The 69956-nt window shown below is 53.7% G+C and overlaps 3 protein-coding genes across 3 annotated transcripts in view; all 3 read right to left on the bottom strand.

Annotated features, from left to right (window-relative positions):
• GHRHR (growth hormone releasing hormone receptor) overlaps positions 1-9678 on the bottom strand; it is a gene marked incomplete at its 5' end in the record, with an annotated part of 13397 nt that extends 3719 nt beyond the window's left edge. The window contains 12 exons of the mRNA XM_080818783.1: positions 117-158; positions 776-905; positions 1470-1561; positions 2245-2314; positions 2747-2807; positions 3066-3219; positions 4553-4685; positions 5373-5470; positions 6502-6599; positions 7144-7251; positions 7373-7475; positions 9622-9678. Of these exons, the coding sequence (XP_080674909.1) occupies positions 117-158; positions 776-905; positions 1470-1561; positions 2245-2314; positions 2747-2807; positions 3066-3219; positions 4553-4685; positions 5373-5470; positions 6502-6599; positions 7144-7251; positions 7373-7475; positions 9622-9678 (1146 nt within the window). The remainder of the gene's footprint in view (positions 1-116; positions 159-775; positions 906-1469; positions 1562-2244; positions 2315-2746; positions 2808-3065; positions 3220-4552; positions 4686-5372; positions 5471-6501; positions 6600-7143; positions 7252-7372; positions 7476-9621) is intronic.
• Positions 9679-30685: 21007 nt separating this feature from the next.
• AQP1 (aquaporin 1 (Colton blood group)) lies at positions 30686-43831 on the bottom strand. Its single transcript, XM_080819079.1, has 4 exons — positions 43391-43831; positions 33884-34048; positions 33529-33609; positions 30686-32787 (listed from the first exon to the last, which is right to left on the bottom strand). Exons 1-4 carry the CDS (start codon positions 43778-43780, stop codon positions 32608-32610), a joined length of 816 nt encoding a protein of 271 aa, XP_080675205.1. The 5' UTR covers positions 43781-43831; the 3' UTR covers positions 30686-32607.
• An 18990-nt stretch (positions 43832-62821) lies between these two features.
• MINDY4 (MINDY lysine 48 deubiquitinase 4) overlaps positions 62822-69956 on the bottom strand; it is a 102729-nt gene continuing 95594 nt past the window's right edge. The window contains exon 17 of the mRNA XM_080818148.1: positions 62822-63284. Coding sequence (XP_080674274.1) covers positions 63233-63284 — 52 coding nt within the window. The 3' untranslated portion in view covers positions 62822-63232. The remainder of the gene's footprint in view (positions 63285-69956) is intronic.

Below are 69956 nucleotides of genomic sequence, written 5' to 3'. Positions count from 1 at the left end.
AAGAGTCAAGGTTTGGTTTGAGCTGGGATTTGCAGGGTCTGGGAAGAAGATGAGTGGCCTTAGTTCTGGCAGGAGGGGAGAGTCAAGGACTAAGAATAGCCAGCAGAGTTACATACCTCTTGGTTGAGAAAGCAATACAGGATGGCAACGATGAAGCCCTGCAGGGCCAAAGAGAAAGGACCACATCAGAATATGATGGCCTGGCCACAAGATGTCCACATCCTTCTACTATATTTTCCTCCACCCACCCCGAGGATGTGGCCTGGGCCAGGTCTTTGGGGAAAGGGAAGGAGGTGCGTTCATCTTATTACATGCCAGGTACGTTGTCTTGTGTAGTCGTTGTAGAAAGCCTGCTAAGCCTGTAGAAATCCTGCTAAGGCTATTTCTCTGATTTTCCTATTAAGCACAGATCCTGGCACATAATAGGTGCTCAGGAAATGTTGGATAGACAGATAAGTGGATGAGAGATGCATGGGTGGATGATGAATGATAGATGAATGAATAAGTGAGTGATAGATGCATGGGTAAAGAGGTAAGTGGCTGGCTGGATGGATGGATAGATGGATAGATGGATGGAAGATGGGTAGACGGTTGGCTAAATGGATGAGTAGATGGCTCAGGGGAAGTTGAATGAATAGAGGGATAGATGGATGAGAGAAAGAATAACCAAGCCTGGTAACCCTTAACCTACCATGAACTCAGCCGTATCAGTGGGCAGCACTGCCTCCTTCCTGCCCAAGGACTTGGTGGAAAGAGTCCCTATAGGGGTCCTCACCTGGAAGGAGCCCAGTCCCAACTCCAGGGGGAAGCGGACGCTGAGGCCCACACTGTCGGGCAGAAAGTTGAAGATGACATAGTGAACTCCCAACAGCGGGATAAGGAGAAGCGTGGATTTAGAGAGACGCCTGCAGGAGAAGACAAGCCCTAGGCACCCAAGGTTGGAATTAGAAACTCCCACGTGCCTCCTGCTCACTCCCACTTCCCTTCAGTTCCCCCTATAGACTCTCTGCATCAGGTACCCTGGAGAACACCAGCCTCCCCAAACACAGTGTGGCACAATGCAGGGCCTCCTTACTTTGGGGCCATCAATCTTGCTGTTCTTGCTGCCAAATGCTCCATTTATTCAACATCTACACATAAAAGTCTAGTTCAAAGACCACCTCCTCCAAGAAGTCTTCCCTAACCATACCTCACTCCCATCGCTCCATCTAGAAAAGTTTTCCTTCCACGGGATCCCACAGAAATGGATCTGAGCGCTCATCAGTCCATTTGGCCTGGGAACTGGATACTTGGAGCCTGATCCTCCCCACACTGTGATCTCCTAGAGGGCAGGGACCAGATCCGTTCTCTCTCTGGAAGCTTAGGGAGGACCACAGTCCTGGATAGTGAGTGAAATGGAACTACACTGATTCCCACACTGGTTATGGCCCCAGGGTCCCCAAATGCACACATGTGTGCACACACATTACCAGTACTGAGACTCAGCACGGAGGCTGCCCTGAGCCCGCTCTAGCTTCCTCAGCAGGACACGGATAATATTGAGAAAAAGCCCAAAATTCACCTGGAAATAGAAGTGCAGGAAGGTGAAAGGCAAGAGTCAGGGGGTGGCTCCAGTGGCCTGGGATGGGACCTCTTTGAGGATTAGAAATCCTAAATCCTTGAGACACAGGGATGTGCAGGTGGAGGAATGTACAGGTTGTTAATCTAGAATGTGCATCCTAGGGCCCCCTCCCTCTCCAGCCCCGGAATAAAGGGCTGGAGGGAGGGTCAGAACTTGTCATCCTGCCTCCATCACCTCCCAGGGTCTACTCTGACAAAGTAGGTGTCCCCCCTTTTGATAATATTGGGGGCAATGCACACATTCTCCGAGGCCATGCAAACCAGCCCAGGTGACCTGGTTCGCAGCATGGGGGCAGGCAGTTGGCTCAACTACCGCATCTCCTTCTGCTGCCCACACCAGCCTCGCTGCAGTGGGACATGACCTACAGTCAGGCACTGACTTCATCACGACTCCGAGTGAGAAGGAGCCTGAGTGCTGTGGAGACAACACCCCACCCCCCCCAACCCCCGCCACCCAGTTTCACCAACACTGAGGTCCAGAGAGGGCCATGCAGACAAGCCAGCAGAGCAGGGCTAAAGAGCCCAGGTATCCTGTCTCCCAGCATGGAGTCACGTTTCCTGTCAGACAGCCACCTCCACCGACCCAGGGAGCAGAAAGCAGAGGGCGTGGCCCGAGGGACTGACCCCAACAGAGAGGACAATCGGCCCTTTGATAATCCACCAGTAAGGAGAGCTCTCATCCAGGTCCCAGCACCTAGGGAGAAGACAAGCCGGAACTGATGGGGGGCACCAAAAATGTCTGCCCAGTCTTATCTCCTCTCCCAGCCAATTGGGACCCCTTCCAAAGAGACATGGCAATCCATGCTGGGCTAACCTTCTCTCTCTCCACCTAGCTGCTTCTTGCTGGCCGCAGAACCTCCCCTTGTTCCAGGAGGCCCTATTTAGTGTGTCCGCAAACCCCACCTCTCCCTGAGCCCAGCACCCTGAGCATCTGAGGCCCCCTCCCATCCTGGGTCCTGCCCCTTCCACACTACCCACAATGACCTTCCCATCTTGCACCCAAGCCTGGGTATACCCTGAAGCCAGAGTCTCCTCCTCTTCTCCCCAGCTTGGAGGACCACCACACTGCCTGTTGGTCCAGCCCACACCCGGCACCGTGGGATGAGGTGATTCCCCCCAGACTCACGCCACATCCTCGAAGACCACTTTGCAACACACCCACATGGCAGTGAAGAGCAGGGGAAGCCCTGTGGGGGTACAGAGGAGACACAGTGAGGGGTGTGCGTCCTTGGCTCAGAGACATGCGCCTACCTGCTGCCACCACTGCAGGCTACGTAGGGCACAGGGAAGGTGGGACCAGGAAGCCGTAGAACTACCAGCTGCTATTCCTTCCCCGCTCTGGGTCTTGCGTCACCATCAGCGAGCAGAAGGGACCTTTGGTTGAGCTCCCTGTGCATTCCCAGCCCTCCCCTAGCCCCACATGCTCGCCCAGCCTTTGCACTCACCCCAGCCAGCAAGAACCAGCCACCAGAAGGCTCTCCTTGTGCTGGGCGACTTGGAGGCCAAGAGGCAGGTCAGGTATGCAGCTTCTACCAAGAGCCAGCTGAAGTTGGTCATGGTGGCAAAATGGGAGGTGGCCACGGAGACCTTACATAGAACCTGTGGGCCGGGGCATGGCTTTTTTGGAGCTGGACACCCACTGGAGCCCCTACTCCACTCAGGTCCCTCCCCCTCAGGCTGCTCCAGAGGGGCCGTGGTAGTATAATGTGGTGGTTAACCGCACAGACTTGTGATCTGAGTTCACACCTAGCCTGCATTAGCTGGGTAACCTCCCCGGACCTCGCCTTCTCGCCTGTCAAAGGAAATACTCCCAATTCCTATCCAATGCCTCATCATGAGGACGAGATGGAAACGCTGCATAGGAATTGCTACTATTTGCTCTTTGGGTCAGTCCTTCCTGACCCCACGTCCAGCCCCAGAGCTGTGGGTATGGAGCTCCGTTCATTCCTGCAAACGTATGGGCCCTCACACTGCCTTCACTCGTTCAGCGCGTGACTCGCTCATCTGTCAGGGGTGAGGAGCACCACCCCTGAGCTCAGGCAGCCTGAGCTTGGACCCAGGCCCACGCACATACAAATGGAACTAAAATGAAAACATATCCAGGAAATAAAAGGTGGTAATATATGCAATAAAGCATTTAGAGCAGTGTCACCTGGAAGTGCTCAGTTCATATCATTATTACTAGCTTTTCTTTCATTCATTCATTAAGGTCATTGTGGGTTTGTCCCTCTGCGGATCTGTCCATTTCCAGCACAGTTAGTGTGCCTGGGGGGTGCGGGGCCTCCATGCTATCCCCAATGGCCTTGGATTTTCATTCTCCTGTGTCTCCCACCTTCCTGTCCCGCTGTGACCCCTCTGGTTCTTGGACATGCTTCATGTGTTCCCATCTGTGAGAGTCTATTCACCCTGGCCCCTCCATTAAATGTGTCTTCCCTCCCGTTCACCCCTCCCAGCTCCAGAACCACCTCCTCCCTGAAGCCCAGTTCTCACCACCCCCTTCCCCACTCCGTGGTCCCATAATCAGGTGCGTTCTGTCCCAACCCCCCAGCCCTTGGGTGCTTCTTGAGGGAGGGACCCAGCTCCGCCTCACCCCGCACATACCCACACCCAGCCACGGACAGGCTGGCACGGGAAGGTAGGAAATGCAGAGACTGCTGGGGTGAAGTACGGGCCAGGTCAGAGTATGGAATAAGGGATGGGAAGGGGAACGCGGAACTCGGGGAATGACATGAATTGGCCCCGCAGTCCAAGAAATGGCATGGGGATTTAGGACCTGACTCTGTGGAGGGCCGGGTGTTTCCTGCTCTGTTATTGGCCATTGTAGAGCCCCAGGGTCAGCCCACAGGACTGGGCGGGCTGGCGGGGTGGGGCACATCTCTGTTTCTCACACAGCCTTCCTTCCCTGCCCGCCCCGGGGCCTTCCAGCTGTTACCGTGGAGAAGCTGCAGTGGTCTGTGTTCTCCCCGTGGAAGAGGGTGGCGTCCTTCAGGAACACAGCGCCCGCCTTGAGGATAAAGGTGGCAAACAGCTGGGTGTGGATGTAGTTCCGAGGACAGTGGAGCCTCCTGGAGGAGCAGGGAGGGAGGAGGGTGAGCGTGGTGGGAAGCAAACGGGACTGACTTGAGCCACACTGGGCTGCACTTGGAGTGGCCGTGCGGGACAGCCGACCAACCACTGCCCTGGGCTCAGCACAGGTGAGAGGACAGAGAGGACCAGTGCCTCCCTTCGGGGGCTTAGAGTTGGGGGACAGAGGCAGAAAGGGCAGGATACCCAGGGGAGCCCCCTAGGTGCTCAGGGAGATGAGGCACAGCCCCGTGAGACAGACAACAGCACAAGCCATGTTTTGGGGCTCAGACTTTGAAGTTGGAGGGCCTCCAGAGGGGCAACGATCAAAGGGTTGGAATAGTCAAGAAGGGGTTCAGTGGGGGGAGGCAAAAAGGATTCTTGAAGCAGTTGGGAGTTGGGTTTCGGATTTTAACAGATATAAATATATCAAGAACAAAGCAACTGGGCATTCCAAGCAAATGGAGTAAGTTCCACGTGAGCAACGGTGTAGAGATGCCAGTGAGTCCTGGAGGGGCTTTCCAAGGGGTGGAAAGGGAACATGCAGGGGGAAGGAAAGGAGAAGCCAGAAATGGCCATGGCGCCTAGATCTGGGAACCTCCTGGATATCCAGGCAAAGAATCAGACTTAGTGCTGCGGGCAATAGGGAGGCAGTGAAGGTTTTCGAGCAGGCAAAGAGGATGGCAAACCTGAGAGCAACCAGGATGGCAATGGCCACAAAGAGGGCCACGACGGAGATGCTATGGCCCAGGGTGTAGATGATCTTCACCGTGGAGAAGTAGGATTTCTGGCAGGGTAGAGACAGAGGAAGTCTCAGCAGCTGCACTTTCGGGGAAGGGGAGGCTTGATGACCAAGTAGGTGAAGGCTCTCAGTTCTACCCCAGAGCGCCCCATCTCGGGGCAGGGGCACCCATGGGAACTGGGGCAAGCTCCCTCACGAACAGAAGTGTTTGTTTACAGCCTGTCTTGCACCTGGCCTGCTGGTGGGCAGAGGGAGGTGAAGGGGAGGGGCCCGGGAGTGAGACAGTTGACTCTCACCGTTACTGGGACAGGACAGGCAGCAGAGAAACTACTGCTTCATTCATTCATTGGTATGTTCTTCATTCACTGAAGAATGAGAAAAGCTCAAGAGGAACTGGGGCTTGTTTACTGAATCCTACTTGCTTACGTCTTGGGCACACAACATCCCCCAAAGTAAGGGGGCAGCCAGCAACAGCCACAGGGAAAAGTGGAAAAGATGGAGATGGACGGTGTAGCCCAAGGGAGGGGATCGGGACCCCTGAGGGATGTAGGCAATCACCACCTGTGTCTGTCTACTCATCTGAAAAATGGTCAGACTCAGGCCTTGCCTTGCCGGGCTGAGGGGAAAGAGGTATGGGACTGTGGGTACCGAAGCACCTTGCAGAGGCCCTGCTCAATTCGGAAGCATGGGGCATGTACACCACTCCATGGACTGAGGACTGGAGAAGGGAAGGAGCATGCCCAGGACCACTAAGAGCCTCTGTTTCCCTGGAACCGCTCAAATCTCCTGCCCTGGGGGCCTGAGCACAGAGAGGGCACGCCAAGGAGATGGCAGCCAGCACACCTCCCACACTGCCCTCTGCCTCCCCTCTTTCCCAGCACCGTGGCTCATGAAGCACCCCTAAGCAATTAGCAAAAGACCATGGCCCTCTCTCTTCTAGATACTGCCATCTTCTGGAAACTTCTGCAATTAATATTCCAACCTGCTAGCTACAGTGGAAATGGTAACCCCTCCATTGTGCGGCCCGCCATCCCTACAAATATTCATGGTGATTCTTCCTTCAAGAAGCCTCTTACCTCCTCCATCAGCAGCTCTAGGGGCACAGGGCAGGCCACAAGGTAAGGTGGGAAGGGCTCGGACCAACCGGTGATAGTGCAATCTCTCTTCACGGCCCCTGGAAAGCATGCAGAGGTGGGAACAGAGAACGGGTTATTGCTCCTTCTCTCTCTCCAGGATGGGTTGGGGAGTCATGGACCATCCAGACTCTGCAGACAGCTCTTCCCAGTGGCAGAGAGGGGGTGGCCTTCTCTCCAGGGACCTGGGATCCAGGAGCAACCCTTCCTCACTCCCCCCACTCGGCCGCTGGTAGCATGGGAACAGTCAGACAGGCCCTCCTCCCCTCCACCCCATAGGTAGCCCTCCTGCTAACACCCACAGAACATTCCCTTGGGGTCAGGCCCTGGGTCCTGCACTTCCATGCTCTCGTCACCAATCCTCGCCCTCTCTGAGGTTAAAGTTCTTGTTTTCCCCAGGTCACAGGTCAGGAAGCTGAGCATTTGGAGGTGGAGTGACTAGCCCAAGGACACATGGGAAGATGGGAACTTAGTGTTCAAATCCAGATCTACTGCCCCCAAAGCCAGAGAGGCACCTGCATATTCTGGCATCACCAGATGGAACCACCTCTCCTCCCCACTCACCTCCACACCCAGAACCCTCACCTGGCTCTGAGCTGAAGTAAGAGAAGAAATCAGGGCAAGAGAGAGTCACCCACTCGCCAGAGCCCCCCGTCGGCCAGCACAGCAGCCCATCCCACATCCTGGGGCAGCCTGCAGAGAGAGATGGAAGCACAGCAGACTCAGGGGTCCAGGCCCCTCCAGCATTGGGAGGGATGAGGCTGGAGGAGATAAAGGAATCTAGAAGTCACTCCCTCCCTCCCCAGCGCCATACCCAGCGTGGTGTTGGGCATCCATTCTGCTGCTTGCAGACATGACCTCTCATCCTCTCTCAGTTGGGCGATGAAGTCGCACTCTGGGTGTACATGGCCGGATACCTGCAGGAAGGAGGTAAGGGGATTGGCCAAGCTGATCGGCGGCTCCTTCTGGGTTCTCTGGTCCCAAAGACCTTAGAAGAGAGACAAAGCCTGATGCGTTTCTGCGTCCCACTCCTAAGCACAAGGCCTGGCTCACAATAGTGGCAAGGGTACTTGGTGGAGGAGGGTAAGGAGGAAGGAAGGAAGCAAGGAAGGATGGAAGAAAGGGAGGGAGGGACGTGGGGAGGGAGAAAGGAAAGAAAGATGGACATTTGGACAGACAGTTCCCAATTTCATCTCTTGGGAGTAAGTTCTGAGACACGTTGAACTCAAGTCTTCTGAAGGTCTCCTGGAGCTGGCTGAGCCCACGACTTATCTGTGCCGGGCCTTTCCTCCGTCTCTGCTCTCCTAACCCCGTTCTGCACTCCTGCTCCCTGGATGCAATCCTGCACAAAGTACCTTGGTAGGCGGAACAATGCCCCTCATACACACAACAATGTCTACGTCCTAATCCCTGAGAACTGAGTATGCTCTCTGGCAGGGTCAAAGGGATTTTGCAGCTGGGATTAAGGTAACAATCTTTTGATGGGGAGATTATCCTAGATTATCTGGGTGGACAGGAGGTCCTTGTAAGAAGGAGGCAAGAATGTCAGAGCCAGATAAGGAGGCGTGAAGGAGTCAGAGGGGAGGTGGGGGGAGGTTGGGGTTGAGGGGGGAAGTGAGAGAAAGAACACATGGTTATGGTGGGGTGCACACAGATGTGAGGAAGGAGACTCCCTCACTGCAGAAGGGAAGGCAATAGAAGTTACCTGCATGGCAAAAAAAGGGGGGGGCCAAAACAGGTGAAGGACAGTGGGAGCTACAGGCTTCCAGGTATGGAATAAATAAGGCACAGGGAGGAAATTTACAGCCCCGGGAATAAAGTCAATGGCGTCATAATAGCATTGTAGGTGACAGATGGGAGCCACACTTGTGGAGAGCACAGCATGACATATCAGCTTGTCAAATCACTATCTGGTACACCTGAAACTAATGTAACAAGGTGTGCCAACTCTGCTGAAATTACAAAAAAAAAAGAAAAGAAAAGAAAAGAAGAAGAAGGAGGAGGAGGAGAAATTTGTCAAGCACCCTATGCCCAGCCCTTGACAAATCAGATCCCACTCAATGCACAATAGCCCCAGTGAGCTGATATGATCTCCTTTATACAAGAGACAAGTTGGGCTCAGGAAAGGTGGGGAATGTGCCCAGGCCACACAACTAGTTTCCCTGGGGCTGGGAAATACCTAGGGGCAGGTGCTGTCCGGTGCTTGGCAGGCCTGGCAGCCACGCGCATACACACACTCACACACACAAGTCAGCGGAGGAAGGAGTCCTCAGTCTGCGTGCGCTGAGCTTCCCACCCAGTACCTTGTACGTCCTGTCCTGGTCCCTGTGTCCCTTGTGGTAACTCCTGGAAAACATGCTGGGAAATTGCAGCACATGTAGGGAGGGCCCCTGTCCCACACCCCACTCTCCAGTACGTCAATTTGCCAAAAGCTCTTCCAGCCCCCCAACCCCCGCCCCGCATTGGGCATGGAGAGAGGAGCAGTTCCCCAAGTGCCAACGGGGAGCAGCTGTTCTCCACTCCCTGCGCAGGCCCACCTGGTCCCTGGCCATACCACTTAAGAGGCAGCAACCTGAGGAGAGTGTAGCTCCTGGGATGCGGGGATGGGAAGGAGTCTGGAGATTTTGTGGAAGAATTAGGGACCTGTAGCTCAGAGAAGACTTGGGGGACATGAGACAGAGAAGAGAGGCCCTAACTGCCTCCCTGATTCGGAGTCTGTTTTGGGCGGACACTGTGGTCTCTGTGGTGCCCCCCGGGGGGCCCAGACAGGCCCTGGAGGGAAGCAACAGGGAGGCTAAGTCAGCTCAGCCAGGTTTCCTAGCAGAGCTACCCAGAGCCAAGCAGCTGAGGTGGTGGGGGAGGGGGGGGATGAGAGGAATGAGGGGACGGGGCAGGATTTCTCTGAGCCATGGTCAGTAGTCTGCTTAGTAGGAAGAAACTGCTGTGCTGGGGAAGAGGCAGTGGGGACCCCACCAGGCCCCAGCTGGACCCCCCACATAGTCCTGAGGCTCCCAGATCCCGAGCCCAGCGGGAGAGGCAGGAGGGTCTGTGTTGGCTACTCACAATTGGCAATGGGCTCAGCAAACAGAGGATGCAGGCACCCCACGCCCTGCTGTCCATGGTGGGGCTCCGAGTTGGCTCCCTCAGTCAGCGTCCTCGTCCTCGTTGTGAGCTCCAACCCTCTTCCCTCCCCACAATGCCCTGCTGTTGCCGCCACGCCGCTGGCCCTGGCTTCTGCCTACTCTGGTGGCTGTTTGCATAGGCAGAAGCCAGCAAAAGGGACAGAACCAGCTAAATATTCACAGGATTGCAGGACACAGTGCCCAACTCAGCCCCGGCTCTAAAGTGGGCCTCCATGCCCCCACCCCCTCCCCCTTCCACTGTGTCCCTAAGTCTTCCTGTGTGCCTGTCCTGACAGCAAGGGCCCAGAGATGTGAGAGCCACAGGACATTTCTTGCCCTGGCTGGTCAATATCCTTTGCCATTTCCTTCTCTGAGCCCAGCTTTCTGCTGGCCCACAGCGGAGAGAGCCTCCCCCCACAAATGAAGGAGACTCAGAGAAGAAGACCTGGGCCCACCATCAGGGAGCCCCCAGTTTGGTTGGTGACCCGAGTCTCAGCCACAGGGCTGCAGGGTGGGTCCAGGGCTGTGGGGATGCAGCAGGGATGGGGGCAGTTTGTCCGTGGGGGTTGCAGAGCAGGGATGACTTTAGAAAAAGAAACGAGATCACAAGCTCCTGCATGGGCCGGCCAAAAGTTGCCCTAGCAGCTGAGGCCCTACCAAAGCTGCTCCAGTGATTTTAGAATATTCAATTCCTGGTCACTTTTATTACAGTTTTAGACTTTAAAATACGGAATCCCAGTTGACCAAGCTGAAGACAGGGCTCTAAGTCCCACCCGGATCTCATGCAGCCTTTGGGGCTTTGGAAGCACATGGTATCTTCCAGGGCCCTGGATGCCGCTGTCCCTGGTTAGCCCTGACGTTTGTGCGCAGGTCTGTAGTCCCAGAGCCTGGGAGGCTGGATGTGGGTGACAACAAGCTTGTTTACAGCCCGCCCGGAATCATGAATGATGAAGGCTCCACGCCCCCGCCTCGTGGACAGTGAGGAGTCATTTTACATCAGCAGGGATTTATTTTTCCATTTGTATTCATCGCCGACAGCGTTGAAGAAAAATATTTTGAAGAGAAAACATGAATCACCCACCCCAAGCCCCAGACCCCCTTCCCTCTCCCAAAGGCTTTCCTGCGGGTCACCCATGAAAACAGTGCAAACAGGGGGCACACACGCAGCTCAGCTCCTCTTCAGGGTGAAGCAGAGCTCCGGGAGGGGCAGGCCAAGGGAGGACTCCCAGGTGGGAGAGCAGAGCACTGAGCAGGTGTGGTTTAAAGGGAAAGCTGGACCCTTCCATCTCCCGGCTATAAATGAGCAACAGTGCAAGGATACATACCACAATTAGCCCCTTGGTAATTAGTGTCAATGTCATTAGCATGAATGATGGTTAAAAATGGATATTGACACTTAATAATAATTATCTAAAGTAATGGCTTTTCACAGGGAGCGATTTCATCCCCCACGGACTATTTGGCGATGCCTAGAAACAGTTTTCAGTACCCCAGCCAGAGATCAAGGGTGGCAAGGGCGGTGGCAAGGTGCTACGGGAGTATAACAGATTGAAACCAGAGAAGCTGTTGGATAGCCTACAGTGCGCAGGACAGCAGCCCCTGTGACTATATGAAGAATTATCCGGTTTAAAAGGTCAGTGGAACTAAGGTTGAGAAGCCCTGCTCCAAGGATTCTCCAGGCCCATGGTCTTCCCGAAGAGACCAGGGTCACTGAACACCCCTCTCAACTACCTCTGTATCTACAAAGTTCAAATTCTGCCTCCATCGCTGGCCAGCTGTGTGACCTTGGGCATTAGGTAAATTTTTTGAGCCTCGGTTTTCTGACTTGCCAGGGTAAGCAGACAAGAAAAGGCATATAAATTACCTCACAGAGAGTATAGCTCACAGTGGACAATCACGAATGGTATCATGTAATAAGGAAGGACTGTCAGCCAACAACATTAGAACAATCAATTCTTTATATGGAAAAAATAAGGTTAGCTATCTAACTCATATTTATGAAATATAACTTCTACAAGGTTTAAAGCCCTCACCTCACTACCAAAAAAAAATATATATATATATATAAAACCTTACTATATATATATGTATATACATATATATAGTAAGTATATAAGTAACATATATATATATAGTAAGTATATAAGTAACACCTTACTGTGTGTGTGTGTGTGTGTGTATATATATATATATATATATACAGTAAGATGTTTTTTTTCCAGAAGGGAAATTTGTCTTTATCAGAACAGAAATTTCCGTATATAAAAAATAAAGGCCATGAAGAAAAAATTAATAAGTTCGACCACATCCACATTTAAAAAAAAAAAAAGTATGCTCAAGAAAGGACACCACAGATAAAACTACAAGAAAGCTACAGACCTAAAGAAATATTTGTGATCAATCATGACAAATAACATCATAATTTTTTAAAATATCAAAACTGTTTTTTTTAAAATACCTACAAATCAACAATAGAGAGAAAAACAACCCAAAAGAAAAGTGAGCAAAGATATAGGCAGGCAAGTCAGAAAATAAGTAAAGTGTACGGCCTATAAATAGATGATGGGGTGCTTAATATCACTAACACTCAAGAAAATGAAAATTGAAATAATAATGAGCTACCCTTTTCAGTATCACATTGCCAAAAATTCTGATATCTAAAAATACGACACTTGGAAACTAATATGGGGAAATGGTACTTTTCTACTTTGCAGATGGGTGTGAACATTGGTACACCCACTTTGAAAAGTAATTTGATATGATCTTTTCAATGTATATACATGAACATACACTAACGTCAGAAGCTCCCTTTCTGAAAATTTGCCCCAGAGAAAAGTATTATGTAGTAAAAATCAGAAAACAACTAAAAAATCCAAGGATCACTTAATAGCTAAATAGAATGTGGGTGGTATGGTCATACAGTGGACTACTATAGAGCGTTACCATTAAATACTGTGAAAATACTATTATAAAGGATGAACTAAATCTACATGTGTTAACATGGAGAGATTTTTTTTTTAATGTATTTGTGGAACCTTTGCTTCCTGCCAAGACAGAGTAGCAGAGACTGAGTCTCCCTCTTCCTGACTTAATGCCAGGAAATCCAAACAAAATATACAAAATTGTGGGTTTTAATAGGTGAAGAAAGAAAGCACGCATGAGCATCTCAATTGATGCAGAAAAAGCATGTGACAGATTTGAACACCCTTTCAAGACACAAACTCAACATGGTAAGAGTAGAGGGTGTTTCCCGAACATGATGAGTGCCATTAATGAAAACCCACAGTGAACACCTTGCTCAGGGATGAAGAGGGAGAGCTTTTCCCCTGAGATGAAGAACAAGACAGTTGTCTGCTTTCACCACTTCTATTCAAGGTAGTACCAGAAGTTCTAGCCAGAATAATGAGGCAAGAAAAGAAATAAAAGGCACCCACATTGGAAAGGAAAAAATAAAATTATCTGTTCACAGATGATCTTATTGGCAGAAAACCCTAAGGAATAAACACACACACACATGCAAACTATTAAGGTTAATAAGCAAATGTAACAAAATTGCAGGATACAAAATTAACATGCAAAAATCTATCTGCTGTTCTTTTTTTACACTAAAATTAAACAATCTGAAAAGAAAATTAAAAAAAACATTCTGCCCGTTTACAATAGCATCAAAAAGAATAAAATGCTCTGGAATAAATTTAACTAAGGAGGTAACTTTTACAAAACACACACACACACACACACACACACCCCAACAGCCACAAAACAAAACCCCCAACTACAAAGCATTACTGAAAGAGATTAAAGATCTAAAGAAAGGAAAATATGACTCGGTTAGTGGAGTAGAAGACTTGATTTGTTAAGATGAAAATACTGCCCAAAGTAATACACAGATTCAATGAAATCCTTATAAAAATCCCAATGGCATTTTTTTCAGAAATAGAAAAATCTATATTAAAATTCATATTGAATTTCAGGGGATGCTGAAAAGTCAAAACAATATTTTGGGGGGGTATTAGAAACCTCACACTTCCTAATTTCAAAACTTACTGCAAAGTCATGGTAATCAAAATAATATGGTGCTGGCAAAAATATACACATGTAAACCAATGGAATGGAAGAGAGAGCCCAGGAATAACCCCTCCCATGTAGGGTCTATTGGTTTTGGCAATGCTGCCAAGACCATTCAATGGGGAAAGGACAATCTTTTCTACAAATGCTGCTGAGAAAACTAGATATCCACAAGCAAGATGCGAAGTTGGACCCTTATTCATACCATATGCAAAAATTAACTCCAACAGATAAAGACCTAAATTCAAGAGCAATGAGTATAAAACTCTTAGTGGAAGGCAGAAGGGAAAATCTTCAGTACCTTGGATTTCACAATGATTTCTTAAATATGACACTAAAATGACACAGGAAACGAAAGAAAAGTAGATAAATTGGATGTCACTAAAAGTAAAAACTTTCATGCAGCAAAGGACACCAACAAAAGAACGAAAAAAAACCCAGAATAGGAGAAAATATCTCCAAGTCATATATCTGATGAAGACTTAATATTCAAAAAATAGAAAAATAGAAAAACTCAACAACAAAAAAATAAACAACCCAATTCGAAAATGTGCAAGGGACTTGAATAAATAGGTTTCGAAGATGACAGACCCATAAAAAGAAGCTCAGCATCATTAATCATTTGGAAAATACAAATCAAAACCACAGTGGCTTATAACTTCACAACCACCAGGATGGCCATTATTTTAAATAACAGAAAACAATACCCATTGTTGAGGTAGAAATGCTAAATGGTCCATCTGCTGTGGGAGACAGTTTGGCAGTTTCTCAAAAGGTTAAACAATAATAAGAAAAAAAATGGGTAAACAATTTTACTCTTAGGCATATAGACAGAAGAATTGAAAGCAGGAACTTCAACAATACGTACAGACCAAGGTTCATAGGGGCATTATTCACCATATCCAAAAGTGGAAACAACCCAAGTATCCATCGACAGATGAATGGATAAACATGTTGAGGCACGTACCTACAATGGAATATGACTCAGCCACATGGAGGAATGAAGCCGTGACTTATGTTCCAAAATGGAAGATCCTTGAACATATTCTGCTAAGTGAAAGAAGCCAGACACAAGAAGACAAAGACTGTGTAATTCCACTTGGACAAGAGATCTAGAGTAGTCAAATACGTAGACACAGAAAGTAGAATCGAGGTTACCAGGTCTGGGGTAATGGGGGAAAGAAGAGTTGTTACTTAATGGGCACAGAGTTTCTGTTTAGGATGATGAAAAGTTCTGGAAATAAATAGGAATGCTGCTTGCACAACAGTGTGAATAGCTAATACTTCAGGACTTAAGCCACTGAAATGTACACCATTTAGGCTACAACGGTGAGTTTTACGTTGTGTGTGTTGTACCAAAATTTTTAAAATGAAAAAATTAATTGATTAGTTAAACAAAATCAATAGTAATATATTGTGGGATCTGTGGCATATAGAGAAGTAAAAAGTAAGAAAACAAGAACGAAAATGAAAATAGAAGAAAACCAAAGTGTATGTTTATACAGTTTCTATGCTGTGTGAAACAGTGTAATATAGTTTGAAGGTAAACTGTAGTAAGTTAAAGATATGTATTGGAAATTCTTGAGCTCCTACATCAAACAATAAAACAAAGAGACGGTTCGTCAGCCAATACCAGAGACAAAATCGATCATATAAAAACTGATTAATCAAAAAAGAAAAGAAGAAAAGGAAAGCAAGAAAAATGAAACAAAGCGCAGATAGGACAAACAAAGAGAACATAGTAGAACCATAGAAGTAAATCCGACAATGTGAATAAATAAATTAAATGTAAAGGAACTGATCACCCCAATAAAAGAGATCATCAGACTGAAAGACAAATGAAGACCCAGCTACATTCTTCCTACAAGAAATACATTTTATTTTATTTTATTTTTAAGTAGCTCCACACCCAGCATGAAACCCAATGTGAGGCCTGAACTCAAGATCCCGAGATCAAGAGATGGACGCTCAACCAGCTGAGCCATCCAGGTGCCCCATGAAACCCATTTTAGAGCCACCTGGGTGGCTCCGTGAGTTAAGTGTTTGCCTTAGACTCAGGTCATGATCCTAACGTCCTGAGATCTAGTCCCGCATTGGGCTCCTTGCTCAGCAGGAAGCCTGCTTCTCCCTCTGCCTGCTGCTCCCCCTGCTTGTGCTCGTTCTCTCTTTCTGTCAAATAAATAAATAAAATCTAAAAAAAAAAATTCATTTTAAATATAAAGCCCAGATAGGTTAAAAGGTAAACAGTGGAAGCCACAAACTACACATGTATTAGTATGGTTAAAATTTAAAAGCTGACAAAACTAAGTGCAGACAAAGATACAGAACAACTGGAACTTTTGCATATTGCCAGTGGAGATGTAAAATAGTACAACCACGTTGAAAAACAGCTTAGCAGTTTTCTTTTAAAGTTCAGTATACACTTAGAATCAGTCCAACTCTAGGTATTTATCCAAGTCAATTGACCACTTCTGTCCCCCTGTACACAAATGTGGACAGCACCTTATTCATAATCACCCCAAACTGGAAAAGACCCAGATATCCTTCGACAGATGTTGGTAAACAAACTATAGTATATTCACACAATGGGACATTACTGATCAATAAAATGGGACAGCCTAGTGGTTCATGCAACCATATGGATGAAGCTTAAATCTACTTTAATGGGTGAATGAAAGAATCCAAACACAAAAGGCTACACACTCTATTACTCCATTTACATGACATACTAAGGAGAGAAACTACAGAACCAGAAAGAAGATCAGTAATCCCCAAGGGTTGGGGATGAGAGAAGAGTCTGACTACCAACAGGCACAATAAGGGAACGGGGAGGGATCCAGGAACAGTCCAGCATAATAATGTGAAGTACATGATTCCAGGCATGTCAGAACCCATAGAACTGTACATCTCAAGGGGTGAATTTTATTATATGCAAATATTTTTTTTAATCAACCAGGATGGGGTTGCCTGGGTGGTTTAATCAGTTAAGCAACTGACTCTTGGTCTCAGCTCCGGCTTGATCTCAGTGTTGTGAGTTCAAGCTCCATGTAGGCATGGAGCCTGCTTAAAAAAGTCAACCAGGAACTGTCGAACAGCAGAGGGTCTTTAAGATGTCATCCATACTGTGACAAATGAATCTGTGTTACAAATATATGACATAATCACACTCTAGGGAGTGGCAAAAAAAAGAGGAGGTTGACTTAAGTGTTTTGCCTGGATACTGTGGGGCTAAAGAAAAAAGAACTGTACACAAATTCTGTACTATATTTGGTAAATTTGTTTTTCACCAGGTATGAGTTAGCAATCCTGAAAATACACTGCATGTATAGTAGGGTGGAACAAATAAGCAACTATATTGTAGATAATAAAATCTACATAAAGATACTGTAGTTAATGAAAGCCAGAGAAGTTACAAATAAGTAAAGAAAAAAATGCCAGAATGAACACACAGTGCTCCACAGACCTGGAGTCACAGATATGAGGATAAAGACATGTTTTCCTTGAAGAGATTGATACATAGGTCTAGGAACAAAGATAGGCATGTAGATGGGTAGATACATACATATGTGTACATATGCACATATATGGGTGAGTATATGTTTATATATTTTCTAGCTCTGTCCAATGAGAGGGTCAAGTATCATCCTGTATTGGATCCTGGAACAGAAAAAGGATTATCAGCGGAATCTAAATAAAGTCTGTAGTTTAGTGATGGTATTGTATTAATATTAATTTCTTATTTTCAATAATCACACCATGGTTACACATCAAAATTAGAGGAACTATGTGCACTACCTTTGCAATTGTCCTGTATGCCTAAAATTATTTTTTTAATATAAAGTTGAAAAGAGACATAGTTAAATTAAGAAAATGCAAAGGGAGGGCACCTGGATGGTTCAGTCAGTTAAGCATCTGTCTTCGGCGGGGATCATGATCCCAGGGTCCTGGCATTGAGTCCCACATTGGGCTCTCTGTTGGGTGGGGAGTCTGCTTCTCCCTTTCCCTCTGTCCCTTCTTGTCCTTGTCCCTGTTTGTGCTCTCTCTCGCTCTCTCAAATAAATAAATAAAATCTTAAATTAAAAACAAATGCAGGGCGCCTGGGTGGCTCAGTGGGTTAAGCCTCTGCCTTCGGCTCAGGTCATGATCTCAGGGTCGTGGGATCGAGTCCCACATCGGGCTCTCTGCTCAGCAGGGAGCCTGTTCCTCCCCTCTCTCTCTGCCTGCCTCTCTGCTTACTTGTGATCTCTCTCTGTCAAATAAATAAATAAAATCTTTAAAAAAAAATGCAAAGGTAAGTCACTAAATGAGAGAAAATATTTCCAAAAGGTATATCTTATAAAGAACTCGCATCTAGGGTGTACAAAGAATTCCCACCACTTAGTAGAAAACAACCTGATTTTCAAAGAACGGTTAGGATTTGAACAGTCACGTGAATGACACACAAACACCTTTAAAGATGCTCAACAACATTAGCCATTGTAGAAACACACATTTCACTATGGGCTGCACTGCACACCCACTAGCATAACAATAAGGAAACTGACAATATGAGTTTGGGCAAGGATATGGAGCACTTGGGGCTCCCAGACATCGCAGGCAAGAATGCAAAATGGTACAGCCTCTCTAGAAAAGAATTTGGCAGCTGCATATAAAGTTAAACACAGACTTATATGACCCAATAATCTTACTTCTAAGTATTTATCCAAGAGAAACAAAAATATATGTTCACACAAAGACTAGAACCCAAATGTTCATAGGTTCATAGGAATAGAATGTGGGGAGAGGTCAAAGGGAACATTTATTTGCGTTAACTCCAATGTCCTAGTGTTTACGAGAATCTCGGGGGGGCCACTAATTATACAATTAAAACTAAATTTAAAAAGTCACAGTAGCTAGTGTTTCACTTTTTTCTGTCACCTAGTGGGTCTGTCTGTCCCACAATCAGGTGGTCACCTTGAGGGCAGGGGCGGTCGGGGTCTTCTGCGAGAGCCCCTCTGGCGCAGGGCTCAGGGCCCAGATTCAGAGCCCGGGAGGCTTCTCCGTCGCTCCCGTCTGGTGCCCTCTGGTGGTAATACTGAGCAACTACGGCCTCTTTAGATGCTGACCAGGCTGGAATCTCAGGGTGGTCTAGACATGCCCGTAGCTGAGGCGGGAGTCTTGGAGCCTCAGAATGGAGCCCTATAGACAGCATCCTCAGCCCTCTGAGAGGGGACTTCATCTAACCGGAGCTCTGCGGGGACTCTGGCTGCCTGGAGCCGTTGGCGGCTCTCACGCAGGGCCATGACCCAGCTCTGCATGGGGCCAGAGTCGGGACTCAGCCTGTGATCTGTTTGGAGTCTGGGTTAGACCGAGGGTAAGGCTCAGATCAGGGATCAAGGTCAGAGCTGAATTTGGGGGCTGGGTCAGATCTCCATCTCTGGTCAGGTCAGGAAGAAAACCAGGGCTGAGAATTCTTGGGGGACCACTAATAATGATGTTTAGAATCTTTGGGTTCTGAAAGGTAAATCCATTTCTGTTAGAGGGCTTTTAGGTCATTCTCACAATACCAAAGTTATTTTTCTGCCAAACAGAAATTATGACCCCACAGGAGCACCTAGTAAGTAGGGGACAGGGCGGAGTGGGGCAGGGTGAGGTGTGGACCGGCAGGGGTGCAGGAGGAGCTCTGGACTTCAGCCAGGCAACATGAGAACAATGTGACACTTTGTTTTCCTCCAACCAAAGAAGGTGCTTCGATTTGTGCATGGATAACTCATTTCTTTGTAAACTTTAAACTTCACCACAGACTTTGCCCTCCTTCTCCTCAGACAGGCTCTCTCTAGCCAGGCCTGACGAGAGGGGTTGCCTGGGGAGGATACCGAGCCCTGCTGTCCTTGGCACACACCCAGCATGGATAATTGTCCTTGTTTTGTAGAAGGGGAAACTGAGGTGCCCGAGGTTGCCCGGGAAGATGTTCTCTGAGCTGGGACTGGGATTTAGGTCTCCCAGTTTCCAGCCCCAGGTGCTGTCCATGCCCCAAGTTGAGTACTATACATCACCATAAGATTCTTTTTTTTTTTTTTAAGATTTTATTTATTTATTTGACAGACAGAGATCACAAGTAGGCAGAGCAGCAGGCGGGGGGTGGAGGGGGTGGGGAAGCAGGCTCCCCGTCGAGCAGAGAGCCTGATGCGGGGCTCGATCCCAGGACCCTGAGATCATGACCTGAGCCAAAGGCGGAGGCTTAACCCACTGAGCCACCCAGGCACCCCTCACCATAAGATTCTAATTCAAATTTTCAGTGACTTATTTGGGAGTTGAAGAGGTCATGACGCACATGAAGGTGCTTGGAGCAGGGCCCCCAATCCCTCTGAGAGCATCCTAGAGAAGGGTGTCCGTCCAGTGCTCTCCCCGGTGACAGGGCAGAGCTGGACTGCCCCCCCCCCCCCGCACACACACATACATTGCCCTGCCTCGCACCCACTCCCCGGACTTCCTGCACAAGGCAAAACACCACCTCCAGGCAGAGGAAGGACCTCCTCACAGGCGGGGACACTGAGGCCCAAAGAGGGCAGGAGGCCTACCCAGGGCCAAACAGCCAGTCAGAAGCAAACGGAGGTGCTCCCTGGCCAGTCACGTTCTCCTCCCAGAGCAACGGGAGAGGGGACAGTGCCTGTGAAATGTGGTTCTGGATGTGGCAGAGAAAAAGTCGGGATACCAGAGCCGGGGACTGAGGAGGGGTGAGTAGGGAGGGCTGCAGGGTTATGGGTCAGAGGCTGGCCCCTGGGAATCTGAGCTGCACAGAGTTCCGCATGGCTGCATGGTGGCCAGGGGGTCAGGAGGAGGCAAGAGTGGCTGGGAGAAACCGACGGGGGCAAGTTCCCCACAATAAATGAATTCCTGCCACACGCAACAGCAGGGATGAGCCTCAGAAGCAAAGACGGATGGAACATCCCAGAAAATTTTCTACGACATGCTGCCATTGTTATAAAGCTCAAAAAGAGAAACTTTTTTTAAAATATTCCATTCATTTATTAATTTATAATTGACAGGGAGAGACACAGCGAGAGAGGGAACACAAGCAGGGGGAGCGGGAGAGGGAGAAGCAGGCTTCCCGCCAAGGAGGGAACCCGATGTGGGGCTTCATCCCAGGACCCTGGGGTCATGACCTGAGCCAAAGGCAGATGTTTAACAGCTGAGCCACCCAGGTGACCCCTTCTCCCCCACAAAAAGTCATACATGCCATTCTAGTTCCAGGGTTAGTGACAGGCTCGTCGGTGTCTACAATATTATTAAACTTTATAAATTACCTCTATAATAATTACTATTTCCCTAGAGCTTACTATGAGCAGATCCTTTAATAAAGTATCTCACGTATGTGAGCTCAATTAAAGCTCACAATAGGTCTATGGGGTGCATCCCCTTTTTACATATGAGGAAATGGGCCCCAGCAATTTGGAAACCCCAGATTCCAACCCAGACCATCTGATTTTAAAGCCCATGGTCTAAACCACTCCACCAAGCGGCATATGCATTGTGTAACTATGCTGTTTTTTCTGCAATTAAAAGTTTAATGTGTCCCAGAAGAAGTAGGAAAGGAGGCTGCTACTGGGCTCCGGGTAGATGTCCCCACCTGCTGTCCCCTTCCCCAGTTAAAACCCCTCCCCTCGCTGCCTCCTCCCCACCTCTCTCCTCCCCTCTTCCCTCCCCTCCTATTCAACCATCCCCCCTCTTCTCTGGGCACCTAGTCCTGATGATCCTGGGCTTTCAACTGCACAACTAGGTGACCTGGGGTGCCAATGAATGTGACCTGCTCACAGCCTGGAAGACATGCGGAGGAAGCAGCTCTGGTCCCTGGCTCCTCGGGCCTCCTTCAGAGTTGCCACCAATGGGCTGGTACAGGAGGTGCTGATACTCTTGTGATCCGAGCGGGGCCTGCCCTTGTGGTTCGAGAGGGTGGAGAAGGCAAGGAGGGCCCAGATGTCCCCCAAGGCCTTCTTCTGGCCTCCCTGCAACTTGGTCTTCACCGTTCCCACCCAGACCAGCTTGGCCCCACCCAGACCCCTTATTTATAAACCATATGTCCCTGTGTCCCTGCCTGCCCCTGTTTGTCTAAGGCTTCAGCTGCTTCCCCTGATAACCCGAGGACCAGAGGTCCTGGGGAACTGGGAGGAGCCCAGGGCAAGAGGAGTTCAGGGATGCTCAGCTGGGCCCCTCCCTCTGCTCAGGAAATTTCGGGGGCCCCCATGGACGTTTCAGGGCTGGATGCCTAGAACTTGTTCAAAACCTGGTAGCTGTCCCCATTTTAAAATTTAATTTCCATTGTGGCCCCCCAAGAACAATTCCGGACTGCTTGACCAAACCCCTTAACGTCAACTTAGGAAATTTAGGCCCAGAATGGGAAGATCACTTGCCCACACTCACACAGCAAGGCAGTTTGAAGTTCCCTCTACTTCACCACCCTGCCTTGCCACCCAGACAGTACGGAGAAAGGGAAAGAACTTGGGCCTGGAGCGTGGTTCTGAATCCTGGCTCTGCCCTTTTCTGGCTGTGCAACTTTGAATTGGCTGCCTAACCTCTCTGATTCAGTTTCTTCATCTATAAAATATAAGTGTTGTCTGTTTTGTTCAATAGTACCCAGAATAATGCTTTGCACCTAGTAGGAACTCAGGAAATATTCCTCAAGGGAACGAACAAGCAAATCCGTACCTCTCTGCTCATTGATGAGTATCAAGCAAATCAAGGTACATGAAGTCCCCATACGGTACCAAACACACAGCAGGACATTACAAATGGGGTTCCCTTTGCCTCTTCACTGATCGCTCTGAGGGCTCCAGCCTCCCTTCTGACCCCAGCCCAGGAGCCTGATCTCCGAAGCCTAGATCTACCCTGAAATTCGCAGGCACCAAGAGCCCCAGCCTGAGGAGTCTGCTCAGCACCCCAGGCCAGCCTCCTCTCCAGCAGCCCCTCCAGCCCATTCTCCCCAATCCTCGCCCGCCCTGGGGTCCCTCTGCTTGCTGCCTGGGGTAAGAACTGCCCCTGGCTGCCCCAGTGAGATCCAGCCTGCAAGTCCTCATCCCCTGGATACCCCATTCCTCTCCTCTCCTTTGTTCAGGGAGTGTTTTCCTCCCTCCTGTACCCAGTGGATGTACACAGGTGGGCAAGCTGAGGGGGCTGGGATCTGAGCGGGGAGCCAGGGAGCTATACCTTGGGCACGTACTAGGCTCAGGGCAACTCTGGGGGCCTCCGCAGAGTCCCTTAGGACTGCCCCACAGGGACAGGGAAAGACTGAAATAAGAAAAGGCCTCAGTGAAAGGCAACCAGAGATGAGGGGGACAGCAGGCTTGGAACAGCAGGAAGAGCTCTAGCCCCCACTAAGAAGGCAACCAGGGAACTTAGGGAAGCTTCCTCTCTGGCCTCTGTTTTCCCAGCTTTTTAATGGGGATGGGGGTGTGGGGGATTGGGTCAATTCCCTATAACCCCTGGCCGTTCTCTGGCTTCCTAGCATCATCACAGCTGGTGTTTCCACCAGGATAAGTCCCAGGGTGTGTGGGATGAGGGCTAGGTCTGTGAGAGCTGCCACAGTCCTCCTCCCTCCTCCGGGCAGGGCACTGGGACTGCATCCTGGCTAGTGTAAGCAGGGCATGGAGGGCTGGGACTGGTGGCCTCAGAGATCTCCTGCAGTGACACCCCTCTGCCCACCGCCCCAGGCCTTCCTCCCAGTGCCGTGCTATGGGAACACATAGGGAGAGGGTAGCCCGGGGTCCCACAGCACCAGGCAAATAGGCAGCGGGTACAGGAGGTTCCCCACATTCAGCACCTTCCAGAGGCAGACAGACCCAATCCTGGCCAGCCTCAGGGGATGTTGAGTCTCCCCAAGCACCCTGGAGCTTCCGAGGACAGGCCCAAGGCCTCTGTCCCTAGGGGTGTCCCCACAATGGAGCTAAGCAAGCGCAGAGCCCAGGTGGCATTAGGGCAAGTCCGCAGGGATACAAGCTGGGGTGTGAATAAGACCCCAACGCCAACACATGGGGAGAGGTTTCCAGGTGCAAGGCTTTCAAGGCTTTTGAGCAAAATCCTAGACCTGGGGGGAGGGCTTTTCAGGACTCTCAAATGCAATCCCTATGGTATGGGTGGGGAAACAGAGGCACAGAGAGGGGAGGAGACTCATCCGAGGTCCTGCTGCCCTGCTCTAGCTGGGAGGCAGCCCCAGGTGTGCCGAGCCCACCCTGACGGCCTTACCCTGGCCTGTTTCTGGAGGCTTTGGATGAGATCCGGCTCAGCTGACCTCGCCTCCAGTCCGTGCCACCTTTGCCCACAGCTCCAGGAGCTTGGCCTGGCAACAAGCACCAGACGGTTTCAGCACAATGGAAGGCCAGTCAATGATTTATGGAGGCTCCTTTCCTGGAAGCCTTCTCCGGCTGTACCCAGGCACCTGCCCCTGGCTCTCGTACAAGCTGCCCACAAGGCAGGCGGGGATTAATCAGTGATGGGCCTGAGGAAGAGTCACTCTGGGGAGGAAGGCCCTCCCCAGTCATCCCCCAGACAGTACACGGTGTACCCCCAGCTCCCACTTCTCTCCCTCTCTTGCTCTTTTTGTGACTCTCAACCTTCGTGATCTCTCTTGATAACTGGCTATCTCCATCTCTCACCTCCAACTCTCTCTTTGTGTTGCGCTCATGTACATAGGCATGCCCACACTCTTGTCTGCCTCTTCTTCCTCCCACGACCCCAGCACCCTCGCCTCGAACTCCGAACTTCTGTCTCCTCCTTCATCCCTCATACCTGCCCTCAGGAGAGGTTTTGGTAAACTAAGCCAGCCTGAAGATTTAAATAGGAGAAGCTGAAAGCCGGAGTGCCCTCAGAAATAATGCCCAGGCTAACAGTTACCATGTGTTCTGTAGAAAACCAGTCCTCCAAAACAATAATACCAGTTACTTCCAAAAGAGAGCTCTGTGAACAAATTAGTTTGGTGAACACTGGCTTAGATAAGTGAATTTTTCATTGCAAGACTTGTCAGTGCCTCACTGTAATTACTCTGATGAGTTCCCCAGAGGGTGATATGGTTTCCAAACTTAACCCCATCACCTGTGAAAACCAGTCAACAGCTCCAGGGCTGGGGTTTTCTGCAAGGACCATAAGGAGCAGGTGACTCACCTAAGTTCAGGTAATCTACCCAAGCCATTCACTCAAGGCCTTGGCCAGGCACATGAGTAGATTTCACAGCTGGTGAAATCCCTGTGGCCACTAAATTCTGTTTCAAATCTAACTTTCTAGGATTTTTTATTTTCCCTTTCCAGAGCATCTCAAGGGCAGCCTGAGGAGACTTCACACTTAGGGAGCAGGAGGGAAATGGGCAGGGAGCCCTTGGAATTTTCTAGAACTAGAGCTCTGGACCCCGTGGAGGTATTTGGAGGCTTGGTGTCTCTAGGCCCCACATTCCTGGAGGCAGATGCAGCTGCCCCTCCCAGCCCGGGAGGTCACGGCCAGTGGCGGAAATTCTTGGAGTTCGTCTCGGATGGAAGGTGCTAGCAGCCCATCCGTCACGATCCAGGTGCACCAGCAACTCCCGGAACTTCACGAACAGTTGAACAGAGCCATTCTCTCCCTAGAGCCAGGAATCTTCTCTCAGGCTGTGGAGCAGAGACACCTCCTCGGGTCTGCAGAGAAACCAACAGGAGACTCAACTCCAAGGAAGGCAGGAAGCAAAAAGGTCCAGGTATCCAGGGCACCAGGAAATGCCTGCGTGTCCATGTCTTTGCTGAGACCCAGAAATGAAGGGAACTACCAAAGGCGAGCAGCGGTGGAAAGCCATGAATGCTTATCTCAGAGTAGCAGGTGCCTGTGTGACAGCTGGCCCACGCAAGGTGGCCAGCTGAGACTAAGAAGCCCTGCACCCTATGACGACAGGAGAGGCTCACTCCTGAGCCCGTGGGCCACCAACCCAGCTCCACCCTCACCGCACCTTCTCCAACACGGAACTCCCCTCCCAGTGCCTGGCTCCCCCAGGAATGCCGGCTGAGAAAGGACAAGGTGTGAAAATAGAGGGGGCAAGCATTGTTGTCAAATGTCTCATTTATTATGCATTTCTCACTCAGCGGGGGGGAAAAAAAAAACTAACAAAAAAACCCCACCACAGTACCTCCTGTGTCATCTATCCAAGCAACCAAGCAGACCTGATTTGGGGAGGGAGAAGAAGGGGGCCCGGCATCCGCCAGTCTCCCAGGAACTTGCTTTTCCCAGCAGGCCGTTCGGAAGCCACTGCCCGGAATCCAGCAGGTGCCCGGGCCACTCTACTGACAGGCCCTCGTCTTGTTCAAACACTCAGGCTCAATTTAAAGGAGGTTTCCTTGGAGTTCAAACAAGAAACAAAAAGTTGTGAGTTGTACCTCCACAATCCAGAAGACCCTGTGGCAGCTCAGACCCTACTGATTCCTACTTTACGGGCTTTGCCTCACCATCCTCCCCCGACACGCACACCCAAATGATACTCAAAATACATTAACACCTTGCCTGACGCCATCTTCCTCAGCCGGCACCTTTAATCTTAGATGATTAAAATTAAGTTTCTTGGTATTATAGGTTTAGTGTGTTGGGGTTTTCCGTTTGAGTTCCTTAAAGACGTAAGTTACTTATATCTACTTATATTTCATTATATGAAAAACATAAGCTAAGTTTAAAAACAAAGCTTGTGTTAAATGAGGTACCAGGGACCCTTGGCCACTTTTAGAATGTTCAAGATTGCTATGAATGGTAGGGCTCCTATACTTGAGAACTTTTGCATCTTTATGGATTCTTTGGGTTTGCTTTTTTTCTCCTGGGTTGGGGGGATGGACTCATTTATTGAATTCTTTGAGAGTCTCTCTCTCTCTCCCCTCCCTTCCTCCCTCCATCCCTTTCATTTTTCTCCCCAAAGACAATCTTTTTCTCCTTCCAAATTATAGATTTATTTGCTTACTCAGTAACTTACAGAAAAATGTGTGCCGGTTCCTCCTTCATGAGCACAAGCCAGGCCAGTCTCTTCGAGCTAATATTCTACAGGGGCAGGCTGGCTTTAGGCAAACCAAGGATAGCAGCTGGCGATGACATCTCTTAGTAGCCATGTGACTGTAGGCAGAAGACATGCCTCCAGCCTTTGACTGTGTTGCTGAGATGGATCGGGGGCTAGGCTGCAAGTGCTGGGAGAGGGCTGTGTCCTTACACGAAGCCGGGCATGCCTCTCCTGTGAGTGAGAATTATTGTGAAGGTTCTCGGGGCAGATCAGAGGTTGACTCCAAATATAGTAGTATTAAGGACTGAGTTCTCTCTCTCATACACACACACACACACACACACACGCAGATAAAACTTTCCAACTTAGACCTTGGACCTATATATATGTGAATTGCATGTTTTCTCTCCCAACTAGAGGTGATATGCAGGGTATATTACAGCAAAGTGCTGTAATCCACCAGAACTTCCCCAGGTCCTAGGTGGTGAGTAGGACCCTTGAGGCCCCCTGCGGATGACAGGCTTAACCTTTTAAGTGCTGGGTAGTGGAGGGGTCCACAGGAGACTAGAGATAAGAGAAGGACCAGGGTAGCCAGGGAAGTCAGCCGTGGGGAGGGGTTCTTGAGGAACTCAGAACAGGTGAAAGTATTTTCATATTTAAGAAGTGCTGAGGCACTACTGCCCCTATAGCTGAAGATCAGCTGTGTCCTCATCTCATTCCCCATCAACACACTGGGGAGAACAGAAAAGTGAGCAGAATCCTATATGCGGAGAGTGTGATTTTAGTGGACTGAAATAGAGTCGCCTGAGCAGAACGAGCTCATTAGCATTTCTGGGGACAGTTCACCAGTAGCTCTCCGCACACCAGGACCCAAGGTGTTGGTGGGGCAAGCTGTCACTTGAGGGCTGGGGATGATGGCCCCATAGGCAAAAGCCTCACCTGCATCATCTCCAGCCTTTCCTACCTCCAGAACTGCCTGTTTTTCAGCACTGAGGGAAGGACAGTAAACATCACCGCCTGTGGGTCCCCTAAGAATGGCCCCACCCTGGCCCCCAGCTCACAGCAAATTCCATTCATCGTCTTCATTGTATTCTAAACCTAAAGAAAACAAGGCGTCATGCCCAGCAGCTCGTCCATAAAACATTAATCACTATCCCCCCTCCTTGAGAGGCTACTGACCAGTGAAGGTGTGACCTCCAGGAGAGATGGAAAAATCCTAATGGGTCAGCACATGGCTGGGCCACCTCAAGGACAGGGGCCCCTGTTCCTCCAGTGCTTTTCCAGACCAGTTCCTGGCTTTGGGTCTTGGAATTCTGAGGACTGGCCTTGGAACCCCCAAAGAGAGAGAACCCTCCCTGCATCTATCAGTTCTCCCAAAAGGCACCATGGTCCTTGGAGCCAAGAGACAAATGACTGCCTTGAGACAGCCACACCCTTTCATTTGGGGCTTCTTTGAGCCCATGTGAGTTTTTAAGATGGATACTGACACTGGGATCACAGCCGGAGTTACAGGCCACCAGCCCCACTGAGGCTTCACAGCATGTGTGTCCGACCAGTTGCTCCTGACCCCAGTTCAGGGTAGCTTCAGAGATCCATTCTTGTCCCCTGGACTACTCAGCACTCCTCCAGGGTCTGGGAAGAGGAATCCATTTGATCCTGGAGGGGAAAGGAAACTATCAAAAGGGAACAATGGGTCTACAAGGATCCCAGATTCCTGCATATTTGGAAACCCAGCACGGACTGGCCCAGTCATATATATATATGTGCGTGGTGTAAAGGCAACCTCAGATTGATCTGAGCATTCATCACAGGCCTCTGGAAGACGTTCCCTCCGAAGGCCTTTGGAAAATCCTGCAATCTGGGCCAGGGATCCTTGGTCTCAGAACCAGTGGGGCGAGTGTGGAACCACAACGTTTTGCTCTTGTGAGTTTAATGAAGGGACAAATATTCTAGGATTCAATGGCCACTAGATTGCATCCTGCTTCCTCCTGGGCCAAGTGCAGAGGGCACAGCCTTCCAGGCCTGCTGAGCCACCTCCACATGCAAATCTCTGCTAGACCACGGGGGAGTCCCAGCAGGCAGCCAGCTGAAGGGGTGTGATAGACGATCCCCACAAGAGCACTTCACGTGGGTGCCCACCTGAATGCTCGGCAGCCGACGGACAAAGGCTGAGTCATGGAATCTTCCAGGAAATGTACTCTCTCCATTAAAGTTTGATGAAGAAAAGAGACAAAGGCTCTGGTTGCTCTCCCAGCCTTGCTCTAGCTCCAGTTTTTCCTGCAAAACTCCTTCTCTGTGCTGGGCTGGACAAAACATAGGCAGAGCAGAGGGGGGCTGACCTTTGGGAGTTGGGGTGTCTGAAGTTCTGAACCCGTGGGCCAGAAGATGAGAGGACACCTGGGGCAGCCTCACCCCGAAGTCTTTGCCCCCAGGCCTGGAAGGACATCTGAGGCTTCTTTGTTGGGCATTATTTTCCCTCAGAGTGCAGCATTGCCCTTCTCCTTCCCATATAGTCTCGTGGGAGGGGGTAACCTCTGGATAAGCAAGTTTAGCAGACATTTCCCTCCAGAGAGAGGGGCAGTCAGGCCTAGAGGGCTCCAGGGAGGCTGGGGTGGGGCCAATGCCAGGGGTCTGGTGGTGATGAAGTGTCAGAAGCAGACACCAAGTCTAGCTGGCCCCAGAGTGAGCTGCACTCCTCTCAGTGCTGGAGTTCCTTCTGCCTGCCATTGTCCTTCCTGCTTCTGCCTCTCAAGACCCTCCAGGCAGAGGAAGGACAGGCTGGCTGGCTGGCCTAGAACCAAACTTCGTGGAGTTCTTAACAAAACAGACCAGCACCTCAGGGTGGGAGGAGCCCAATCTTTGAAGCCAGGCAAAGAAGTTTCAAATCCCAGTTTTGCCACCAACCTGTTGTGTGGCCTTGAGCCAATCATTTCAACTTCAGGGCCCTCAGTGTCATCTGTAAATGGGGGCAGTCATCTCTCAGTTTTCTAATATTGTTGTTTCCACTTTGAGAAACCAGCCCTCAGTGTGTGTGGTGGGCAGGGAGGCAGGTACCAGGGGCCTGTGTCCAAGTCTCAGCAACACAGACTTGTCTTTGGGTGTCCATCTCCCTTTCTGTCAAATAAGGACAGCCACACCTGCTGTGTCCCCAACTCTGAGAGAGGCCATGAGTGGGAAGGGGTTTTTTGAGTTCAAGAGGGCTGAACAGAGAGAGCCCTGCTGGGCCCACACCAGCCTCCAGACTACATGGGGACAAATGGAAAAGCAGGTGCAGACCAGCTCCCTGTCACCCTCAGGGCAGAGGACAGCCCACTCTGACCTCTCTTCTCTTCTGCCTGAGCAGACATGCCAGGAATCTGACTCAAGCCACAGATGCCTCCACAGGAAAACACACACCCGCCCTAGGTGCGATACTTGCTTCCAGGACTGGAGGGGGCCCACAAGGCCTCAAGGCGCTAACTTGCTCTTTCCCCCTTAGCTACCACAGGTCACCCTTCCCAGCCAGCTAAGCATCACCTGTGCCCAGCACAAATTCACTCTGTACAGATGTGTGAGCTCCTGACAAAATCTTGGGTCCCACCATCCAACACAGTTGTGGCCGGGGTCGGAAATGGGAGTGGAGGGACAGAGGGATGGACATTGGAGTGGCCCCTGGTGCTCCCTGGGCCACCCTCTGAGGAGGGCCAAGACTTGATGGGGCTGTCCCACTTCAATCCTGCTTTCCCCCATGTCTTTCATACTCTGTCACCAAAAATGACTCCTACCGAGGGCAGAACTCTGTGTTGCACAGGTGGAACTCTGGGGTGAGGCTGTGTCCACCCACTGAGACCAGGGACCCTTGGGGCAGGAAGGCAGGCAGTGATTCCCCCTCAGACTGGGTCCACAGTGTGGGCACCCATCTCCTCTCTGACCCCAAGAGCCTTTGCAGGAACGCAGTACCCAAAGAAGAAAAACTACAGGAAACTCAGATGACCTTATAAGTCATTTTCCTTTATTTTCTTAACATAGAATGAACTTCCGATTCCAAAGAGACACAGAGGCAGAGTGGACAGATGCGGGGTCCAGTGGGCAGCAGTCAGAACCAGGCAGGAAGTGGGCCTGATCCCCTCCCCTCCAGCACACCCCTCGCCCCTCCTGGCTTCTGACCACTGCCCAGACAGAAACCGAGCAGCTGGGAATAAGAGGGGCCAGTCTCCCGGTCCAGGGAGTAGCCAGAGACATGGCCTTGGTTGCTAGGCCTGGCCAAGTCATTATCTAGCTGTTGGACCTTGGACCTCAGTTTCCTTATCTGTTAAATGAGCTAGAAGTCCCTGCTAGGGAATGATGGAGAAGAGAGTGTATAGATGTTATGATGCGTCGGTGACCAGTTAGGGTTACCTGGTTGTCCTGCTGCTTTCAGATAATCTGCAGTTGGAGTCACTTGGGTTTTGTCACCATCATGGCTACAGGCTTGCTGGGGGACCTGCTCTGGCCCCAATGGGATTGGACAGACCATGGAGACAACTGCTCCCAAAGCAGACTCTCTCCTCTGAGACGGTCCTGGGGTGGTGTTGGGAGCTACATCATCAGGCCAAAGACAACTATCCCCCCAGGTAAATGAGAAGGGAAGCCTGTGGCTTGGGGTCACATAGCAAGCCTGTGCAGGTCACCCAGCTGCCCCAAATGCTTCCAGCCAGGAGTTCAGCAATAAGTGGGGGAATCTGCTCCTTCCCACCCCCAGCATCAGCTAGGAGCTTGGAAGCCCCCCTCAGCGTCCAGCAAGGGTCATGTCCATGGGCTGATCTGCATCATGGTCCCCTGGCCTCAGGCTTGGGGCTTCAGATAACCAACTTCCCTTTAATAAACACACACCTGCATAAGCGTGTCCTGTGTCTACACTGGCAGGAGGAAGCGGAGAAACACAGGACAGTTAAGATGATGCAACAATAGGTGGGCAAGGCCGACTAAAACCCTATGAAGGAGCATGGGTATTGCTCCTTTGTGCTCCATCTGACACCTTCCTGCGACAGCGGACTCCATCCCCGCTGCATAGGGGTCGGCCCTGCTCCCCCGTGGACAGGGACTTCTCATGACCTGGGCTGTCTGTTGGTCTATTGCTCTGAACCATGTATGCATATGTCTTTGTGTCCTTGTGTTCACACAGGTATGTACTATAGCTCTCCCCTTGGGAAAGAACCAGGGCAAGTGGAAAAGCTGCTGGTCCATACTATACCTTCTAGAACCCACAGAGTATCTACACTTACAGAATGGAGAAGTCTCGAGCCCAGAGAGCTCTCCCTGTCCCTGCCACACTACAGATGGGGTCACAGGGGCCCTAAGATACGGACGATCGCAAGGTCATATAGCAAGTCTGGGGGCGGAGGTGGGGCTGGAGGTCGAGCCAAACCACAGGAATGAAGCCAGTCTGCCACTTGCCCTACCATACACCTCCTGGAATCTCTTCCCCTTGGAGCACCCTCGGGGGCAGAGGGGCTGTTCCAGAAGGAGGGCCACGCCCAAAGGCACAAAGCAAACAGGGCGGTGCCCAAGAGACCTGTAGCAGGCGAGCCGAGGAGCACCTCTGGGATGAGGCGGACTTCCTGGCACACCTTCCATCACACTCCGAGGGGACAGCTTAGCAGGGTGGGTCCCTCTCTTTCACCTCCTCCATGACTTCAAGGGAGTGTGTGATTGATAAATCTTGGTCCCCAGGAAGCCCAGAGGCCAGGAAACAGAGAAAGAGAAAGAAAGTGATAGAAACAGTCCCAAACCAGGCTTGACCACGCAGTTCTGGAGGATCTTTGGGAAGTGACGTTGGCCAGCTTGTCAGAATGTCTGCAACAGGATTTTCCCCTCCCCGCCCTCCGCCCGCCCCTGCCCCGCCCCCACGTGGGTGCCCGGGCCAGGGCCTCTCTATTTGGGCTTCATCTCCACCCTCGAGTTGATGTCGTCGCCATCCAGGTCGTACTCCTCCACCTGGCCACTGGTCCACACCTTCACGCGGTCCGTGAGGTCGCTGCTGCGCGGGGCCAGGATGAAGTCGTAGATGAGCACAGCCAGAGCTCCCCCGATGAACGGCCCCACCCAGAAAATCTAGGAGCAGAGTGGGCATGCTCAGGGGCTGTCCACCGACGCCCTGGGCTCCTCCTCTCCGGGGACATCTGCCCTGAGAGGCACCCCCCACCACCCCACGGCGTGAGCTCCCTCCCCATCTGTGCCTGGATTTAGAGGCAGGCAGTGTCGAAGCCCAATGTCCTGATTCCAGGGCTCACAGAGCAGGCCCAAGACATCCACTACCCCAGGATGCTGCCAGTGGGCCTCTCCTTGCCTCCATGTGCCCCTGCTCAGGGTGCCTGGTGTGACTGGGCCAACCCTGTCCCACCCTCCCCAGTGTCAGAAGGGCCACAGGAAGGTCTAGCTTGATAAACGGTGGCCTGAAACAGTCACATGGACAGGAAGAACAGCTGCACCCGCTGAGCGCCGACTCCGTACTACGCTCAACCTACAGGCGGTGAGGACGTCGGTCCCAGAGGCCACCCTGGGAGTTAAGTAGGGTTCATGACACCCCACTTCACTGCTCAGGGAATGACAGCTCGCCTGTGTCGCACCGAATGGGAAAAGGGCAGGGCCATGATTGGGCCTGGCTCCCCATCACGCTGCTGGGGCGCTGCACCCCACCACCCCCGTGTCAGGCCTCGCTTTCCTGATTTCCTCCGCCCTTTCGGTCTCCCAGAGCCTCCGTGATGAGAGACGATGCCACAGGGTGGAGCTGGGACCATCACTCAGCACCGAAACCTCCTGCCTCCCCCCGGGGATAGCCCTGCAACCCCTTACCCAGTGGTCCTTGAAGTTGTGTGTGATCACAGAGGAGCCGAAGGACCGGGCGGGGTTGATGCCACAGCCTGTGTAGTCGATCTGAGAGGGGCAGGGTGGGAGGCAGAAGGGGGAGACCCAGAGAAGTAGAGACAGAGGGAGAGGGGACATCGTGACACACAGAGAGAGAACAGGGAGGAGACAATCAGAACCAGAAAAACAGGGGCACACTGACCCAGAAAGATGGTCAGGAGGTCCCCATGCTGCCCTCTCAGAGCTAGACCCTGGCCCCAGTGTTCTACCCATGACAGGGTACCCCAACCGCCCTGCCTGGCCCTTTTCTCCCCATTCCCAGCTGGGGAGGCCCCACACTCACCGCCAGCAGGTGTCCCAGGGCCACGGAGAGGCCGATGGCGAGAGGTCCTGAGCCCCCGAGGTCCCGGCGCCTCCTATCCGTGGTGGCGAGCACGCACAGCACAAGCTGCAGGGTGCCGATGATCTCGATGCCCAAGCCCTGACCAGAGTTCACGCCAGGGGCCAGCTGTCGGGAAGAGGTACAGCAAGGTTCATTGAGCAGGCAAGGTGGGGACTGTGTCCTAGACCCCCTCCCCAGCCCAGGCCCAGGTACCTCTGTGTCCTTAGAGCCCATCACAAGCCCCCAAGCCCCCTGCTGGGCCAATTCGGGGGGGGGCAGGCCCCACCCCAGCACACAGCATGGGTAGTGGACACCAGGCTTTGTCCCTCCCATAGCTTTGAGGAGTTGCCAGCCCGGCCCCTGGTACCTGCCTCCACCCTCTGCGCTCTGCCTGGAAGCCGGAGAAGCCTGGGAGGGAGCCGGGCCTCTGCCTCTGGCTCCAGCCAGCAAGGGCATCCTGGGGTACCAGAGTACCCGAGGGGAGGGGCAAGCCCCGCATGTGGGAGGGCCCACCTGGACACATGGCTTCACAATTCCAGAACATTCCACCCCATTCCCTGCTGTTTCTAAAACTCCCAAAGCTGGAGAGGGTCTCCGTCGGTTAGCTGGCTGGGTTCCCTTAGTTTCTCTCCTTGTGGCTGTCTCCCCTGCTGCCCCGCCCTCTGTCTCCTACCCCACCTTGTCTGTCTCTCCCTTTTCTTCTCTGCCCTCCCTGTTTTCCCCTCCCTCCTGGACCAGCCCCCCCTCCATCTCCCTGGCCACATAGGCCCCGCCACCACCGTCTGGCTGCCACTTGCTCTTGGGCCGCTTTTAGAAACATGACTCATGGAAAAAGAAGGGAATGGGAGCTGCCATGAGGTCATCAGAGCCCTCCCCCTGCAGCTGCACCAGGAAGACCCCTCCCCAGGGAGCCCCCACACCCTCCCCTTTGTGGGGGTCCCAGGGGCCAGGTGCACCCACACAGGGGAGCTGAGCCACATGGACAAAGACCCACTGGCAGAGACACCCAGATGTGGCCATGCAGTCTGCTTCCTCCAGGTAGAGCTGGTGTGTCCAAATAAGCCTGAATTTGAAGTCTCATCCTGGAGACAAAGGGAGAGGGGGTGGTCCTCCAAAGCTGGGGGACACTTTATAAAACCCTAGGTGGGGGGCTCTCCTCCATCCCCCCAAACTCCAAGTTTTCTCAGCCCCACCCTGAGGCCATCCTACAAGAACAATTCTCTTCCCGCTTTTGTCTGCAGTCCTGGGTCACAGGGAAAGTGACTCACATCCCCTCCCCTGTGCAGCAGCCCCAGCTCTAGGCTTTTCCTGGCGGACCCCAGAGCTGTGACCCCTCAGCCCAGCCAGCCCTCTGGGCAATGCCCGGTTTTCTTCCCATGCCTAGGTTGGGTGGTAGAGGCAGAAGCCCTGTGTTCAGGTCCTGACTCTCCCCCTTGCTGGTGCCATGGCCATGTCCTTTCTCCAGTCCAATCCTCAGTTTCCTTATCTGTAAAATAGCTTTCCCTGCCCACTTTCCAGAGTGGCTGGAATTTCCAAGGATATGGGGTGGGGAGGGTCTTGGGGCATTTGGGAAGGGCTGCAGAGGCAGGAGGGACCGGGACAGCTGTGGCTTTGTTCTTATTCTTTCTCACCTTATCTGCTGGACTGAGGGACAGGTGGAAGGGGTAAGGCCCTGCATAGGATTGTGGAGACAAGAATGAGGCCCGCCAGGAGCCATAACGAGCTCCATGGAGGTGAGGCCCATGAGACCAGGCCGACTTGCAGAAATGCCCATCCCCACTCACGCCTGCTGCTGCCCTCCTGACAGTCTTCAGGAAGGCCAAGGCTCCTCTTCCTGCTCTCTCCTCGGCTCTCCAGGCTCAGCCTAATTATTAGCTGGCAGGAGTCCGGAAACCAGGGCTGGCACGCTGATTAATGGAGCCATCATTCTAAGTGGCTCCTACCTCCTAGCCTCCCCCATCCCCACCCTCTCACAGATGTGGCCTGGGCAAGCTCATCTCCTCCCCCAAGTCTTAACCAGGTCTGAGTACCCCCACCCCTGCTCGGCCCAAAGGCACAGGTATTCATGCAAAGTGAGCAGAGCCAGGGGCTCAGGGCCATGCCCAGCTCTCTGAGTCCATGGGAAGTGGAGGGGGGGCACCTGCCCTGGGAACTCTGCATTATACCCCCTTTCCTGACCACCCAGAGCCTTAGCTCAGAACCGCATGGGTTGATGAACTCCCTCTCCCAATAGCCATCACCACCACCACCACCAGGAAGCCTCCCCTGATTGCTTCAGTGTCTGCTGACCACTTCTCCTTTGACCTCCAACGCACTTGTGTGACTTACATTGGGCAAAACTTGGTAATTCAGTACTGAAAGGGGTAGTTAAAGGTCTGCTGAAAGTGGATGTCCAGAAGAAAGCAGGTGAAAACTCCAAATAATGTTATTGTTTACAACCCATTAAACAAGAAACAATTGCTTAAATAGGGCTGATCTCAATTGGGGTCACTTGGTATTGAAAAAAAAATGTTTGCACATTCCCAGGGAGTTTTGCCCAGCTTAGTGTTATACACCACTGATTAAGCCCCCTTCAAAAAAAAAAAAAAAAACATTAGTTTTATGAATATAAGTTTGAACAACGAATAAGCCCCACATTGAATCTGAAGCATCAGAAAGAAGCAAGCTCTCCATTTTCACATCAAATCCAGGTAAGTCCCCTCAAGGCCCAGTTCAGACCCCACCGACACCTGGGACACCACAGACCAGTCATTAGTTTCCGTGGGTCTTACGGGGAGGCCTGCACAAGCCTCCGTGAGGTAATGGATGAGGAGGCTAAGACCCAGGGAGGAGATAGCAAAGCCATCTCATCCCAGCCAAGGATCCTGACTATCTACAGGTCCAGCCAAGGGACCTGGCTGTTTCCAGCTTGGACCGAGGAGAGGGTGGAAGATGGGTCTATAGCTGCCCATGTGACCCAGGCCCCAGGACGGCAGGACAGGGAGCGTACGGGGCTGAGCTCTCTAGGCAGTGGGCCTCAACCCATCCCTGTTCCCCATGGACAGAATGACCAAGGTCGCTGCCTAGGCCCAAGGGCCCCAACTCGACCTGGACGCCCTGGTGACTCATCCTTGGGAAACAGCAGGTTCCAAAACAGGCCTGGCTGAGCATCCAGTCTTGAAAAACAGGGGAGGGGAGACTTCAAGGCCTGCCCTCTTTCCCCACTGCCTCCAGGATTCAGCACTCACAGTCAGGGGGACCTCAGTGGGTCCCTTGTGTCACTTCTTGATGCGTATTCCTGTGTGCATGTCCCTCCAGGTAAACAACGCTTTGTGTGCCTCTGTGTATCTTTATAGGCTGGTGTCTGCAGGATGTAGGGGTGACTGTGTGTGTCCAGGTGTGACTCTTTCCTTTTCTTTTTCATTAGATATTAAGAGGCTTATTACATCATAATTGAATGACAAGTCTATCAAAGAGCTGCATAAATTTGAAACCTGTATGCGCCAAACAAGATAGCCTAGAAAAAAATGACAACTGACAGAACTGTAAGGTGAATTTGGTCACTCAGCCACCAGAGCAGAAGAGTTTAACCAGCCCTCTCTCAGAAATGGATAGACTAAAGCAGTCAGACACTATAAATAGCAGCAACGGGAAGGATTTGAGCCTCATAATTAACAAGCTTGATTTAAGGAAAATGCATAAAGCCCTGCACCCCAAATTTGAGAATATCCCCCCGCTTTCAGCCCCCATGTGGACACGCAGACCAGCTGGTCCTGTGTTAGCCCGGGTGTCCCAGCTGTCTCTGAGAATCTCGATCACACACGAGCCATCTCTTGCCACGGGGCGGGGGGGAGGGGGCTCTGTGTGTCTGGGGGTCTCTCTGTGGCACATAGCCCTGCATGACCATGCTGGGCGTCTGGTGGAACTTTTGAGTGTGCCATCCTGTCCCTTGGCAGCAGAAGTGCCACCACTAGCTAGGGACAGGGGTTGAGAAAGGAAGGAGGCCCCTGTGCGGGACAGAGTGAGCAGTGGATTTCAGAGGGTCCTTATTTGCTTCCAGAAGCCACTTCATCTTCCTGACAAGAAACAATACACAAAACAATGGCTTCCTCCTTCCCTCCCTCCTTCTTTTCCTTACTCCAGGGCAGTCCCCACCCTCCTGCCCGGGAAAGGAAGAGGCTCATTGAGAAGCACTTAACCCACCCTCCTGGGATCCCAGGGCCTGAGTGGGACTGCCCAGGCTTGCAAATGTGCTCTACACCCACCTGTGTGTGCCTCCCCACCCCCGTGCTGTGTGTGTGTCTGTGTGTGTGTGTGTGTGTGTGTCAGTGAAGTGTGAGTATGTGTACTTTGGAGCAGCAGAAAGAACGAAGGGCCAGGAGGCAAGCTGGGGGCCCGCTCCTGCCCTGCCCTGATCAGCTACACAACCCAACAATCCCAATGCCTCTTTGGCCTCAGTTTCCTGATCAATAAAATGGAGGCACTGGCCCAGATGTTAGCCCCAGGATGCCTTCAGGCCTGACATGGAACCCCTGCCCCCAGGACCTGCAGTCACCCTCCTGGTCAGGATCATCAGTGCAGGATTCCCACAGAGCCATCTGGACTGGGGTCTCAATAGGAACAAAGCCTGTTCCAGGATCTCCTTCCCAGAGCAGCCGGAAGCAGGCAGATTCTACCCGCAAGCCCTTATGGACTTATGGGGGCCTTATGGACTCAGGGGCAGCCCCATCCCAATTGTATCTGCCTCTCTATGGTCCCAGTGGTAGGATTTCAGGCACTGACAGGTGCTGCTGCCGGAAATAGGGCATTTTCCAGTCTTTTCTACCATCTACTGAGTTGGGGTTCTTTTTTTTTATTTTATTTTTTTATTTTAATAAACATATAATGTATTTTTATCCCGAGGGGTATTTTTATCCCGAGGGGTACAGGTCTGTGAATCGTCAGGTTTACACATTTCACAGCACTCATCATAGCCCATACCCTCCCCAATGTCTGAGTTGGGGTTCTTAATGCCACTGGAGTGCAGCTCCTTGGTAACATGAAGATGGCCCTTCACTTAGCCCTGTAAGCCACCAATGGGGGGTCAAGGAGCTCCCCAGTTCCTGGGGAGGCGCCCTGGCTGAGGGGACATTGACCATGACATTTTCCTGCCCACACCTGCAGGCACGTGGACTCAGCCCCAGCGATTCAGGAGGCCCCAGATCCACTGGAGCTTCCAGAGGGCAGGGACCATGCCCCCTCCCACTCCCCCCACTCCCCCACCCCCAGGGAGGCTCTGCCAGCAAGAACGAGGGGCTCTTAGGGAAAGCTTTCCTGAGCCAGTCCCTAAGGGGTGGATGTGGGACATGTCTGTCCGGCCTGGGGAAAGCCCTGGTGCTGGAGGAACCCCCATGGGGTAGGGCCCTAGAGAAAGTGGGGAGCACTCCGTGGCTGAGCTCAGGTTGTAGGGCACTCCGTGGAATTGGTCTGCAATGAAGTAAGGGCTCAAGGCATGAGAAGGAGGCCGTGACCTGGGGGCCAGGAGGGAAGGCGAGTCCTCACAGACTGGGCTGCTCACGCAGGCTATGTCCCCTCTCACGGCCTCACCCCTTTCAGACAAGAGGTTGCCAGAGTGAGCCCTGAGTAAGGCCAGGCTTTGGGGTGGGCAGCATGGGCCTGGCAGGGCTGCTCCAAGGCCCTTCACAGGGAAAACCGCCTCAGAATTTTCCGTGGTGGGGGAAGTCACCACAAAGCTCCCGCCTCTCTTCGCCCTCCCCCTCATCTGGTTCCGGCTGGAACCGGTAATTATAGGTCCCAGCTAGGGCACCTCCACCCAGCCCCCAGCCTCCTCTCCGGGCACGTCCATCTGAAAACTGGCTTCCCTTTCTCCAAGCCACCCCCAACTCTGAAGAAGGCGGAGGGACCCTCAACCCTGGAAGGACTCGTGGCCAGTGCGGGCAAGGGCGGCTAACAGGGAAGGGACAACCCGTTCAATCTGTGCTTAGGGAAACTGAGCCCAGGAAACTGGCAAAGGTGAGAATTTAGGGCTGAGATCAGGCCCTGGATGGAGCAGACAGAGGCAGTCCCCCGGCAGTCAGGCCCAGAATCAGCAGGGCTGAGAGAAAGACCCCAAAGAGGAAAGGTTTGCCCTGCCTAAGCCCCTCGGGCGCTAAAATCCCAGGCCTCCAGTCCCCTCTCAGACACAGGCAGACACTAACCTCAATCCTGACCGTCCACCCTCCAGAGCCCCAGCCTCCCACCAACTCCACCCTGCAACTCCCCGGCTCTGACCTCCCACAGCCACCTTGCCTGCGCTCATGCCCTTTCTCTGCCTGGAAGCCCTTTCCCTGTCTCCACATTCAGGCTCCCATGGCACTTCCTCCTTGAAGCCTTCCTGGCCCTCCCCACAGCTCAGAGGCAGAAATTCCCTTGCCGCCCTGACACATCTTATCACACCTGCCTCCTGCCCAGTATCACAGGCCGCTGTGCTGTGCAAAGGGCTTATCTTGCCCACCAGGGGCCTTGGTCACCCAGGGTAGGGAGCTGGCTGACTCAGAGCCCGTCTGGCCCCCAGCAGTCCCAGTCCAGTTTGCGGGGAGCATGGGTGAATGAGTTGGAGAGGGGAAGAATAAAAAGAACCGGCTAACAGTCAGGACACCGAGGTTCGGGAGCATCTTTCATTTCACAGAGCCCAGACACGCCCTGTGTCTCTATTTCACAGAAGAAAACTGGGGCCACACAGGCGAGACCGCTGGCATGAAGCATGGTAGTGTCTGGGTAGGGCAGGGCCAGATAAGGCCACCAACCCCTGACTCTGACACTCTCATTTTGGGCCGAAATTGGGGTTTGGCTCTTAGAAATAGCCAGGATCCTACAGGCGGGACAGAGGCCCATGGTCTCTCCAGGGCGTATCCCAAGCCCTGACTCAGTGAGAAGAAAGTTGTCCCCACTATGCCCCCAGGGACACCCCCTGACTCACCCCAACCACTTCCTGCCGCTTCTTTCCCTATTTTCCTTAGGAATCTCCATGCCAACAAAGGGCTCCACCTAGATTTGGGCCAGGGTGGGGTCCAGGGCCCAAGGGGCTGTGGGAGCCTCCCTCAGAGCCTGGAGGAAAGAGTGTGTCACTCGCTGCATAGATGGCTCTCTGCCCCTCTTGAGGCATTGGGACCACCTGTCAGCTGCCTTCAGATCCCTTCAGATCCCAGGTTCAGGATCTGCAGGAGTCCCTCGGCGAGATGCCTTGTTTCTAGGCCCAGGACTTGTACTTCTGAACCCCCAACTTCCACGGTGTAGACAGGACAGTTCCTGCATCCCACCACAACACTCAGTACCCCTATGTTCGGCATGCCCCCCTCTTGGACTCGTCTTAGCTAGACCCTCCTGACAACAGTGATAATAAACTCAAGTCCACAATGTAAGCTTGCTGGTAGTACAGGCAGGGCCAAGAAATATCTAGAGACCTAGGTTCTCTCTTGAAGTCTCGGGGTCCTCAGCTCCAGGGCAACTCAACAAGTTAGCTGCAGACAGGACTTGAACCTGGTGTGCGTGCCTCCCAGACCCGGCTTGTCCCCAGCCTGAGCCAGTCCCTTTTTCTCCTCCATCAGCAACCTGCCCAGCCCAGGCATCCAGGTAACTCTGGAAAATGGAGGCCAGAGAAGGGAAAGGACACTGGAGCAGGGTGCAGCCAGATCATGACACCATAGCAGGTGGCTGCCCTTCCTGCCTCTACCTAAGATGCCCAAATCAGAGCACAAAGTTGGCCAACAGATGCCTGTCCCGCCTGTCCCTCGAGAAGGTAGGTCAAGATGGGGCAGGTTTGCAAAGATTCAACCCTTCCCCTTATGAGGACCTCCTTCGCCCCACCTCCCGCCATCACACCACACTGTGAACCTGACCCTACCCAGGGGCCACCCCCTCGGGCACCAGGCTCTGCCCTTCTGCAGAGCCCGAGGCTTGGAGCAGCGCGGCCTGCCAGGGCTCCGGTCCCTTCCACCCACCTCGGCCACATCTTTCCTGACTAAAGTCTAAACTCCAGCCTGCAGGCTAATCTTCAATCTTGGGCCAAGCAGCAGTTGGCTCTGCAAGGGGGCCGGGTAAGGTGTCACTGTGACACCAGAAGTGCTAATCCCCCTGCGGCAAGGCCGTGCCAGCTGCCCTCTGCCCCAGACCTTACCAAGCCTCCCCTCAGCCGCAGCGCCAGGCTCTGAACTTTGGCTGGGAAGTAAGGGAACAATTGCCATAATCGCCTGCCACCGTCTCTGAGGAGCCCTTGGCCACCTCCCTTGATGTCCCTACACCCGCCCGCCTGCCCTGCCCCGGCCAGCCTCCTTTCTGTAGATCTGATTCCTCCTCTGTGCTCCTTCGCCTCTCCCCTTCCCTGGGAAGGCACCCTCCAAGTCTTCCTCAGCCTCTCTCAGGCCAAATTTCCCCCTGCTGTGGCCCAAGCCTGGTCTGAGTTTTCACTTGGCCGAGGCGTTGGAAAAGCCCTGGTCTGCGACAGCAGGAAACTGCCGCCAACGGCCAATTAGCGGAGCTAAGCAGCCGGGGAGGAATTCTTTACAGCAGCCTGCCCCCAACTCACCAACATCTGCTCACCATCAGTGCCCCCTGCCCCACTAAAGCCAGGAGTAGTGGGCACACACAGGTACATGCTCCCCCCGCCTGATTACACCGCAGCACGACCACTTGCAGACATGCTTTCACACACGAGAACGCGCAGCTTACACAAGCTTGGAGTCCCATGCCGACATCCACGTGCACACACCGTTCACACACACAAATACATGTGCCACACCTCACGGGGCCGGTGGCAGAGTGCAGACGGGAGGCCAGATGTCCCCACCCCAGCTGCCGCCCCACACTGCAATCCAGGAAAGCCACCTGCCAAGAGCCCAGAGAAGGTTTTCTCTCTCCTTCCACCCCCCAGCTTGGTCTAATTCCTGGGGGCCGAGGAGCAGGGGGTGCTTTCTCCTTGAAGGCAGTGTGTTCGGGCACCTGTGTGAATGCAGGGCGGGCTGGGGACCCGTGGGGCCTCCCACCTGGGTCCTGCTCACTCTTGCTGACCCAGCGTAGATGCGCCGGGACTCTGGCTCAGGGTCGCTGGGGACAGTGGGCAGTGGCTCCCCAGGGTCCAGGTTGAAGGAAGAGGGAGTTGGCTGCCCCGGCAGGCTGAGGGGGATCAAGAAACTACAGCTGAGGGGTGAGGAACTGCTGGCCCCAACCTCAGTTGGGGGACTAACCTCAGAGCTTAGTCCCCATAACAGACGCCCACAGGGGACATTGGCAAGACGGTTGTTCTCTGGGTGTCAGCCTCCCACAGTGCCTGGCAGAAAATGGGCTCCCGGCTACACATGTAGCTGAGCTCCAGCCCAGAGTCCACATGACCTCCAGCCACCTAATGTCCTCTCTGCTCCTCAGTGTCCCCATCTGCACGATGGGTGGAGAATGAGACCCCAACCGTCTCTGCTCCCCACCAGAGCCCCAAGTGCCTGGGGCCACCCCGCTTACCTCATTTCGGCCGAGCGAATTGTCCGGCAGGGAGGAGGTGATGCCTGAGAGGATGGCGGTGGCCACGATGGCACCCACGCACTGGGCGACAATGTACATGATGGCCCGGAGGATGCTGATCTGACAGCTGAGCAGCAGCCCGAGTGTGACAGCTGGGTTGAGGTGGGCACCACTAATGTGGCCCACACTCTGGGCCAGTGTGGCGATGCTCAGCCCGAAGGCCAGGGACACCTTCACGTTATCCTGGGACGCACCTGCTGTCTGGTTGTTCCTCAGTGGGTAGTTGAAGCCAAGAGCAGAACCGATGCTGATGAAGACGAAGAGGGTCATGGCCAGGAACTCGGCCACCACCGCCCTCCAGAAGAGCTTCTTCTTGAACTCGCTGGCCATGCTGGCAGGGGGCTTGGCTGGATACCGCTGCCTGGTGCTCGACTCCCTCTGAGAGCTGAGCCACAGCCCGGGCTGGGCCTATTTATAGGGCCCCGAGTGGTTGTGGGGGGAGGAGAGGAGGGGGGAGCACAAAGGGAGGAAGGCCTCTCTTTGCTCCTGGCCCGCCCCATACTGCACGGGCCTCCTCTCAGCGATGGATGCAGACACAGCTCTGCTGTCGGCCTGCCAACTTTTTTCCCTCCCTCCTCTCCCCCCTCCCTCCCTCTCTCCCTCCGCCCTCAGCCCTGCCCAGCTCCAGGAGGCAGGCAGGAGGCAGCCACTGCTCTAATAGGCTTTGGGAAATTCCTCCAAGCTGGCCCCACTCAGGGGGCCAGAGAAATTCAGGTGTCCCCGCCCTATGTGCAAAGCTCAGGGGGTGCCCATGGGCAGAGCCAGGAGCTCTGGATGGGGCGGGGTGGGAGGGCGGGCTGGACTCAGCAGGTGGACGTTGCCTTCCCTGGAGGCGGGGCACCATGAATCCTGCTTGCCTGGCATCCCCATCCCGCCCCACAATGGGGTTAGTCTAGAGACAGGGGCCCAGGGGTCCCCAGGGCCATTCTGGGCCTCCTGCATCCCAGCCCAGGCCTGGCTGATGGATGTCACTTTAGGGATGTCCCAGGGCCCCAGCACCACAGGCCAGGCCCAGCTAATGGAGGCACAGAGACATCAGGAGGCACAGAGAGCTCATCTGTGGCCCACCCTGTACTCTGTGGTCAAGGGCAGGCCCGAGATAGGCAAGGACGTGGAAAATACCCACTCTGGGAGGCCTCATGCTTCTGGAGCAATTTGAACTAATTTCAGGGCAGATGGAGAAAGTGGGGTCAGTTTAGGCTTTTTCTCTCCAAACTGCATGCTGGCAGACCACAGGGGAGAGGGCAGACATGGCAGGCTAGCCTGGAGACAGGAGGGCAAGAGGAGAGGAGAGAAGGCCCAAAAGAAAGAGAGAGACGGAGACACGGCCTGAGAAGGGAAGAGGAGAGAAGACAGACAGACAGCAGAAGACAGACGGACAGAATGAAAGAGGAAAAGGAGTGAAAGAGAGATCTCAAGCCAGGCTGAGAGGGAGAGATAGCCAAGGAGCACAGAGGGTGAGGAGACAAACTGGAAAAAGAGGAGATAAGACTGGAACCAGAGGCAAGAAGCTAAAGGGGAAAAATGGGGGGAGGGGAGGGGAAGAGGCCACTCTGCAGAGCCCCATGGTCCAGCCTGTGCCCTATCAGAGACCCCACAGCAACCGTTTAGCTGTACAAGCAACTGGACTCCCACAGCCTGGAGCTCCTGCCAACCTGGGGCGGTCCCCGCCTGTGGGGAGGGGAAGAGCAGCCAGGCGGCTCCCAGGGGGAGGTGGGCGGCGCCAAGCCTGGGAAGGAGGGGCCCTCTCTGGCTCTCTCCTCCCACCTCCCGCAGGCCCCTCCTCAGTCCTACGCGTGAGTGTTGGCTTCTCCCCATTTTACAGGAGGCAAACTGAGGCTCAGCAAGGGGAAGGGCAGCTCTAAATTCTGCATGCGCCAAGGGCAGGGCCAGGATGAGCGTGCAGGTCTCACGCCTCCTACGTGCAGGCCATCCACGGATGACGATACCAGCGTCTATGGCCAGCCCTTTGGCCCCCCTACGGCACACATTACAGCCACCCCGGAGCAGGGACGAAGCGCCCAGGGAGCAGCCTGGGATTCGCTGGGAGCAGGAGGCTCACTGGGGGTGGGGGTGGGGGGCTGTGGTCACCGAAGTCCACCTACATGCCCATAGGTACGGGATGGGGATGCAAGGCTGGGGGTCAGTGCGGTGGCTGGTGGCCGCTGTGTGCTCCGAAAGCCCCAGCTGCTGGAAGTCATCTGTGCCTTAGTAACCATCCAAGAGAGGGACCCAGCCCGACTGGGCCCCTTCCCAGAACCCGCCACGCCTTTCCTCAAGGCAACTCTTGTTTGGCTCTCCATGCCCCAGGGAGCTCCTCACGCCCTGGCCCTGGACGTCCACAGTGTCCTCCAGCCCCCTGAGCTTCCTGCACCCGACAGGGCCCACATCTGTCCCGGCCCGCCACCTGGTGCAGGGATGAGGGATGCTGGCAGGTACAAGGACTCTGCCTGGAGGCCTGGGGATGGCAGCAGGCCCACAAGGACCACTGGGCTCAGGCCAGTGTGGGGGTACAGCACCTCAGAGAAAACAGGACCCTCCCATGACAGGGCCCAAGGGCCAGGTCAGGACCCATGTAGCTGAGGACACACAATGTGCTATGTGGGTGCAAGTCACGTGGGACATCCTAACTTGTCCACCAAATATTTATTTGGTGCATGCCATGTGCCATCCTATTCTTATCTTTGGGGAGACAGCCACAAACCAGATAGCCTAGCTGCTTGTCCTCCTGCAGGCTCCGTGTGTGCACCCAAGCTGGTGGAGCTTGCAACTGTCACGGGCACGGGGGTGAGCACGTACTTGCCAGAGGCCCATATCCTTCTGGAGCAGGGCTGGACCCAGGGGACCCAGAGGAGGCAAAGCACTTTGGCCAGAGCAAATCAGCTACCCACCAATGTCAGGATGATGTGAGGGTCCTCAGGACAATACCCCGGACACCCACTGTGTCTCCAAACCCCGTCCCCATATCAGCATGGCTTCTGACTTAAATCTGACTTAAATGCTGCCCACTGTTCTGTTCTGTTCCTTTGGGCAAAGGCTCTGCCATCACCAGGAGACACCATCCAAAGGCAGACCTCTCCGGAATAAGGCCCACCTCACTCACCCACCACCTCCCACAATACCAAGGGGCCTGTGTAGACTCAGTCTGACAATTTCAGTGTGAAAGGAAGAGGACTGCCACTGGAGCCCCAGATCCAGGAAGGCCACGAGCCTCATGACCTTCTTCTCCCTGGTCTGCCACAAATTCTGGCCAAAAAGGGAAGGAAGGGAAGTGAGGAGAGAGGGAGGGAAGGAGGGAGAAAGGAAACAGTCCCTGGCTGACAGCTTGTCTTCACCACAACCCTGGAATGCTCCGAGAGTAAGTGATTTGCTAAAGGGTGGCAGAACTAGGATTAGATCTCAAGACCCCGTAATTCCCAGAACCCCAGTCTGGTTCTCGGCCTGCCTGTCAAGGAAGGCTCCTGATGGTCCGGTTTCCCAGATGGAATCCTGAGTTCTGATGGCCCAGTTACAAGTACAGGACTGAGGGATCCAGGCCCCAGGACGGGTAGGGGACGTGGGAGTAGTAATGAGAAGACCGTCCCCGACTTCTCTGCATAATTGGGGTGGGGTGAGGGGCAGATGGGGAAGGAAGCATTGAGCTGAGAGTGGACGCACAGGGAAGCCAGGGAAGGCCAGAGCTACCCCCTCACCCCGTGTAGTCCCACCGGCCCTGGGATATTGGGCTCTGGGGCAGGGTGCCGTCTCCTGACCAGCTCCTCCTCCGGGGTGACCTGCCTCGGTGAGCAACGTGTCCCTCCCATGGCCAGTGGCATGGGCCCAGGCCTGATCCCAGAGGCCTGAGCCAGGCTAAATAAGGGGGACTGCCCTCCCTCCCCAACTCCTGAGCCCTGGGCGGGGCCTGAAGCCACTCAGGCCCGGGCACTGTCTGGCCCTCCCAGAGCAACGGTCTCAGAAAATGGTTTTCCAGATGTGCCTTATTCCTGACGTGCCCAGTGAGGCCCACTTTCCAGTCAGAGCTGGCTGTTCCCAGGACAATCTGGACTCTAGCCCCACCGATGCTGTGGGAGAACCTCAGGCTTTGTCCAGAGCTGGGTGCACAGGTCCTCAGACGGATGTTAAGGTTCGGGATCCCAGGCTGTGTGGAGAGATGATGCCCACGGATGTGGCCAAGGCTGGCACTCTCTTAACCCGAAGCTTCTTGGAGCACAGGACAGAGGGGCTGAGGGGAGTGGACCCTGCCTACTGGGCAGGGCAGGGCTTTCTACCCACAGGCTGGGTTGTGGGAAACAATGACTTCACTCCCTCTGGGAGGCCCACCAGGAAGATGGAGTTTGAAGCGGAAGGGACCTCTGATAGCAGACAGGACCTCTGATAGCAGACATGCAGTCACCATCGGCTTACCAGCATGCTGGACAAATCTTCCAGAATCTCTCAGGCTGTCCTGAAGGGAGGCAGAGCACACTAAAGGAGGCTGGGAAGATAGGACAAGGCCCCAGGGAAGGGGTGAAAAATAACAGAATGCTTTCTCCCAGAGAATCCCTCTGCCCCCACCAGCTCTGCCCCCTACCAGGGTGCTCTGCGCATCCCTCCCCTGACCTTGAACAAGGACCTGCCAGCCTGGCTCTTGGCTGCACAGATGGGGCCTGTCCCCCATTCCCCCCACCCTGCCACCACTGCCGGGGAGACATGGGCCAAGGAGGCATAGGCCTGTGAGGCTCAGCCAGTCCCCCACCCCTGAGCTTGGGGGAACAGAGAATGGACCAAGGTCCAGAGCACAGAGACCAAAAAAGAGACAGAATGTCCCCCATGCTCCTCAGCCCAGTCCTCAAGGGACCCCACTCACCACCATCCCTTCCCAGCTCCAGACCGGGGCCCTGGTTCCTGTGCCCCCAGGCTCACTGTTCCCGGATATTTGCATGTACACTCTTCCCCTGCCAAGCACCTTCCTTCGTTGCCCTTCCCAGCCACACCACCACACCACGTCTCCTGAACCCTCCTCCGTGGTGACTGTGGTGGTTAAGGCCATGCGCCCTCACCTCCAGAGCCGGTTTCTCACCCCCACCCACCCTCTAATGGCCTCGTATGGGTGAGTGGGGTTCAAGAACAGGGCTTGCGTCTTCTCCCTTCCTGTCCACCGTGCCCCCAGCAGAGCTGAGCTTGGGGCTGAGCATGGGGGTGGGAGTAGATAAGGAGACGATCCAGGAGGTGTCCAAGTCCCCTGAAAGACAGCACCCACCTCTCAAAGCCTGTGTCCCTGTCCGACAGAGGACTCCTGGCCTCTGGCCATTCAGGCGTCACACAATCCCCCTGAATTCAAAACCGGATTTTGTGGGCCACCAGTAATTGTCCAGAGGCAGAACAATTCAGGAAACTTTCTAAGCTACTTCTCCTCTTGCCGCCTTCCCCCACCCCTGCCTTCCCCGAGCAGTATTGTGTGGCTCATTGTGTGTGTTGGGGCCGGGGGGCAATGTCAAGCCTATTTCTGGAAAGTGGAATTTTCTATTTTGATGTTTTACCAATTCTCCAGCAATGGCCTCATTCGATGCCATAGGGGAGGGGCCTGAGCGACAAGATGGGGACGGTTGCCCTCAGCCCTGCTAGGGTCGATGAGCGTTTGACACGCCCCATCCAAAGATGGGAGCAGGGATTCGAGAATGGGCTGGGCTCCCAGGCCTGAATGAGGGCGCCTTGAGGACACAGGGCTGCCCCCTCTCCCACCCCTAACTCTGTTGGACTGGAGGAGAGAAGAGAGAATGAAGTCACGGTTTCCCTAGCCCTGCCCTACAAGCAAAGAGGCCCTGCTGGGCCAGGAGGGAGGCATCCCTCACTTCCAGAAAGTGCTGGTGGCAACATTTTTGCCAGGCTGCCAGCCCCACACTTGGGGGCCAGGCAGGGCAGAGGATTCCGCCTGGAGCCCGCCTCTGCAGTGTGGGTCCCGGGAAGAGAAGTCTTCATCATGTGTAGAAGTGACTTTGGAGCAATTCCTCACCCTGGGCACACACTTGCCCCCTCCCCTGGCCTGGCTGCCACCACAGCTTCCGCTCCCTCTCCAGGGCCCTAGCCCCCCACCTGGGCCCTCCAAATCTCCTATCTATGCCTTCTTAGATCATAAAACATCAAGATTGGGAAAAGAGGCTCCAATAGCATTGGATCTGATGGCCTCATTTTACATGTGGGGAAACTGAGGCTCGAAGAGGCAAGGTGGCAGGCCCAGGGTTCTTTTGTGGGCTGGCGGGGCGGGGGGGGGTGGGGGTAGGCAGGACTGGAGTCCAGGTCTCCAAGCTCCTATCTAGGCCTGGTCTGCTAGGCACATCCGGCCTCTTCCCCCACCCTTCTCTGCTTGGTGAGATGCCACTTTCTCCCTGGACTCCAGCAAAGACTCGGAAAAGCGCCTTCCCTGAGCAAAAAGCCAGAGACCTGGGCAGCCAGAGAGTATCCACAAGGGAACCGGTCTTCCACCCTGCCAGCCCCCAGGACCTGAGGTTTCGTTCTCCTGGCAGGCCCTGAGCCAGTGTAGAGGGACATTAGCTACCCCCCACCAATGCTGTTGTCCCCAAAGTATCCACCCCTGAGGTCTGCTCAACTTTGGAGATTTCCAATGGTACCCTGTCCCTGTCCCACCCTGCTCAACCCCTTGCTGATAGCCAGTGTCCCCAGAGAGAGTGTCCAGGTGCCCCCAGCAAGTCCTGCAGGCAGGGACCGTGATCCCATCTCCTCCTGCTCCAGCCCCTCTCCTGGATGCCCCCAGGCCATCTGGCCTCCTGGCCTCACTGCCCTCCTGGGGGTCCTGCTGCTGCCGCCACTCTGCTGGGTCTCCCTCAGCTGGGTGTCCTCCTGAGAACTGCCATGACTGCTGGATCCTGCCCAAGCTGCCCTCTTGGTCCCATCACCCACTCTGGGTGGCCCTTGCCTCCTCTGGGTCCCACTTCTGTGGCAAGCTGGGTGCTTCCTGGGCCCAAAGCCTCCCTGGTTTCTTTGGCTTGTCCCTGCAAGCACAGGCCAGCTAGGATCCAGCATTCGGAGCAGGAGCCGGCCCAGATGCAGCCTCGTGCTCCTTTCTGGGCCCTATGGCAGGACTGCTTAGATGCCAGTGGGTTCCAGAACTGCAGGAAAATTGTTTCTCTGTGCTAGTGGCTGTGCTCACAACTCACCACCAGGATGAATATGTTCATCTTTATACCAATGCAGTCCTAAAATTTAGCTTTAAAGTCTTTTATGGAGGAAGAAAGAGGCCCATGAAAGCAAAAGAGCCCGGGGTCCACAAAAGTCATAATGTGGCTTGACCCCCCTCCCCCCCCCACAGCCACCCATGACCACTACCACCACCACCACCACCACCACTGCAGCCAGATAGCAGCGCACGGGGCAGGGACAGAGAGGAGTGTGCTCCAACTGAGCTCAGCCTCCCCCCTCCAGTAAGTACAGCGCATTCCTGGGCTGAGCCGTGTCCCCAGCCCTCTCCTGCACGGAGAATCTTGCATCCCTCTTGCCCACCCTTGCCAAGCCACAGCTGACAGGGGTGCCACCACAGAGACTCAGCTGTCCCTTCCTCCTCCCCTGACAGGGCACGAGATTTCATGCTCATGTGCATGCACATACACACACACAATGACGTGTGATTGCACCCATGTGTATGCACACATGGGCAGTGCACACCAGCATCACAGCACAACACATAGCACTCACGTATGTATGTACACATACGCAAACACATGGGCATACTCGAACATGCTCAAGTGCACATACCTCCTCACATGCACACGTGCAAGCAAATACACAGATGAAAGACACGCACGGTAGCCGTGAAACCCTGCCGCCCCTCCACTGTGCATAACGTGGACTCTGCTGCCTGTACCCTGAAGCCAGGGACTCTGCATGGTCTCTCTGGCAGCTCTCACAGCTGCTCACGGCCATGGCCACCTGTGCGGCTCGGAGTCTGGGGCCTCTCTCATCCCCTCTGCTTAGCAGGGAGCTGACTTTAAATGGGGAAGAGGAGGAGGCATGGGCAAGAGGAATGCCATGGTGAGCATTTCTGTCCCTGAACAGCTCCAAGGTTCCTCTCTTGGGGACACGCTCTGTGTGTCCTCGTCTCTTCATTTCCAGCCAGTACCCTCACCCTGAGTGGGGATGGCGGCTGGATCTGACCCATCTCTCTGCTCACAGCCAGGTGGAGAGTAGGCCCAGTGTGCAGAGCAGTGCAGGAAAATTTCAAAGGTGAACAGAGCCAGCCATCTGCTAGCCCACCAGCCAGTGTCAGGAGGGATGTGCTCCCCCCGCCCCCCGGAACTGGGATGTGCAGGTTCACCTCTGGGGCCACCCTCTCACTCTGTGGCTTCCTAGGATGTCATGATGCTGTGGGCTGGGGCTAGCAGAGGTGAGTCTAGGAAGGCAGGAGGTGCCCACTCTTGTCCCCATCCACTCAGGAACCCCCCTCCCCCCCCACCGTGGTCCGCTCTGGGGATTCTATTCATGTGAAGCCAACATTCCTGGAGCCCACAGGGCCAGCAAGATCATCTCACACAGGCAGATCGCTGTCTTGCCTAATGAGAAAATGATGACATGGCCCCCTGCCCTGGGCCCCTGCGCCCAGCCAGGCTCTGGCTCTCCCCAGCCCCCAGGGTCACCGGCTTCACCTCAACATGCACACACCTCCTGCTCTGTGCTATCGTTCTGCAGGTGTGTCCACAGGTCAACTCACAGGGCCCCTGGGCCACCCCCTCCGGGACCCTCTTGTCACCGAGGGTGTTAGACCATTAGGATAGGACGGCCTTCAGGTCATTAAGACAAAAGCAAACTGAGGCCATGGGCTGAAATTGCTTCCACATTGTTGAAGCCAGGGCCTGAGGGGTTTCAGTTACAGTGTCTGGAACTCAGGAAGCCCAGGTCCCCTTATGGCGATCCTGCCTCTGCCCAGGCCAGGCCCAGGCCAAAAGAGGATAAATATACAGTGTTGGCAGCAGCTAAGGGGGTGGTGAGAGGTCTCCCCGCAAGCACTCTGTGTTCATGAGCCAGAAGCCCTTGGAAGTGGCCATTTTTAGAGCCCGCCGGAAAAAAAAAAACCTGGTTTAGCTGTCTGCCTGCCTCTTCCACTCATCCCCACCTCGCCAGTCTAAGGGTAAGTGGACAGAAGAGACCCAGGCCATGGGTTCCCTAGTGGTTGGGGGCCAAGACTCACAAATACAAGGCAGTCAGAGAAGAGCCAAGTGAGGTTATGAGCTGGGTGTGGGAGAGTGATCAGTGAGGGTAGGAGAAATCCTGGTAGCCTTCCTGGAGGAGGCAGGACTTTGAATCATGGAATTTCAGGATCTGAAGGGATCTCAGAGGCCTCCTAAAATCACATATCATCAGACCCAGGGTGCTCCTTGATACTATCCCTTCCAGAGGGCTATGACCCCCTACGTGAGTACTTCCCCCACTGGGACAGTTCATGGAAATGGTTAGAGAATTGCTTATGCATAGACACAAGGATCTATTTTCTAAGGGCTGCCACTTCTCAAGTTGGCCAATCCCAGGACTCTCAGGCCCTCTCTGCTCCTCACCATTCTGGTAGTGGGGCAGAGGGAGGGTATTAGGGCTGGGCACAGTCATACCAGGACAATCCCATTACCCCAGGAGTGGCCAAGAGCCAAACCATATGAAGACAACCTTGGTCCACGAGGGAACAGACAACTGGCTCATGGAGGGTCCCCTCTCCTGGGCACTTGCCCGCCACCTGTCTCATCCCTATAGACAACAACTTAAGGGGGCACCCGTCCCACACCCCTCAGTTACCTGAACCTGCCAGAAAGCAGAACTGAGGATCAAAATCAAGGCTCCTTGTTCGAAGGAGGTGGGTCAGGCGTTGGGCAGGGCTGCTACAGAGGTCCATTTGTTTGGTTGAGAAGTCAGGGTAGGAAAGGGTAGAATCATTAAGAATCTTAGTGGTGTATGTAGCTTGTATGTAGCTTTTATATACGTCCTAAAAGCATCTGAGGATTCCATCGGTGCTTCTTAGACTAGAATGTGAACATGAATCCCCCGGAGGTTTTATTAAAATGCAGCTTCTGACTCAGTAGGTCTGGGTAGGGCCCAGGATTTTGCGTTTCTAACAAGCTCCCAGGTGATGTCCATGCTCCCTGGTTTTATGACTTGGAGCAGCAAGGGTCAGAATTACAAAATGAAACAAACTCCTGATTGTAGTCTAGTTAAAGCAAAAACACAGAGAGGGACGAAGCTTCTCATAAGGCCCGAGAGAGATTACAATGGAGCCTCACTTTCCATCGGAGCTTCCTGGAAGCCATGGCAAGAAAGGACGACGTGCTCACCAAAGCTTACTCTCTGGTCACAGAGGCTGCTGCCTACGGTCAGGAGAAAGTCTTTCTCCCGATTCTGGCTGTCCAGGGAACTGGTTGAGTGGACCTTATTATGAGGAGATTTGAAGGGCAGGCAGGTGGCTGTGGTTTAGGGGCATTTGGGCCTTTCTGTGAGAAGGTCTGAGCCTGGGCACCTCAATGGGGTACATCCCTGATGGAGAGTCACAGTGTGGATAACACAACGCCCCTTGGTGCCCAGCCGAGGCCAGCACCGTGGTCAATGCCCATAGGAGACTATCCTTCCACCACTCACTGGCTCAGACCCGAGCTGGCCCGAGTGGCCCTGACGACAGAGGGGGGGTTCCAGGCAGCCCTGGGTGTTCAGGGGAGGGCAGCTAAGGCCTAGGCCTGAACCTCAGGAAGGGGTGAGGTAGATCTGTGGGCAGCGGAAGAACCCCACCTCTTTCCAGTAATCAGGAAAGGCTTCCTAGAGGAGGGGACATGGCAGACAGATTTGTTTATGCGAAGGAAGGGAGGTGGTTTGGGAAGAGGAAAGGCCAGGCAGAAGGAGAGATGGATGGGTGGGCTTCCAGCCCAGTGAGGGAAGACTCAGACCCTCTGAGTGGGGCTGGCAGAAGAGGGATGCTGCACTTAGTGAGGCCGTCTGTGCCTCAAAGCCTGAATCGCCAGTACAGAGGAGGCGGCCTGGGCCCTGCTGGCCTCAGGGGCGCCCAGGCTGGGGGCGCAGAGTCTCTGCCCTCAGGGAGCTCCTCGCCCAGTGCGAGTGGGAGCTGGGGCCGAGTGAGGAGCTTGAACAATTAGGCCTCTGGACATGACCGGGGGCACAGCCATGGGCAGGACACAGGAGAGACAGACTTGGTCAGCCTGGTGCCGCAGGGCCTTGGGAAGTCACTGCCCCAGCTAGAGGTTCCTCACTCATAAGCAGGTATGTTCCTACGAAAGGCCAACCTGAGCAGTCATCTCAGCATAAGAGGGCATCGAGGGAGAGCACAGCCGGGTCACACGACGGTGCTCAGGTCTCGGCTTCCCTTGCTTACTCCTTCCCAGCGTGACCAAGGACACACCTCTCTTTTCCCAGCCTCCTTTGTGATGAAAGGGACGTGCATAACCCTGATGACTTTCCAGAAAAGGAAATGGAAAATCTTAAAACAAATAAACCCAAGGTGTGTCTGTGTTGGTGGGGAAGAAGGAAAAAAGTGCTTGGCATTTTCTGTGGTTGCCAAAGCCATAGGAGCTGAGGGATGACAGGAATTGGGGTTTGCAGGAGACATGGAGGCTGGCTACCTGCTCCTACCTTGGCTGGTCAGCCTTCCTCTGGGCAGGGCCAGACCGGGGGTGTGACCCAGCCTTCTCTCTGGGCTGCTCACAGGGAGACATCTGGATGGAAGAGAAAACTAGGCTCCCATAATAGCTTGCAGGTATAGAAACCAGAGCCCTCACAGGTGTTTCCAAAGGCTGTGAAGTCTCAGGCCTGGGCTGGTGACTGGGGATGAAATCAGGGAAGACAGGGACCAGAGGTGCCAGCAAGCCTCTCACTCCTCTGCCCTGTGTGGGGGCCTCCCAGGATGCAAGGGAGAAGTAAGAACTTGACACCTGCCATCTGTTAGCCTGGAGGCCCTGGGTGAGTGCCTTGGCTCTCTGAGCCTCAGTTTCCCCACCTGGAAGTGGAAGGTTTGAGGGAGAGGCCTGGCAGGTGCTGCCCACAGTGTTTGACACTGGCACTCTCGTCTCCGTCTCGGGAGCAGTCACTGCTCTGCTCACCTCATTCTACAAAAGTAGGACCAAAGCCCAGAGCAGTGAGAGCTGGGGAAAGGAGAGGAGGGACTGCTATTTGGGGCGGGCGGCATCAGGGAAGAGGGACTGACCTCCAGGGGTGGAGGTGGCTTCCCTGTGTCACAGCATTCCACACAGTCATACTTCTTGCCTCTCAAGGAGTTCGACCCACCCCAATTCCTGCACCCTCCCATCCAGCTTCCCATAGAAGAGCCGATGTATGCTGCCCACAGACTGGGTCACCAAGCCCTGTTCCAAGCACTGTGCACTCACTCCCCACGCCAACCTGAAGAAATACAGGATATGATTATTCCCATTTTACAGGGAGGGAAAAGTTTTGTTCTTTGTTTTTTGTTTTTATGCTCTTTGTCACTTAACTTAGGTGACACAGCCGAGACGTGGGAGCTAAGATCTAAACCTGGATCATCAAAGTCTAGGTCCGAGTTCATAACCACTCTGGCAGGCTGCACAGTCCCCTGTCTTATGGTGAACACCCCCTGGTGGGTGCAGCAGGGATCCCCCAAACCCAGGGAGAGCACAGCCGACAACAGCTTGGGACTTCTGACACACAGGTTCGGGATAGCCAGGGCCACAGCAACAGCGTGCATGGGAGAAGCATGAGTCTCAGGGCAGGGGCTTGGAGCTCTCTGTGGCTTTCCTGCCTGAGAGACTCCTGGTCCCTAGGAGATGAGCTGTTTCCCTAAGGTCCACGAGCACCCCAAATGGCCAAGCTAGGGGTCCCAGGCTCTGAGAGCACAGATGGGGCACCCCATGGGAAGGGGACCTTCTCAAGGCCAATGAGGGACTGGGAGCTATCCCGCCAGCCTGGCTGTCTTCCATGTGCTCTCGGAGGTGACCAGGCCCAAGGGAGCCAGCTGGTCCCGTCCAGCTGGGCCAAGGTCACCAATAGCTTCGAAAACAATGGGCAGTGGGTCCAGCCGTAGCCGGGTCCAGAACAAAGGCCTGGGTACTTCCTCACATTGAGGCCCCCTCCTTCATGGTTTGCCAAGACAGGAGATGGAGGAAGCCTTCATCAGGAGGTAGGGATGTTTTGCAAAGACTGTTCCCGGGAGAGTGGCGGCCACCGGTGCCAACAGGGGAGCACACACAGGGGCTGGCTGCTCAAGGCCGAGGTCTGCCTGCCAGGAAGCAGGGGAGAGAGGGCCCCAGACTCCAAGCCCACGGGCCCCCCACCTTGCTCCCTGAGATGGATCACTGAAATGCAAGCGATCTCCCACTGCTGCTTCTCCCTGGGGCCTGAGCTCAGAGGTCGGCATCGCCCTTTGGGCCGCCCTGCGTCCTGTTGCAGCACAGTCTTCTAAAGCAGCACGGGACCCCCTCTGCCCTGCTCTGAAACCTCCCACGGCTACCCAGTGCTCAGGAGGCAGCGTGAGCTCTCTGCCTGGCATGCAAGCCCTTCGGCTCTGATATACCTTGACTTCCCGCCATCCAGATGCCCCAGTCCCTTTCCCTGGCAGCTAGGCCCCTGCCCATCGGCCTGGGATACCTCTGCCTCTCCTCCTCCCCTACACTCCTTCAAGGTTCAGCTTCAATCCTCTCCCATCTAAGAAGCTCCCCTGACTGCTCCAGCCCATACAAGCACCCCTCATCTGAGCTCTATGCCCTGAATGAAATCCAAGGAAGATCTCAGCCCAGGCCTTTGGAGAACATCGAGGCAGGAAACCAATAACAGAACAATCCTTCCTTAGAGTAAGGTTCGCATGCATAGCACAGTGCGTTTATACAATTGTCCTGCCATCGTTATTATTAGTACCCCTCGGGTTCAGCCCCAGTGCCGGAACAAGGGAGGGGTGAGGAGGAGAGGCAGGGCCCAGAGATGGTGCCGACAACCAGTGTCTCCAGTGCCCTGAGAGTACTCGCAGTGGACACCCAGGCAGGACACAAGGAAGTGGGTGCTTGTCATGGAGATGGGCTCCATTCCACAGGGAGGCGGGACTTTGCTGAACCTCACAGATGTCAAGGGGCCTTAAACCAGAAAACGCCAGATAAGCACCCAGAATTGCCCTTATCAAGGGCCACAGGAAAGGCGCCAGGTTTAATCTCAAAACCACACCCGGCATCAACAGTTTAGAGACCTTGGGCAATGCCTCCCCATCCCAGTGCCCAGTGACTGGGGCTTTACGCCTAGAGGCAGGGTGGGGAGGGGCTTCTTCAAAGGTGGGGAATGAACTTTGGGCTTCACCCCCCCAGGATGGGACAGATACAGGTGGGAAAGGAGGGAAGGGAAGACAAGGGGCCCCAGGCCCAGGGACAAGGAAACAGGGAGCTGTGGGCTGGGGTGGGGAGGGGCGGTACACACACACACACACACACACACACACACACACACTTGCGCACACATGCATGTACAAATGTGGGGGAATGGGCAAAACCTGTAGCTGGGTGCCGACCACCAACTGGGATCTGGGCCGTGAGAGAGGAGCTGCTTGAGGCCATTCAGAGGACTGGGCTTGCACTTTCAGCTAGATAATCCCAGAGGGCTTCCTAGAGGAGGGGCCTTAGAGATTTTGAGGGTCTGGTTGGATTTGGCAGATGGTCATGGGCAGCCAGAGGGCAGGGACCCAGGTGCAGCAAAGAGCACTAGCAAAGGCTTCAGGCAGCGCGGGGGTTCTCAGGGAAGCTGCTATGGTCGGGGGTGGGTGAAGTATGGAGCTGGAGGAGGAGGAAGCAAGGTGGGAGGCAGAATGACAGGCAGTTGGAGTCACCCCCTTAGATCCCTCATCAGATGTACTCCCTTCAGCCCAAAGGCCAGCTGGTGGTCTGGTCTCCAAGAGACCCTTCATTGAATGAGAAATGTCCCAGCAGGGGTCTTAACTAAGAATTCCTATCTGGGCCTCTGTTTCCCCAACTACAATGCAAAGGCCCTCAGTGATTTCCCAGGGAACAGGACATAAGATAGGCATCTCCGGGGAAGGCAAAAAGAACATTTGGACGAAGCACTTCAGTCCCAAGACAGCGGGAAAGGCCAATGGTGGGCTGCTGGGACCACTGAGCCCCTGACCAGCGTAGGCCGAGGATCCTCTCTTGTGCAGAGCCAGTTTGCCGGAGCGAGATCCCTGAGCACTGTGCAGGCACTGGCAGTGGGCCACCCTGACCCACGGGCAGCCTTGCTTGCCCCCCTCCCCTGCCCACCTGCCAGCCTGCCCCTCCGCCTGCATTAAGCAATCTCTATTATCGCAAATGCCTGACATTTTTGCCTGGTAATTACAGCTCCCACAGCCCCAGGAGGATTAGGGCATGATTAGGGAGTAGGGAGGACTCTGGCGGGTGGAGAGAAGTACCTGCAAATAGGCTTGGCAGTTTGACGGCCTCCTGCAAGGTTAGGTTCCCAAAAGGGCTCCATGGCCAGAGAGGATCATCCACAGGGCCTTGGAAGGCAAAAGGCCATCAGCATCAGTCACCTCCATCGTCTCCTGGACTCCCCCTCCTCCTGCCTCTCCTGGGATCAGAGCAGCAGCCCCTCAATGTGCCCCTTGCCTCTGCCTCCACACCCGCTCGCTGGCCAGGGGAAAAGATCTGAAGTCGAGCTCTGAGCAGACCTTGTCTCCCGGGAACATGTCCCAGCCTAGAGCCCACCATCCGAGGCCTTCTCCCCATCTGTGCCTCCACCCCTAACCCTGGGACTCACAGACCTCACGGCCTTTTGTGGTCTCTCAGTTCTCACCACCTCACCATGTCACCCGCAATGATCTTCCGTCCAGTTCTCCACTTGGCAAAGCTGTGCCCATCCATCGAGGCCAAGGTAATATGCTACCACTGCCAAGGATCCTCCCCCACCCCCACCAGAAACAATAAGAGCAAACACTTAGCAAGTCCTTAAGACGTGCCAGGCCCTGCTCTCCACACCTCACTGGGCACTGACTCCCTCAGGCCTCAGTACAGCCCCTTGCGGTGGGCATTTCACAGAGGAGCAAACGGAGGCCCAGAGAGCTCAGGGCAGGTGCTGGCGGTCACACAGGCAGGAGGCCGTGGAGGCAAGGCTAGGCTCAGGCCTCTGGTCCTGCTACTCCCACCCAGCCCTTCAGCACTTCCTCATGGGGACTCCCTCTGTCACCCCCACGAAGACCCAAGCTCTAGAACAGAACTGTCTCCAACTTTAACCTGATTCACCTGATGGTTTTGTTCAAGTGCAGATTCTGAGTGGCTGACAGGGGTGTGGGTGGAGCCTGAGATTCTGCTTTTCTAAAAAGTTCTCAAGTGTTACTGATGCTGCCGGTCTAAGACCTACACATAGAGCCAAAAGGCTAGCCGAAGAGTTCTCCTCTTGCCATTGTGGGCTTAGCAGAGCCAACGGCCTGGGCGAGCTGAAGATGCGTCCTTCACCAGCCCTGGCCCTCCCGGGAGGCTGGGCCCCCACCCCCAACTTCCCTTTACACAGAAATAAGCACTGGGTTGGGGTCCTGAGGATATCCCCCAACACCCCCACCCCCGCAAAGCCTTGGCCCAGCTCTGACCCCCAGGGAATCCTTGTGGTTCTTCTGGAAGCTGCTCTTCTTACCTGGGCCGCTGCCACGAAGAACCTACAGAAACGGGGGTGCAAATGGCTCAGCCACCATTAGCACACCACGTGCCCTGGCCGTGGAGGAAGGTGACGAAAGCACTGGGCTGGCCCTGGAAGAGGCCAGTGGCTATTGAGGAATTCTTTGTCCTCGGGTCCCTTCCCCCGGCCATGGGGCCCAGAGGTCTGTATCTCCTCTCCTAAAGCCAGGTGAGGGAGATTTCCCGAAAGCTGCTTCAAAGCTTGCCAAGTGCACCTGCAGTGTGGGACGGTCCCTGACGCCCACCTGAGGACAGGAGACACTGCTGTTCCTGACAGCGGGGTCTGAGCAGACAGGCAAGCTGAGGGGGGACGGTGTGATCTCCAGAACCGGGAAGGCAAAGAGGTGCGGGGCCTTTGCATGGTTTAATTGTGGATCCTTCCTTCCAGAAGGAAGCCTCGGGTCTTCTTCAATGGGGAAGGAGAAGGCTGACTGCCTCAGAAGCTGGGTGGAAGCTGGTACCGGGAGCCGCCGTAAGCAGCCACCAGAACGTGACTCATCCGATTGGGGGGGGGCGGTCCCCAGTAACGGGAGGCCTGCACATGAAGGAGGGGCGGTTTGCACTAATGGGGGAGAGTGTCAGCTCGAGTGGCCTCAAGACCTCTCTTACTGCCGGAAGGGCAGCGGGATCGACCTGCTCTTGCCTCCAGAGACCAAGAATTCACACCTCACTGACACCTGCTGGCTCACTAACCCGGCCCACGGCCCACGTGCCAGGCCACGGCCCAGGTGCGAGCCCTGATGCCGTGGCCACACCCAGGTCGGCCTGCGGCAGCCACTCAACTCTAGAACTCTTAACTTCTTCTGGGGAATTCAGGAGGGCATTAGCCAAAGTCAGATAGACCCTCTCCCTGGAAAATCACACACACGTACATGAACACAAAGATTTTAATACCATTTGGGAGAGAGGCTCGGGACTTGCTGATGCCTCCCCGCAGTCTCTCTAGAAAACTCTGTGCCTCGGGTGGAGAAGAGCCACCCGCAGGGAGGCACTCGCCTCTGGTTCATTCTTACAGACGTGGTGGCCGTGCTGTGGGTCTGCTCTCGCTTCCGGACCTGGGAGACGGTGGTGCTGTGGCTTTGCTCGTCTTGCGTCCCAGGAAGTCCCAGGCACGGGGTGTCAAACCGTGCATGTACCTGCATCTTGGCTTCTAGAAAAAAATGCTTCTATAATATGTTGGAACTGGGTTTTTCGAGCAACGCTGGGAATATTTTGATTTCTCCAGCCCTGCCAACAGGACCCTGGTCAGGAGGTTAAGTGAGTTTCATTGAAAAGACACACTTTTCCTTCCCAGGCTGATAAACAAGCCTGCTGCAGGGAAATTGACTTCCTCCACTAGGGCTCAGCTGGAGCAGCCTGTCTCTGGCCAAGGAAAACAAATGCATAAACATTTCGGGGACATATAGGAAGCATTTCTGCGGGACGCCTGCTGTGAATGGCCACTGGAGTTTACACAGCAAACCCCAGCGGGGCCTCCACACAGCTTAGACAAAGCACGCCCTGCCCTCTCACTTCCCTCCCGGCACCTCCCTGCTTCTCCCCAAAGACCCACAATAAGATAATACAACAATCCAGCCACGACTCGTGCCCAGCCCACGAGTGTGCAAAACAGGCCCTCGCGTTGTCACCACCAAATGCCTGGCACATAAAGAGAAGGGGTCTCCTCTTCACCAGCGCTGCGGAGGTAAGACAGTCCCTGAGCTGCTCTGGTCCTGAGCACGGGGGTGGGTGGGGGGATGGGGGTTGGGGGAGGGATGGGACACAGAGGCTGGGGACCAGCCACCATTCAGTATCTACGGCCCTCCCTGGCTTCTCCCTGGGCCAGGGCAGACACGGGAGGAGCTCACTCCCCAGTCCTTCCGTGCAAACACCCACCTCTGCGGGGCCTGCTCAGAGCTCCGGCCCGGCCCGAGCAGGGGCCAGCACTGGACCACGCTCCTGCGTGCTCGGCCTCATGCTGCTCCTGGCTCCTCACGTGGCTGGGCTGGTGACAGAGGCTCCTGGAGGCCAGTGCTCTGCCTCTGGGTGCTCAGTACCACTGTTGGGAGCTTGCTCAGTACCTTGCTCAGTACCACTGTTGGGAGCCTTTACAGAGCAGTCCTTAACGTCACATTCCTTTTGAAAACCAGTAGGTTGCAAGCCCATGGAATCAGGGAGGCTGCAACGGTGCAAATTTCCCTTTATGAGTGACTGTTTTTCCCAGTCGTACCTATCCCCTCTTGCTCTGGAACATGAGGGCCTTCCCAGGCTCTGCCCACCCACATTTGGGGCGGGGGGGTGGCGCAGGGGACTATACCTGGTCCCTCGGCTCATTCTCATCTTATTGCCCTCTGTGGCAAGAGGTCCCTGCCTAGAAGGTTCTTCCCCATATCCACCTGGCCAGGTCCACATGACCATCCTCCTGGGGCCTCATAGGGATCCAGGTCTGCCCTGGGACAGGCTCCCAGAGGGCCGGTGTTGCTCTAGGCAACACAGCTTACAAAGCCTGGTGCCTTAGACCTGGGGCCAACACAGAGAAGCCAGGCTGGACTAGAAGCCCCACCAGGGACACTATTGGACCAGAGGCATCTCCTGTTTGCAGAGACCGCCATTAGATGACCTCTTAGCCCACAGGTCTCTAGGGCCCTGGGCGACCATCCCTGTTCCTACCCCAGCCATGAACCATGCAGACCTCAGGCTTCCTTTGCCACAACAGAACAAATGAGTCTCTCCATCCTCAGCTTGGGTTTGACTCCTGCTTTATAGAAAGCCAACTACCAGAAATAACGAGTTCAGGATGCCCGGGCTGACTGTATCACAGGCTTGACGAGGGGACAGGTGGCCCAGTGGGGAGCAAGGGAGGGATGCAGACAAAAAGCACACAGGCGGTCCAATCCTTGGCAGTCATGGCTCAGCTGGGAGGGAGCCGTAAGCAGCACTCTGGGCCCTCATCACAGTCCTGGGGGCCCTTCATGGAAGGGGCAGGGAGGTTCTGGATGCTTCTGCAGCACTGCTGGCTCAGAGGGGGGGTGACACTCTTCTGAGAGACTTGTCCCTGAGGCCTGGGACTCAGGTGTCACCCCCAGTGATGAATGGTGAAGCCGTAGGCTTATGCACAGGAAGGGTCACAGGATGGGGTCTGAGCCGTTCCAGTTCACCGCTGCCCCCTTCCACCTACAAGCAGAGTAGCAGATAAAGAGTCAGAGCTGCCCAGGCCCACACAGGAACCATCTCTTGCCCTCACTTACCTGAAGGTCCTGTCTTAAGGGCTTTGAGGATTTCTGGTTCTAACCTCCCTACCTCGCCCCTCCACACTCACACACAAACCTATACACCAGGCCCCCGTGAAACACAAACATACATAGGACCCCAGAGAGCCCAGGAGAAGATAGAAGGGGCAGGACATTCATTCGTTCATTCATTCATTCTTGCCACAAGTGTTTTTCGAGAGCCTGCTGTGTGCCTAGCACTGCAGGGCCCTGAGCTGATGGGCGTGGTCCATGTGCCCGAGGACACAGCCACCTCCCAGGGTGCCTCATGGTGGACTTGACAGCACATGGGAAGATCTAGATAGGGAGAATCCTCGAGGGTTCCAGGTGCCAGAGTCTAGAGAAGGCAGGAGAGAGGTGTGGCCCACGGCAGGCAGCAGGCAAGGTGGCACCGCACAGGACCTGGGAGCCTCGGAAGGATTCTGGGCTTTGCTCTGAGAGCCACGAGAAGCCAGTGAAGGGCTGGGAGCAGCTCAGTAAAACACAGATTTGCATTCTTTTTAATTACTTGATGAAGTCTTAAGAAGCAGTATCATTTAATGGGCTAGATACAATTTTAATACCAGTCCAATTCCAAAATAAAAGTTAGCGGAGGTGAGACCACAAAATGACCCAACACTTAATTTTTGAAAAATTTTTATTCACTTATGTATTATTGAGTGTGTGGGGGGAGGGTGAGCAGAGACAGAGAGAGAGAATCCTAAGCAGGCTCCATGTCCAGTGTGGAGCCCAGCACAGGGCTCAATCTCATGACCCCAAAATCATGACCGGAGCCTAAATCAAGAGTCAGATGCTTAACCAACCGAGCCATCCAGGCGCCCCCCAGCATATGACTTGACTACACGGCACACTCGTTTTCTAAAGCAGCCCAGGGGGATCACATTTCTAGCGGATGGAATGTTCCTGCAAGACCTGATCCTGGGTACCTAAGAGATACACATCCGTCCTGAGATCCAGGAACTTTGGAAGCAGATGTGGCATCGACCTCAACAGCAGTGCTAGGGTGCAGGGTTCGAACCCAGGCTCCCGAAACGCTTTTTGCAATGTTGAGGCTGGCGGAGGGAGCACACTGTTTCAAAACCTGACGTTTTTCTTCTGACAGAAGTCAACACGTCAATGGCCAACAGAAGGGGGCGGGGGGAAGGAAGCTTTCCTCATTTTAACTGTGCTTCTGCTTTGGAGAGTCCCAGCTGCCTGAGGTGGGAGCTGCGACAGGCGAGTGAACAGGGTCTCCCAGAGGAAGACTGGTGCCCCTCCTGACCAATCGAGAAGTTCCATGAGGCTTCAAGCAGTGGTTGGTTGTAAACCCAACCTTCTCCACCTTCATGAAGAACGCAGACTCCCTCTGAACTTCTTTCTCCTTCCTTCCTCAGGCTTCTGCTCTTCGTCTTTCTTCACGACCGTGCCTTGCTTCAGTGGCCGCACCAATGTCTCTGGCTTTTCTTTTTTTCTTTTTTTTTTTTTTTCAAAGATTTTATTTATTTAATTGACAGACAGAGATTACAAGTAGGCAGAGAGGCAGGCAGGGAGAGAGGAGGAAGCAGGCTCCCTGCTGAGCAGAGAGCCCGATGCGGGGCTCTATCCCAGGACCCTGAGACCATGACCTGAGCCGAAGGCAGAGGCTTAACCCACTGAGCCACCCAGGCGCCCCTGTCTCTGGCTTTTCGTTGGAGAGGGACAGCCTTCCAGAGGCAACGGGACTCGTACTCACTCTGCTCTTACCAAATTACTTCCCTCTTGATTATAGGCACCCTCCTGGCATCTGTAAAGACTGTATTTTCTTCTGTTGAATTTTTTGCACACCTTTGACCAGCCCCTTCCTCTTCAAAGAAGCAAAAAGATTTCTCGTCATTCGAAGACAAAAAATCGTGGTGGTATTTCTGTGTGTCTTGCTCCCATTGGAAGGGTTTGGTGTGGGAGATACTTGGCCTATCGTCTGTTTTGGAACAATTACTGTCCCGCTCTTCTCTGACCCCCACCCACCCACTGTGAGGATAGAAGGAATGTGAGAATTTAGTGTTTGTCACAGTCCAGACACAAGATGCAGCCCTGCCCTGCATTGTGCATGCCAGTCGATGTCCTGAGACATTTTTATCCGGTCTGTATATTAACGCTGAATTGCATCTTTTTATTAAAATCCTCAGCATAAAAGGCTGAAATGGGTAGATGGTAGGAGAAAACCTGCCAAGCCAAGACTGTTAACACTGTTTTAGAAAACTAGTCCTCCCAAAATACCTCTGCGTGCTCTTCAGTGTTATGGATGATGCCCTGTGATGCCAAGAGAGCCCACCCAAATGGGGTGGTACAACTTTTTGACAGCCAACCCTTTCCTTCCTGTGTCAAAGCCTGGGAGATACCCTTCACACCTGAGCCATCGGACCCCGGGGAGCCTTCTGGTCACAGATGCTCAGAAGTGGGTCTGGATGTGTAAAAAATTATGGACACATTCCTTGGTGTTTTCTCTAGACTAAGTGTTGGAAGACCGACCTTAGCAAGACGCACTCCAAACATAACCTGTAACGAGACACATAGCCCTCTTGTGCTCATCTACCAACCCTGACTCCCCTTCACTGTCAGTCATGTCATGTGAAGGGAAATGGTCGGTGCCATTGCTCCCCCGGCTGGGGGGGACTTAAGTGATTCTGTGGTGTCCGCATGCTTTCGACTATTTCCTGAGCTGCTACGGGTCAGCCCTGGGGCAGATCCAGAGGGATCTATTAGGTGCTCTGGGGCTGAGCCACTTTGAGGGGCTCCACTGGCATCAAAGCGTCTGTCACTGCTTGAGGAAGAGGCAATGCGACTGTATCTGGAGACCACCCACGTGGCTGGAAGTCAGACCATGCCTCGGTCATCAAGCAGCCACTGCCCGCGCTGTTTTGTGCTGGGGCCTGATGATGTCACAGGGTGGCCCCTATAGGTGCAGCCAGTAGGGAAGACAGATGCAGCTCTCAGTCACACAGCTGAGCAGGATCTGGGGGGTAAGGCTGGCTGGGAAAGCATGGTGCTGACCACGGGTTCCCAGGGACTAGGCAGACTTAACTGTGCCAAGTGTGTCAATAGTGTGTCAGCAATACGAGGCAATGTGACCTGGGGCTTCATCAACTCTACCATGCAACTTGAGAGTTTCAATTTTATTTCTCTGTTCATCATCTTTGCAGTTTTGAAGCATGTCACTAAAACCTTTCATTGTTCTATTAAGATATACAGGTGAGTATCAGCCTCTGTAAGTTTCTTATCAAAGTCTTACACACTAGGGCTATATCCTGAATCCAGACCCCCCGGAAAGCAGCAGAAAGGAGACATGGACAAGAGCGACATTCTGCCCGTTGCCTAGATCCAGGCAGGCATTAGGGTCCCAGACTGCAAAGGGAAAACTATTGCCCAGACCAGAGTGGTCTCTTGTCCCAATCATGGTAAGAATGGGCAGGGGTGGGGGTGTGGGGCGGGAGTCAGAAGTATACCAGATGGGCGTCTGGGTGGCTCAGTGGGTTAAGCCTCTGCCTTCAGCTCAGGTCATGATCTTAGGGTCCTGGGATCGAGGCCCGCATCGGGCTCTCTGCTCAGTGGGGAGCCTGCTTCCCCCTCCCCCTCCGCCTGCCTCTCTGCCTACTTGTGATCTCTATCTCTGTGTCAAATAAATAAAAAAAATCTTAAAAAAAAAAAAAAGAAGAAGAAGAAGAAACACACCAGATTTCTTGTTACCATAAGGTCTAACCTCAACCTGGTCCCCAAACCCTTCTCTCATCCCTCTCCATCCCTCCCAGCCTTCACCCTCCGCACTCTGACAGGCAGAGAGAAGTTCCTTCTATGAGCTCCCCATTTGCAAACAGCTCAGATCCTGGCAACATGGGGTTTGGCTTCAGTGCAGGGGTGAGTCACATCTCTCTACTACTAGAGACATCCATGCCATCCCAACAGTCACTGGATCTTACAGTTAGGTGGTAGGAGTTAATGCTTAGTTTCGAGGCTTTTTACCATGGTAAACCCCATCCCAGCTAACAGGTACCAGTGAGGGGGAAAGTATTAGAAGCAGCAGAGAAAAGTAGTTTACAGTTGATAGAAAATCAAAGCAGAGATGTTTTTAAAATGGCTCCCCTGAGACACAGGGGAGCTGTGTTTGGGTGAGGATGAATGGTTCCCTGGTAGGAAAGTCCACGGCCAATTACAAGGACAGTAAACAGAGCTCTGTGTATGCAATTAGGGCCTGGCAGAGGGAGGGCAGGGATGAAACGGACCTGCAGACAGCACAGCGGGCAGAATGAAAGCTCACTCTCCCAGGGTTAGTTCAGAAGGCTGAGCCTGAGAGTTCCCAGCAGGCTTTCTCGACCTCAGACCACTGACATTGTGGACTAATTTTTATTCTGGGGCTGTCTTGTGCATTGTGGGATTTTTAGCACCCTCCTTCCCCCAGCTGCGATACCCAAAAGATGTCTCCCAACATTGCCAAATAGTCCCTGGGGCACAAGATAACCCAATGGCTGAAGACCACTGGCTTAGGGGTCGAGCTCCAAGAAGATGCTGTGGTCCCTGGAGCTCAGGGAGGCTCAGCATCACAAACACAGCCCACCTCAGGGCCACAAATGAGGCCCTTCCCTCCCCAGGGCCATAAACCACAGCTGAGCAGGGGTTGCCTGCTCCACAGACTTTCAGCATTGATGACACTAGTGTATCCTGGGGACAGATGCCTAGTAGAGCCGGTATCAGCAAAGAGAAGGGCACGGGCCAGGTCTTAAAGCTCTCATCAGAGCTGACCAGTAGAAATACACCACAGAACGCTTGCTCACTATGGGTTTCCAGGCAAGTATCCTGTTGTGCAAGTTCCACTTCCTGTACTCTAGCCATGGGGAGCAGAACATTCTGGAATGAACCCCATAGGCTATCCCTCCCATGCAGGCCTTGGCCTGTGCTGTGCCCTCCACCTGGAACAACCATCCCTCATCCCCACCCACCATTCTTCAGGATCAGATCCAAGACTCCTCCTTCTAGAAGTGTGTTCTGACCCCCAAGCAGCCTGGGGGTCCTCTCTCAGCACCATATTGTCATGGGGTCTCCCTCCCCCATGAGACTGTGAGCCCCTCAAGGACAGAGCTGGTATCACTGGCCTCTGTCCCTCTGTCCCCTCCAAGACATCTCAGGGCCGAGTGCCACTAAATGAACACAGCCCTCCCCAGCAGCTGTTCCTTCTGGGGCCCCAGGGGCCCAGCACGGAAGCCTGTCTTCGTTCACACTGCGGTCTCTCTTGCCTTTGACCCAGGCAGTCACAGAGCCCAGCCCATGGCCCTTGTCTTCTCTTGTCCCTTCCCCTATGCCTCCTCCTGATTATCCCTTCTCCCCACACACGCACGTGCACCCCCGTGGTCTCCAAAGGAAAGGGAATGCTTCTGCCTCTCTTTTTTCAACCTCACAACAGCTCAGGGAAGGGATCCTTCTACCTCATCAACAGGTGAGGAAACTGAGGTGTGGAACAGAACCAAGCCTTCTGGAGGTCATACAATGTGATGACAGCAGAGCCAGGAGTGAGGTATTGTATCATGGTGTTGAGTGTTCTGTGAACCCAACCAGGGCAAGGAACACAATGGGCAAGTGTGTGTGTGGGTTGTGGGGCAGGGAATCAAGAGATCAGCTAGGGCCACAGGAGCACCCAGGAAACTCTCTTTTGGTGGGTGAGAGACACTGTGGACAGGGTACCTGGGCAAGAAGTGTGTCAGCTGAGGCACGAAGACTGGCACAGCACCCCCCTCCCCCAGTGGGTGTGGGTACAGCTGATGGACCTGGGCACTCGGCTCCAGCCCCTGTAAGGCACTGTTCCCAGCTGAAATTATATTTTCAATTTCTTGTCTGAGCCTCCAAACAGAAACATCTGTGGCCCAGCCCCAGGCCCTGGTTATGTGTTCTTTCCTCTTTCCTCTGGACCACTGACAACTGTTTCATTCTCTCCCACTCTGGCTAGGCTGGAAGCTTGAGAGGTCACTGTGTGTGTCTTGTTTGGAAATGACCATAAATGAGTCTGTTTTTGCTGAGATGGTCAGAGAGCAGTGGGAATTGCGGGGCGGGGGGAGGTGGCGGCGAGGAACAGACCCCACATTCCTGACATGAGGGTAGGTAATGGGAGACTCCCTGAGGTCCAGACGTGGGTCACATTTGAGAGCAGAGATGGCATGGGACCTGGGATCATTCGACTTACGGTGCTCTTCCCCAGAAGCAAAACCAACAGTCTGGTCTTGTGTAATGTCACTGTGGTAACAAAGCCAGGTGGTGGGAAATCATACTGCCCGCTCAGTGACCTTCCCCTGGGCTGGGACAGTGCAGGCCTAAGCTTCAGGACCTGTGCTGTTTGTGACTCAAGGTATGGCCTGGGGCACAGACCTCCGCTCCGCATACCCTGACATGTGAAAGGAAGGGCCATCTCAGGTAGCGTCTAAGGGCCTTTCCGTGGACCTCAGCAAGCTTCCAGATGGCCAGGGGTGTGGTGTGCTCCGTGCTGGCTCAGGGTGAGCATCAGATGTCCTTAGCAGTCAAGAGAGCTAGGTTTAATGGTACGCAGCACATTTCTGCCTGGATTAGGAGAGAGTGGATCATGAACTTGACTTCTATGCAATTGTGAACTCT

Source organism: Martes martes, assembly GCF_963455335.1.
Source record: "Martes martes genome assembly, chromosome: 11".
In the NCBI taxonomy this organism is placed as follows: Eukaryota; Metazoa; Chordata; class Mammalia; order Carnivora; family Mustelidae; genus Martes; species Martes martes.
Note: the sequence above shows the minus strand (reverse complement) of the source record. Positions and strands in the feature narration are given on the sequence as shown.

Coding starts and splice junctions, on each gene's coding strand:
- AQP1 (XM_080819079.1), bottom strand. CDS start 43,780: ATGGCCAGCGAGTTCAAGAAGAAGCTCTTCTGGAGGGCGGTGGTGGCC. Junction 33,610..33,883: donor CCCTGGGACACCTGCTGGCG/GTGAGTGTGGGG, acceptor TGCCCCTCTCAG/ATCGACTACACAGGCTGTGG. Junction 32,788..33,528: donor ACAACTTCAAGGACCACTGG/GTAAGGGGTTGC, acceptor CTCTGCTCCTAG/ATTTTCTGGGTGGGGCCGTT.